This window comes from Cyanistes caeruleus, chromosome 27 (genome assembly GCF_971803275.1).
Source record: "Cyanistes caeruleus chromosome 27, bCyaCae1.hap1.1, whole genome shotgun sequence".
Classification (NCBI taxonomy): Eukaryota; Metazoa; Chordata; class Aves; order Passeriformes; family Paridae; genus Cyanistes; species Cyanistes caeruleus.
The window spans coordinates 2,199,356-2,267,797 of NC_141727.1; the positions used below are offsets into that span (position 1 = coordinate 2,199,356).

The following is a 68,442-nucleotide window of genomic DNA, read 5'->3' on the forward strand; positions in this document are numbered from 1 at the left end:
ATTGTGTGGCTATGGAAATACTTATAAACCCACATTTGGATCTGGGACGAGACTTCTGGTTTTGCCAGGTACATTTACCCTGATCTTTTTACTAATTTGTAAGTTTGTTAATTCACACCAAGATCTGGGGAATGGCAGCTGCCAAGGGCATTGTAGTGACTTTTAGCTCAGGGCAGCTGTTCAAGCTGGCAGGCTCAGGCTTCCAGTGCTCCTCCCTGATTGCACTCCTGGTATCAGCTAAGACAAAGGCTGGTTCTGCTCTTCTGCAAAGTCAGTCATGTGGATTTGTTCTCTCCTAAAGGATCTATCCATGCTACTTCCATAGGTCTCAAGAAGAGTCAGGGATTATACAAGTCAGAAATGCATTGAAAAGCAAGGATATTTATAATATTTAGATTGCTGTCCAAGAGCCAGGGGTGTGCACCCACAGCCCAGAAAGCCAACCCCATGCTGGGCTGTATCCCCAGCTGCATTGCCCAGGAGACTGAGGGATTGATTCTCCCCCTCTGCTCTGCCCTGCCCTGGTGAGACCCCACCTGCAGAGCTGTGTCCACCTCTGGGCTCCCAGGAAAGACAAGGACCTGCTGGAGTGGATGAACAGGAGCACCACAAAAATGCTCAGAGGGATGGAGAAGCTCTCCTGGGGGGACAGGCTGGGAGGGATGGGGTGGTTTAGACTGGACAAGGCTCCAGAGAGACCTTATTTCAGCCTTTCAGTAATTAAAAGTACTTACAGACTTATAAGAAAGATGGAGAATAAGTTTTAAAAGCAACCTGTAGTGACAGGACAGAGAGTAATGGTTTTAAACTAGAAGAAGGTAGATCCAACTGGAGTTAAAGAAGAAATTTTTTTACTGTGAGAGTGGTGAAACACCAGGACAGGTTGCCCAGAGAAGTGATACATGCCCCATTCCTGGAAACATTCAAGGTCAGTTTGGATGGGGTTCTGATCAATCTTATTTAGTTGAAGTTGTCCCTGGTCATTGCAAGAGAGTTGACTTGGATGACATTTAATGACATTAGATGACATTCTTTCCAATCCAAACCACTCTGTGGTTCTATGATTTAGAAAATACCCACTTAGGGTGATTATCACCATTTTAGCTGGTTTTTGCTTGCATCAGAATTCCACCAAGGAGCATTGCACTACAACATTTTTAATATCAGTGTGGGAATGGGGATTGACTGCTTTTGGCTGGGTTATCTGATGTATGGACAATGTTATCCACAAATATTGCAGGGGAATTCTGGCTGGGACTGGGACTTGCAGCTCTGCTGAGCTGCTGCAGCTGCAGGAGCATTTGTAGCACTCCAGGCACTGCACAGCTGAGAGACAGAGTGTGAATTCCCAAAAAATGGAATTATCTGACTGCCTGTGAGGCTCCAAGACCTAGACAGGGGCACAGTGTGTCACTGAAACCTGTGAGGACATTACTGTAACCAAGGCCAGCAGGGTCCTCACTGAGATTTCCTGGGTCCTGTGAGTTATGGGGGTGGAGAGGGATAAAACTGATATTAGGAAAAAGAACCTTGTTGGTGATCAAGGCACATGGGTAGTAAATACTCAGGAGAAAAGCTGGACTGAAAGGCTGTAACCACAGCTGCAGGGCTCAGTGATCTGGAATTTTATGTGATATTACAAATGGAAAAGCAGATCATTCCTTGTATTGCCTCAAAATACATAACAGCACACAACTATAACCAGTGAATGAATGAACATCTTTTAAATTTGATCCCTGTGTTTCTGATCCTGATAACTTCCTAGTAGATTTACTTGGTACTTTGAAAGTGTTTTAAATCAGTATGTTTCATCACTGCTTCCTTAAGTAATCCCCTGCTCTGGACTGTCTGTTGACCTGCCAGTATGCACTGCAAAAACCTGCCCACATTTTCGTAGAGGCTGGCACCAGTGTGCCAACCAGGGATACAGGAAACCCACATTTGGAACTGGGACCCAGCTTCTTGTGACCCCAAGTGAGTTTGAGCTTTCTGTTCCATATTAACACCAGGACTGGTACATCATTTGTTTATTGGGTAGATGTGATGCCTCTTTCTCTGGTCCTAGAATTAAGAGCCAGACATGGTTAAGGGATAAAAGGGTTTTTATCTGGGTATTTAGTGAGGATCCTTAGGTGTAACAATTCATCAAGGTGGAATACACTGAAATGTGCACACACAGTAGATTGTGGATACAATTTTATACACCTTGCAAATTAGCATATCTGACAAAGATTAATGAGAAGCTTAAATGAATGGCGTGAAATTTCCAATTCTAATGTATTCCCCCCAAATGGGCTTAATCTGAGTTTACAGAAAGTGTTCTGGAGAGAAGCTTGGTTGCTCAGGATAGTGTAAGGTTTTCCAGCCTCCAGCTGTGAGGCCTTTAGGATGTTTGGTCTTCTGGCCTAGCAGAACACCAGGATTTGCAAAGATATCAGGCTTAAAGAATGACAAGTATGTATGCTAGGAGAACTGAGACTATGTATAACCTATATAAAAAGAAAAGGAAAAAAACAAACATCATGGCATCAGATGGACCAGGGATTTCATGGAAGAATATTACAACTTCTTTTCAGCTTCCTTAGGCAAAAGCCAGTTGGAATAGAGATGCTGTCTTGGGATGCCAGGAGGGCTCAGCTGTGACCCACTACAGAACAGAACAGCAAGAGATGCTGGTTAAAGCTTATTAAAGCTGGTTAAAGGTTATTAAAGCTGATTAAAGCTTATTAAACCCAGGTTTAATAGCCATGGCATGGTGACTGGAGGTGACTAAGGGCTTAGAGACTGAATTTTGTAAGTCTTAGCCTAAGAGAATATGTCATGATCTTTCTTTTTTAAAATCCATAACCATTGCATTCTAAGATTTTTATTTTTATTTTTTTTCTGGAAACAAAATCTCTGCTATATTTAATTGAAAACTTCATCTGGCAAATGAAAACCAGTCTGATTTTGGAAGAAAACACATGGAAAAGCATTTTGTGAAAATGACAGAGGTTGTCAGGAGATTCATGAGCAGACACTTCAAGTCTTTTTGTTTTAAGGAAATTGTCACACAGCTGGATTAATCCATCTCAGTTACCTGTGAGAGAGTGGATTAGATAAGTAGAATTGTTCCTTCTGACCTGCAAAAATATTTTCTTAACATTGTTGAAAGGAGCAGCAGAGGAGATAGTAACAATTCTCTCCTGTGGTTTAGATGGTGCCTGAGTAGATCCAGATATGAACACAAACAGGGTATTGCTTCCCAATAAGAAAAAATTCAGAAAAAAATCATCTCAAGTTTTGCTGAACATGAACACATGCTAGAAGTCCAGGACTTCTCCTGGTTTGGTACTAGAGAATTATTTATTTCATTGAGCACTTGATTTCTCCTCACATACTGGCTATCTCCCTCTTAATTCACCATTAGTTTTGGTTTAGTGGGAAATCTTTCCCTTAAAAGCTTGTGAGAAGGATTTTGGATAGTTTTGGTAGTTTGACTTCCCCAAGTATAATTACAGAGGCAATAACAAACACATTTTTTGGAAGGAGACCAGAATTAGGCCTGAGGTCTGTCAGTAAAGCAGCATTTTGATATTTGCAAATACTGAATCTCTCCTCAGAGTTCTCTGCACTTTGGATGATGTGGGCAGGTGCTGGACTAGGACCTGCTTCTGCTACCTGAGTGTCTCCAGACAGAGCCTAGAAAGTCTAGGAAGGGTTCCTGTCTTAAATGTATTCCTCTAGTCTTGCTGTAGCCACCCCAACATCCAGCTGGGAACAGAACAGATGAAGAATGTTTCAGTGATAAAAAAGATTTTGAGGCCCTTTCTAGATTTTCCCCATGGAAAGAAATTCAAATTTCTTCATCTGGGAGCTAAGCTGTCTTCAGTATTTCTACAATATGACAGATTTCACAGAGGACTCTGGCAGACCTCTTGGAACATGCACTGCAGAACAGACAGGAAACATCACTAAAGTGCTTCTTAATTCCTTGGAGTTGCTCCTCTGGGGGCAGATTGGCCTGTTTGAGCGGGCAGGGGGTACAGATGTTCCTGGAGTGGGGCAGCTCCAGGCTGACTCCAGCTGTGGAATATCATGTCTCAGGCTGAGGAGTGGTAAGAGCACCAAAAATTCTGTCACACCAATTCCAGTCTGACCAGGGATGCAGTTTGCTTTGGAAGGAATGGAGAATGTGATCATTTTCTGCATGATACCACTTGGGAATTAAACCAGTTCAGGATTTCTACTAGAGCTTGTCTGGAGGGGAAAAAAAGAAAAGGCACAGGTCTCAGTCTAATGTTGAAACAGAGTTCAACTCCCCTGAAATCAGCCTCTAGACTAGGCAGGAACAGCATCCCAACAGCTCCTGCTTCAGTAAAGATAAAATTAGGCAGCATGGAAAGCTCAGAGCATCATTTCTTACTTCTCATTCTTTCCTGTAAATAGAGGCCATACCTATACAGCACCTCCAGCACCAGCTCATTAAGACAGAATAACAGGTCATAGGGCTGTGGTTAGAGTAGATGTTATTTACCAAAACTATCTCAAACCTTCATAGCAGTGGGCAAATACACAAAGGAATTTACAGGAACTGAACTGCAGCACCAGAAGAGAGGCAGCAGCCACTCTGAGTAAGAACAGGAAACTAATATTTTGCAAAACTGCTGAAGCTTCCTGTAAAAAACAGACTTTATTGTTTTATGTGTTCAAGATCAAAGCATTGAAAAGGAGAAAAACACCCTAATTTGGACAGAGGTAGATATTTATCTCTTCAGAAATCACAGTACTCGTGATGAGAGAGGAGAGCAGCTTGACAGATTCCTCCTCTTCTCTTTCATTTCCATGTACCCCATGGCCATGATCTACCCTCATCTCATCTGTATTTTTAACAGGGATCTATAATCAAGCTTTTTACCAGCTCCTGCGTTCCTCTCCCTAACAATCACTATTTCCAAAACGCTGACTGGGAGTATGGGAGGCAAGGGGGTCCCAACAGACATTAGGCTGTATTTCTGCACAGTTTGCAAAGAGTCTCATCAGGTTCTTCAAAGCCAGGGCAAAGCTAGAACAGATGAATTACAGTTCAGGAGATGGGCCAGAAAATGAACCCTTGGGCTTTGTGGATTATTTTTTTTCTGAGATGATACTAAGAGAGAAGTGTGGCTCTCTGAGGTGGCAACAGCAGGGAGCAGAACAGATAAAGAATATTTCTTTCAGTGATAAAGAAGATTTTGGGATACTTTCTAGACCTTTCCCATGGGAAGAAATGAAAACTTCTTCATCTGAGAGTTTCTTCATTGTCTTCAGTATTTCTACAATATTTATCAGTGACGCGTGTGAGCAGGGAGAAAGCAAAGATTAATCTCAACTCTCAATCCTACACAGTAACACTTCATCAGTTTATAAATGTGAACTGAAGCTCTCACTGAAATCTGTGAAGGCCAACAGAAAATGCAGCCACAGGGCTGCTGAGAGCCCCAAACCTGCACTGTGGCTACAGCATGTCTGTAATAATTCATTGAGTCATCATGAGAGCACTGCAGTGTCTGGAACATTTTACTCTTCGTTAGGAATGCACCTTCTCATAGAATTAGATGGAATGTATGCTTAGAGGACAAGAATAAAGCTAAATATGCAAAAATGGGTTTAACCACAGGTTGTGTTTTGTGTGTGGAAAATCCCAGTCTGACTCGCTAGAGTTTGAAGCAAGGAAACAGTGATGAGCCCCAGGTGTTTGTTATATCTGCAGCCTTTAGTGCCTCAAACCCCTCTCTGCAGGGTAAAATTTTGTATACAAATTTGGTACAAGAGGTGGAACACAATGAAACGTGTGTTTGCTTCCCCTTTCTTTCCCTGAGTGCAGCCCTGTGTTCCCCTTTGCAGTGCCTCAGGCTTTCTGCTGTAGGAGCACCAGCAGCAAGCTGCTGGTAAATGTGGGCACCCTCCAGGTTTAGTGGTTTATCCTCTGCCCCTCAGGACACATATTGGGGGTTAATCTTCCATTTATAGCTTCAGGTAATGAGGTAATTTACCCGCAGTTTGTTCTCCCCAACTCACTTTTGTTTCCATCTCTCAGGGCCTGATGCAGTGAGGTTTCCTTGTTTCCCAGGCCTAGAGAGGAATTGTTTTGTATGACCAAAATGAGAAAGCATCAGCTGACACTGTATATGGAGTTTAGAGTTATACACTGAAGAATCTCAGGATTACAATGTTTGACCAAACATTTGCAGAATAAGCAGAATGGCCCTGGGCTGTCTCAAGGATCACAAAATCACAGCATGGTTTGGGTTGGCAGGGACCTGGAGACCACATTCCAGCCATGGGCAGGGACACCTTCTGCTGGGCAGGCTGCTCAGTGCTCTCTGCATATGTCACACATCCCATGGCTGCAGCCAGGCCAAGGTGCCAGAGTCCAGCGAGCTGGCATCGAGAGGAATGGCCAGGGACATCCAGGGTGGGGATGTCCACAAGCCTTTTCAGATGCTCCAGGAATTCTGCCTGGCCACTCTGTGTCTCCCACACAACATAAGTCTACAGAAGTAGCTTCTGCATCTCCTGCTGTAGATGCTTTGGTGCTCTGAAGGTGTCCTGGAACAAGATCCCAATGATCAGGCACCTTCCCACTGGAATAATGGAGAAACCTGCATTTCCAAGTGGCTGTATGTTAAGACTGAAGGAGCTATTAATGCCTAATCTGACCTAATGACTCTTCTTTTCTCCACTTGCAGAAGTGACTCCATCTCCCTCAGTCTACAGGCTGACCTCTACAGATGACCAGGATCTGGAAATGTGCCTTATCACAGATTACTCCCCTGAAAAGCTCACTCTTAACTCAGCTGAACAGCACACGTCCACTGTGGTGGAGGTGGCAGCTGCTGGGAACAGAGAGGAATCCAGCTACCTGTCCACCTACTGGGCCAGGAGAGATCAGCTGCAGTGCAGTGCCAGCCACGAGGGCTTTGGAGAGCTGGAGGGCGAGGACCCTGAGAGTGGTAATGGCATTTCTGGGGCTGTGAGCAGGGTTGGAGGTGCTCTGGGTGCTGTTGGTGTGAGCAGGACTGGGCTGCAGCTCCCAGCCTTGCAGGCTCCACTAGAATCCCACACGACAGAGGAATGTTGCCTCTTTGCCTCTATGTTCTCTCTCCTTCCTCTTTGGTGTAAAACAAGATTAAGGGTCGGTAGACTGGTACAGTCATGGCAGAGAGATCTTAAAAACACACTGTGAGGGGGTAGAAAGCTTGAAATTACTTCCTCTCATGAGACACTGAACTTTAATCAGATCATATCTTATGCTTGCCTTGAAAAAAGGAGAAAAGATTGATTGTTAGGGTTTGTTAGCCAGAAACTCTAATTTAGTCCTTCTAAGCAGAGATATCTTTGCAGACCTCTGAAGAAGCACATTTTTGTTGTTAATCAAATTTATTGTTACTCTCTGCAGGTGCCAGCGCTGTCTGTGTCACAGGGCTGTCCCTACACTTCAGGACAGGTATGTAACACAGCATTTTAGGAGAAAATTTTGGCCTGACTAAAGTAAATGTCTTCCCAGGTTTTTGCTGGTTTTCCCTGCTTGCAGAATTATTTTTTTAAGCAGCAAAATGTCAGAGAGAAAATTTCCAGAAGGGCCTCCACAGACTTTAAACATCAAGGCCAAAAGTCGTGGTGTTAATGCAGCCTTCTTGCTCCAAGCTGATGATTTTATGGTGCAGCCAGTGCCCACATGCTCTTGCTCTGACCCACCACAGAGCTGCTGCCCACCCCAGAGTGACTCCAGGCACTGCTATGAGTCAGCACTGCCTCATTTCAGCCTTCAGAGGAGCTGGGTTATTTTGGGTGCACCAACACCTGATGGAACAATAGCTAAGCAGTCCAAGGATCTGCTGCTCCAGCCACTTCAAAGAGCAGAGCCTGTGCCTGCCCTGCTCACAGAGCAGCTGTGCTCTTGCAAATCTTTCCAAAACAGCGTTTCAGGCAAATAACTCATCAGTAAACAGGGCTGATTTATTCAGCCTTTCAGCTCTCTGAAAAGGTTCTCAATGATGAACTCACAGTGCATTTTTGCTCACAGCTCCCTCCTTCTCCAGGATAGATCAACATATTTTCAAATACAAATGGCTTTGTAACATCAGATAAATATAAAATTCAAATACAATTGTGTTCTGTGATGAAAATCAAAATTGCTTTCCCCCTGCCCATCTTGAAAATAATTTATAGAGAGGAAGGAGAGCTGCCTGCAGCATTCTAGGTTCACAATGCACAGTATTTAAGAGTAGTTAGGTGGCTGGCAGACTGACATATAGGATAATTAAGTGCTAATTGAATGGAAGAAATTAAAGTTTCTGAGTCCTACTCCCTATCTTGTTTCCTGTCCTACCAGCTGATTCCACCACACAACAGAGCAGCTTCATCAAAAAGGGCTTTTCAGTCTGTCTGGAACACAAGGATGGCTCAGTGCTCTTGTAACCCTCATTTTCTGTTTTTTCCAGATGAACACTTGAACACACTGTCTTTATCACAGCTGGGCCTCAAAATAGTTTTAATGAAAGGAATAATTTTTAATGTGCTGATGACAATGCTTGTGTGGAAGAAAAAAAAGGTGAGAATGCTGTGGGGGGATCTGAAAGTACCTGTCAGAAAACATCTGGATTGGTTCTTCAGATATGAATGCTCCTTCTCTCTGGAATAGCTGTTTATTCAGTCTATCCAGATTTATTTTGTCTGCCAGCAGTAAAACCCCTCCATTCCTCTGGCCATACCATTTTCACCCACTGCTCAAGTGCTTTTCCCTGTCCATAAGAATTTTTTTTTTCCTTTCAAGATATTTCTCCCTTCTATTTCTACATCCATCCTTTTCCTTGCCTGCATTCATCTATCAGATTTCTCCCCTCATCTGTCTCCAGCTGGGGAAGTTTAATGGTTATTGACTTTAATATAAATCCTAATATATTAATTTTTTGCCCAGTGTCTGTTTCTTCTCTTCCTCTTGCCTGGACACTTCAGCTCTACAATTGTGCACTTGTGACTGTAACCCAAATAATGATTTAACACATCTTTGTTCTTGTTACAGGACTGAAAGTAACCAGGTGGTGCAGTCCTGAGGTACCAAAACCATCTGTTTTGAGAGAGCTTTGAGAGAGCATCGTGAGCAAGAGGGAGCACAGGGATATTCCTCGTGCAAGGGCCATCACTTGCTGTTCTTATAAACCACACCAGCCATTATATTCTGAATTGCTTTATTTACATTGCTTTCAAACTACTCGAAGTGAATAATTTCCAGCATTCTGCCCTCCAGATACCAGGGTCATTCACCATACAGTGCCTCTTGTGCATGAAGCTGACTTTGCTACAATTACACATTGCCAAGCATCCCTGTTACTTGCATTAAAATGATGAGTTCTGCCTGGAGCAGTGCTGTTTGTTAAAAACTGCAAGCTAAATATCACCTGAATGGGAATTTTTCCTATTTTGGTTGCTTTAGGGTATTCATGTCTCTTAGGGTGCACCCCCAGAAACCTTTTCAGGTGCAAATGAAACACTGAAAAGCAAAGGGAGGTTGACTCAGGATGCGCTGTCCTGCCACTCTTTGATAGATCAGAGCAAGGTATCCATTTTTCCCACTAAAGGATGAGCTGCAGGACTCCCAGAAGTCCCAAATTCAGTGAAATGGTCACTTCAGTATCATAGGAAAAAAAAAAAAAAAGAAAAATAATATTTTTAAAAAAGTCCATCTGACCATAACATCTTTCTAACTTAAACCAGTTTAAGATTTGACTTTGTATTTCACAAAAATACAAACAACTTTTTTCTTTTTGTTCACTTCCAACAACCTGAGATCTCCCAAGTTCTTTTTGTAATAATTGCATAAAAATATACTGAAATATTTACCTGTCCCTGTGTGCCCACCTTGGAACAGTGCTTGCTTGTGGCATCTGCATGCTGTTAATTCATGAACTGTATGGGACCAAGATGTCTTGTCATTTCTTTAGGCTGTTATCAAACAATTTTTACAAAAAATGAGAAATTTGTTTGTCTCATATTTGTTTAAGGCATTGCTTCACCCTTTCAGCTGAGCTTTGGGGTGGAGGAGGGAAGGGGTTGGATGGAGGGTGGGAACACAGATCTGTGAGGATCTGTGCTTGTGGGGAGAGAAAATGGGGAGCCCCTGCCCCAAGGGCAGCCTCTGTGCTGGGTGGGGACAACAAAAACATGGCTTGGCCACAGTGAGGGGACTGGTGAGGGGTCCAGGCTCCTGGGGCAGATTGCTGCTGCTGTGGGGTACGCAGGACCCTGAGGTGTCCTGTCCCCAAGTCCCCCACTCCTGAGTGTCACAGCAGCACAAGATCCTGCTTTGCAGTGATGGACCCCCTTTGCCTTCAGGTTCTCTCTGCCCCTGGCAAGTCTGGAAGGGAAATGTTCTCCTTTCATGACACCAATTTCTCCAACATCTTCTGATGCCCCAGTGATGCCTTTCTGGGACTACCTAAAAACAGAGGCCAGACAAAATCAAGGGAATAAAAAGAAGTTCTATTTATTGAAGGGTCTTCAGGCACATTTAGGGCAGACAAAGCCCCCCCAGGAGCTACACCCAAAAATGGATAATGGCTCACGAGTTTTCACATTTCTGTAAGTTTGGTCCAGTTGCATATTGGGGGTTAATCTTCCATTTATAGCTTCAGGTAATGAAGTCATTTATCCCCAGTTTGCTCCCCCCCAACTCACTTTTGTTTCCATCTCTCAGGGCCTGAGGCAGTGAGGTTTCCTTGATTCCCAGGCCTAGAGAGGAACTGTTTTTTCTGACCAAAATGGGAAAGCGTCAGCTGACACTGTATATGGAGTTTAGAGTTATACACTGAAGAATCTCAGGATTACAAATACACAAAAAATAGAAAAGCTAAAATCCTAAGGCATCACCAGGGCTTCCTCTGTGGGGGAGAAATGAAAAGTATGCTCTGACAGAAACACATTCTCCCTGCAAAGCCTGAACCTTGTCTGTAACTCCCACCAGCTCCCAAAGTGGCAGGAAAAGCTGCTCTGGACCAGTGAGGGTGGCTGTCCCTCACCCAGCTGGGCTCACAGCCTGCACAAGGAGCTGGTTTTGGAAAGGGTCACAATTCAAACACTTTTAGCCAAAGGCCCTGGTGCTTCCTGCGGGAGGACCCTGCTGGGATCTGACCCCACACTGCTGAGCAGCAACACAACAAATCCTCACTGGTGTCCTGCCTTGGTCCTGCACCTGAGCACTGAGCACTGACACAGGTCACAGAGTTACTGACCCCTCCTGAAAAGGAGCAGCTTTCAACCTTCCATGTCTACCCTGACTGTTTTACAGTACAGATGTTCAGGGACTTGTTCTCATTTCTCCCTTGACACAACCATCATTTTCAGATCTCTCCAGCTGTAGGAAGTCCATGGTTCTTTAAGTGCTGGATTCCAGGCAGCTCTTGGAGACTACATTCCACTCATGATGAAATCTGCCATGTCACTGGGAAGCCTGAAGAAGCTGCCTAAGCCATATATGAACTATAAAGCAAGTCAGAAGTAATTGCATTTCAGATATTAGCAACCAATTAACCTCATTCCAGAACTTTCAGGGATGTGGAAGAAAACTTTCCATACTCATTTAGCTTTAGCATCACTTTTTAGAATTAATAATCATCATAAATTTTTTATGTTGCAATTCAAACTCACTCCCAGATGAAAGAGTTAAGGACTGTGCTGTCTCTGTTTCCACATCTGAGTCTTTCCTCTTCCAGGTTAAACCAACCCCAGGGACAGGATTTGCCAACTGGGAGATGAGTTAAATGCTTTGACTAAAATGGCTCCTGGCATGTGACCTGCAAAGCAAGAATTTGCAATCTACTTCAAAGACACTTTCAGATATCAGGCTGCCAATCTCCCACCACCACAACGTGCCCCCCCCCACTGCATTTTCTTGTTTATTTCGAGATACGAAAACCACAGAGCAAAGCAAAGCCAGGAAATAACACAGCAGGACAGGAGGTGGGCTCGTGGCCCAGCTGGGGCAGGAAGAGGCCACAGCACAAGTTCCATGACGCCACAATCGAGATCTGGGTCACCACCGATGCTCGTCTATACCTGACCACAAAAACCACTTCCTCTGGAAAGTGCAGCACAAAGGGGGTGGGGGCAGCACGTGGCAGGGAGGGGAGAAGCTGTGGAAAAGAACAGCAGACGTTAGACCACGAGCCAAAGTGGAATGAGGTTAAGACATCCTCCCCTCCCAGCCTCACCACAGCCTGCACTTGGGGAGCTGCTTTGGGTGCAGCAGCAGGGATTGAGCTATGTATAGAGTGGGCAGGGAAAGGAGGGGAGAAATGCTTGATAAAGCATGGTGGGATTAGATTACAAAGCTCTCAGAATTGTGTCCGAGTTCTGAATTTGCTGATAGGTCTCTGCACCCTGTTTAGAGATTGGAAAATCCTTCCACTTCTCCTGACCCAGATGAGAAGGAAGGACGAAGGGGCAGGCCAGAGTCCTCTCATACTGTCAGGGAAGGAGGTTTCCATGGTCCACATTTGGCATCCTCTCCCCTGTGCCACCTCCTGAATGAAGATTAATTTGTTTGTTTTTTCAGGGTTTTGTTGGAGAAAATATCCTGCCCAATATTTGTCACCTCTCATCAAACACGGCCCTGTGCACAAACCATCCTCTCTAATTTTCCTCCTCCTGCTTGTGTGACCAGAGACCCAAGTGTGGACTTTCCAAGGACTAGAATCTGAAGGTGTCAGTGGATTTGTTGAAGCTTATTCCAATGCAGAAGGAGCTGTGGTGGGACTTGGATTCATCATAGGGTCACAGAATCCCAGAATGGTTTGGGTTGGAAGGGACCTTAAAGCCCATCCAGCCCTACCCCTGCCACACCAGGGACACCTTCCACTGTCCCAGGCTGCTCCAAGCCCTGTCCAGCCTGGCCTTGGACACTGCCAGGGATCCAGGGGCAGCCCCAGCTTCTCTGGGCTCCCCGTGCCAGGGCCTCCCACCCTCACAGGGAACAATTCCTGCCCAATATCCCATCTAACCCTGCCCTCTGGCAGTCTGAAACCATTCCACCTTGCCATATCACTACTTTGTGAAAAGTCCCTTTGCAATTCTACTTCCCCTCAAGAATTCTACTGTCCAATTAATGGCAACTGGAGGAATTGTAAGCAGGAAAGAAGCAGGAAAAAGGGGGGGAAAACCCCAAAACCTCCACAGCAAAGCCTCACATCTCCTCTCACTCAGCCCCTGTGCCCCAGGCAGTGGCTGGGGGAGGCTCCATGACTGAGCTGAGCATCATCCCCAACATCTGCTGCTCCTGCTGCCCTGGCACAGCTCAGGGCCCTTCTGGTGAGAAAGCAGAGCTGTGTGGGTCATTTACCATCATATTGCTTCTGCCCAAGTGACGCTCCCAGGCCTTGCAGAGCTGTGCTTTGCATTGCCAGCTGGATGGGTGCTGATAACAGATGGTGTCCCTCTGACACTCCTTCCCCCACCAAAGGGGACGGGAGTGGGGGAGCTCCTGGGAGGGGACACAACCAGGCCAGCTGGCCCGAATTAGCCAAGATATTCCATACCACATCATGGGCAACTGAGAGACAGGGACATCCAAGACAAGATCTGAAGCCAATTTCATAGAGCATACAAGGTGTTTATATAGGGTTTTACTTGTATGGCACTTACATAAGGTTCTATTTTTGGTAACAATTTCCCATTGGTTATACATTTTTCATGACATCAATTAATCATCACAAACTTTCACAACATATGCCTTGGTCACTTCTGCCCCAGGGAGGAGTTATCTGTGTCTGTCTCTCCCATGGTTTCTGTTTGATTAGGTTTAAGATTCCAAGCTCCTTTATCAGTTCATTGTGCTCTGTTTTATTCCCCATACCATATGATGTCAGGTCAGATACATAGGCTAAGGGAGAGATGAGGAAGGGAGGGTACTCCTGAATTTTCCTGTTTGCCTTCTGAAGGAACCATCACACGTGCCAAAGCCCTGCTTCCCAGGAAATGTCCGAACATCACTGCTGATGGGAAGCACAGACTGAATTTTATTTTTTCTCTTTAGCCCATGCATGTGCAGATCTCTACTGATTTCTTTCTTTTTCTGTAATAAAGCTGCCTTATCTCACCCTGCTGGTCATTCTCCATCTTATTCTCTCCCCTGTCCCAGTGGGAGTGATGGAGTGACTGAGTGGGCACCTGACACCCAGCCAGAGTCAACCCACTACACCAGCGCTGCCCTGAGCCCCTGCCTGCTCTCCCAGGGCTGCTGCCATTGCACACGAGTCCAGGAGTGGTGGTGTACAAGCTGCACAAGTTCTCTGTTCCTGACACAGACCCAGACTCCATTGTCTAGGACAGTGAAAACCCTGACCCCTCACAGCCAGTGTTAGGCAAGAGAGCCCCAGGTTTCAGACTGTTACAGCTACAATGGTTGCAGCACAGCTGGAAATGCTAAAAAGGTGGCAGACAGGAGCCAAATAGAATTCTGAGAGGTTCTGAAAGCATCAGAGACCATCTGGTTCCATCTCCTCAGTGCAGCACACAAACATTTCCATGCCATGGAGTCTCAAGGCTTTCAAGGTTTTACTTCCCCAGCGTTTCAGCTGCAGAGAAATCCAGACGAGCACGAAGCAGGATCAGTGTGAGGACCGAACCTCTTACATGAAGGTTCTAGTGAGACCTGAACACACTCGATCAGCACAATGACATGAGGTTCAAAGCCAAGTGCTGCTCCTGCAGTGGGGTCACAGCAATCCCCTGCAGCTCCAGGCTGGGGCAGGAGTGGCTCAAGAGCCGTTCAGCAGAAAGGGACTTGGCAGCGCTGGTTGCCAGCCGGCTCAGTGTGAGCCAACAGTGTGCCCAAGTGGCCAAAAAGGCCAATAGCAGCCTGGCTTGTGTAAATAGTGCAGCCACAAGGGATCACCCCCTGTACTCAGCCTTGGTGAGGCTGCAGCTCGAGCGCTGCACTCAGTTCTGGACCCCTCACTTTAAAAAGAACTTTGAGGGGCTGGAGTGTGCCCAGTGAAGAGCAACAAGGCTCATGAAAGGACTAGAAAATATTTCTCTTCTGAGGAATGGCTGAGGGAGAGCTGGGGTTGTTCAGGGTAGAGAAGAGCTGGCTCAGAGGGGGTCACACCACACCTCTGAAAGGTTGGAGTGAGGTGGGGCTGGTCTGTGGTGCTGTGACTGCAGAGAGCAGACCGGGGGAATGGCCTTGAGCTGAGACAGGAGATTCAGGTTAGATCAGGGTGGTCAGGCCTTGGAAGGGAGGTGCTGGAACCAACAAACCTGGGGTGCTCAGGAGGCCTCAGGATCTGGTGTGGGTGATGAGGTTGAATTACAGTGGCAGTGCTGGGTGGGTAGTTGGGCTGCACCACCTTGAAGGTCTCTTCCAACCTTGATTGTGTGATTCTGAGCTTCTCCCTGGGCCCAGAGCAGCTCCAGTGCCACCCTGAGGCCCTGCCATTTGGGCAGTCCATCCCAACATCCCTGTGGTTACCAGCACATCTCAGTGCAGGCACCCTGACACTGTGGAGGGGTGGCTGTATCACCCAGAAGCACCAGTGAGCTTCTAAATCCAGCTGGGACATCCAGATGGGGCCCAAGTGTCTCTGAGGGGTGTGGGAGGGTCTGTGGGAACTGTCTACACCTGGGGATCTGCTGGAGGGCACTTCCTTCCTTTCGTGACCATTAACCACAGCCTCATCTGAATTTTCCACAGCTTTGAAGCCCAGGGGCGCATTGGCAACAAACTCTGGAAGATCAAAAAGAAGGCAATAGGGAGATGAGAAGGCTGGATGACAACTGAGTTTCCATGATCACTTGTTTCCTGCTTCCCTCCAAAACTGGGGTGCAGAAAAAAAGCCTGCTGAGTAGAAAGGAAGGGAGAGAGGTAAAACCAGGGAGTCATGCCTGAGAGGGAACCTGGATGCAGGAGAAGCTCTGTATTTGTCACCAAAAAAGGCTGCAGTGTCATAAAGTGTTTTATTGATGATCACAGTTACACAATGAGACTGCAAACCCCTCCACAGAACACTCTGCGGGGGGAGATCTTGAGCCCTGCATCCCCTTCCTCCACCAAGGAAGAAGGTGAGAGTGTGCTGGGCACTTCCCTGTGCCAGGCTTTGCCATCAGGAGCAGTTCAAGACCTGGAAAGAGAGCAGCAATGTTTCTGTAGAGCAGACAGGACAAAGCTCCCCCAAGCCCCAGAGATCCTGTGGCCCCTTACAACAGTCATGGGCACGTCCCCACTCCTCAACACCCAACTGTCCCTGTCCCCAGCTGTCTCATCTGCAAAGAAACTCCAGACTTGAACCCCAGCCATACCATGGCCTCAGAGCCCAGGATTTCAAGCTCCCAAAGCTTCTCCTGAAGAATGGGGGGAAAGCTTCAAAGAAGAATGGGGGATCTCTCTCCTGAGAGAAGAGTGTGGGTAGGTTTCAGTAACAGTCTCAGTTAAACTCTTTAATTATAAAAGCCGAAAAAGGAATGCTCAAAATCAGAAAGCCATAAATCCTCACTCTGTGCCAACCCAGAGGACAACAGCTCAGCTGTGCTTGGCCCAGAGGAATTTGGGAGCTCAGGGGATTCCCTCTCATTCTAGTTCTCCCCAAAAGCACTGCAGTCCTGTGGTTGCCTCTTTTGTGACCCCACAGATCAGTACCTGGCAGTCTCTCCAAGAGCTCAGCCAACAAAATTGATGACGACGAGATGGAGAATGGTGTTGGCAAAGAGGAAATCAGCGAACGCCCGCTCTGGTGAAATGCCCTGGAACTCGCCCTTGTTCTGGGGGTTGATCTGGATCCGGAGACAAACTGCAGAGAAAGAATGAGCCATCAGTGGGAAGCACAGCCTTCCTGGGGCAGCCCAGCCCAGGATGGGAAGCCACTGGGGAAAAGTTATTCCTTTGTTACTACAGATGAGCAGAACACTGTCGGGGAATTTGGATGGGGCTGTCATGGAGTCAGTGCTCCCACAGCACCACACACACCACAGGGTGCCCAGAGTCCTGTGGGGAACAGGCTCAGAGCAGGACTGGACTCACACAGAAGTATGGACATTCCTATGTGCCCTGTTGGGTGTGTCAGAAACACAGAATGGTTTGGGTTGGAAAAGACCTTAGAGATCTTCTCATTGCAATCCCAGGGACACTTTCCACCATCCCAGGTTGCTCCAAGCCCCACCTAACCTGGTCCTGGACACTTGAAGGAACTGGGGCAGTCACAGCTGCTCTGGGCAACATGTGCCAGGGCCTCCCCACCCTCACAGGGAGGAGGAATTCCTTCCCAATATCCCACCTAACCCTATCCTCCGGCAGTGGGAAGCCATTCCCCCTTGTCCTGTCACTCCAGGCCCTTGTCCAAAGTCCCTCTCCAGCTGTCTTGGAGCCCCTGGAAGGGGCTTTCAGGTCTCAGTGCAACCTTTTCCCGAACACCCCCCGCTCTGCCAGGCTGTCTCCCCTGTGCTGAGGAGGGTTGCAGAGAAACAGGGCGGCTTTGGGCTATTCGGGGGAGCAGCACCGTGCATGTGTCACTGCTGGAGTCTCGGTTCCACCGAGCCCCCGGCTGCAAGGACAGCTGTGGGGACAAGGATCCGAGCCCCGCAGGTGCCGAGCTGCCCAGGGGCTCCTGCCCCGCCGGGAGCGGAACGGGGAGCTCGGGAAAGGGCGGGGGGTGCTGAGGGTCCCGGGGCTCCCCGGCTGCCAGGGCGGCTCTGAGCGCTGCACCGGGCCACCCGCTGATTTCTGAGGATCCCCGGCACGGCCGCGGCCGCCGGGCGAGGGCTCAGTGTGACCGCCAGGGCTGTGAGGGGGACCGCGGGCCGGCACTGACCGCCCAGGATGAAGCTGCCGACGGCGGAGATGAAGCCGCTGAGGAAGGAGTTGAAGGGGAAGGTGCCGACGCCGAGGCAGTAGCCGAACTGCAGCGCGCCGGTGAGCAGCACGTAGAGCAGGAAGGCGTCCAGCGCCTTGAGGCGCCCGGCGGTGCCGCCGCCGTACTCGGACAGGAACCGCCGCGCCACGGCCCTCACCGAGCCCGCCATCGCCGCTCCCGCACTGCGCACGCGCCGCTCCGCCCCCCGCACCGCGCGTGCGCGCAGCTACGTGGCGCTAAGGGATAGGGGAAACCGTGCCTTGGGTCTGCACATGCGCCAAGGGCTTTCGCGGCGTCCGCACCCCCAGTGTTTTCCAGGAGCCAATAAGAGTGCAGAACCGGCTGTTGCTGGGCAGATTAGAGAGCCGCTCCTTTTTAGAGCAAATCAGAGCCCAGCACTGCTGCTGGGGGCCGGGCCTTGCTTGAGGCAGCTCTGCTGAGGGACTGTCTGGGGGTTCCTGGCCGAGGGTCGGTCCGAGATCCGGCACGAGGGTGGTGGAAAACAGACTTTTATCGCCCTGCTTGGAGCAGGGGAAAGGAAAAACACTGCTTTCCAATTTTTATTTTTATTTATTTTTTTATTTTTTTTTTCTTTAAAATCTGTCATGGTACTGAGCCTGAAGCGAGAGCAAAACAACTCTGCTGCTTTTCGGTTTCTGAAGCGGGGAACGACTTTTCAATAAAGCAAAGCAGAACTTTCCTCTACAGGTTCATTCTGTTTAAATCATTCCAGCCTTCCTATCTCTCCAAAATGAGGAACACTGTCACTGTCGGCAGTGCATGCTCCCACACGGGCTCTGCAATGAAGGAAGGGCATTTTCCTATCATAGAGACAGCGATTGGTTTAGATTTTATGAGGGATTTAACCTTCACCTTCTGCAACAGGTCATAGTAGAGCCTTCAGGGTGGATTAGAGCGAGATGACTCTGAATGAAAGGTGTTTGTAAATATACACACATGCAGAGTTTATTGTAGAACACACAAAATCAGGTATGTAGCCATTCTGGTTGTCATTTATAGGAATATGACTGTACAGCCATAAAGATGGTTCAAAGGACTGTTTCAGCGCCCAAGGCCTGATGGAATTAACATCTCAGCAGAGTGGGAGTAGCACAGAAAATACACAAAATATAATGACCATAAACAAACATCAACTCCAAACATCACCTGGCATTGTCAGAGATACCTGCTATGAGAAAAAGATGAGAGAACCAAGGGATGAGGACCTAATTAACACTGGAGGCCAAGAGATCCGTAAGCAATAGGAAATCAATAGCTTCATACCTTGAAACCAATGAACACTGAACCAATGAATTTCCATGGGTTTTGACTGTATAGTATCTGAAAAATCTTGTAAGGAGTGATGTGTGATGGAAGGATTTTCTCTTCACAAGGATTCTGGGCAATGTGTGGATGAAATTATTTCTGTTGCACATCCTGGCTAGAACAACATCCTGGCCAGAATAAAGTAATGCTTTAATTCACTAACACTAAATACATTGTTGGAGGGTTTTGGCTTTTTCTGGAGTTTCAGTGGCATTGCAGGGGAACAATAAAAACTTGTCTTTGGTACCAGTAGTCAGACGGATCTGATGGGCCCGATGCTGGATTGTGGGAATCAGTTTGGCTGTGTGAGGTACAGGAGCTGTTCCAGGGCCAGTGCCAGCTCTGAGGCATTGGTGATGCACTGTCCGCCACTGCTCCCTGTTGGGTTTATACACAGGAGAATTGTACAGCTGCCCCTTGCTCCTGCAATCCTGCAGTTACTGCAGCAATTCCTCCACGCATTCCCAAGGGCCGTGGGTAGGGTTTCACTTCTGTTCTTTTTAAAGGAGGCAGACTTGGAGCAGTTTGCAACAGATGCAGAGAGGGAGGTGGGAGAACAAACACCCATCCCCTGCCTCTGGCATCTGTTCAGACACATCACTTTAACAGATCCAGCCCCAAGGTTTGCTGGTAGAGGCCTCACAATCATGACAACTTCTCTGGCTGTCTCATCCCCCAGTAACCAGGATTTTACCCAGGCTGAGCACTGGGATTGAGATTTACCAAAAGTCATCAGTTATCTATTTTTTGTTGTCTGACCTAATGTCACAATGAGTGCCAAGTTCAGTTTGAAGTGCTGACATTTGTACCCTGGTATCTACCATAAAAGTAGCCAAGGATTTAAGGGGGTGGGAAAGGAATGGGATTATCACATTTCTCTAGCTCTTTTCTGTTAGCCTTCACACGTAAATCCACCTGCCACTCCCCAGTTCACTTGCTGAGAGCAGTAGAGTCCAATTTCCCAACTCAGAGCAGGTTTAACTGGTTAGTTTGATTTCTAGACTGGCTGGGGGATGACAGTGTTGGACTCCTGAGGGAGCCGCCCTCAGGACGTGCTTTGATCTTATCCCAGTTCCTTATCAAGCCTTCCAGATTAGTGGTGGGTAATTTGTCCATTATTTCTTGAGGACTTCCTTTTGCAACACCCTCCACCCACAAACTGTACCTTGTTCTCCCACAAGGTGACACATTTTGTCAGCAATTACCCAGTGAGGGAGGTTTTAGGACCTGTCCACCCTCTTGATGTCTGTTTTTGGTTTAGGACCACCTGTACCAGAGATACCCAATTGCTGACCAGTAGTTACTAATTACTGAGCTACCTCCAACCCAGTTATTCCTGGAGGTGCATCCCTTCTCCAGGCCTAGGGATTGCCATAATGTGCTTTTCTAATTGTTTAACGTGGACTTGTAGTGCATCAGGCAGGCCTCAGGACTGAGAGAGGAAATCTCTGTGGATTTGTGTCAGTTTCCATAGGGGATTGTCATTGTGGGTGCAATAATTGCATGTGCATTAATTGCAGACGTGCACACTTTCCACAGTGTGGCCAGTTGTGGGGGGTTTACTCATGTAGGGATCTCCTTTTCCATAGGGTCCAACCCCCCTGCCCCATGGGCTGTGGGAAATAGAAAAATGGAAAATTGTACAGATGCTGAAGGGCTTGATCTGCCAATCTCTCCTTCTGTGCATCCTGAACCAAGGAAAAACATTAGAAGGGGACAATCCCCATTTGGTTTGCCCTGGGCAATTATTCCTCTTCAATCAGTCATTAACCCACCTTGGTTAGTGAGTCTTTCTCCCTGGTAGCACTTTGAGGGTCAGTTCAATTCTCTCCCAGAGAAAACCTTGCAATGGGCCCAGGGTACAGGAGAAGAAAAATTTGATGTGCCAGGTCATACCAGGAGAAATTGCCTCTTTTGGGCCAAATTCCCAGCACAGAGAATGTCTCTGCTACTCTCTGCTCTCCCCTACAATAGCAATTACCTGCTTTGTCCTGACCTGATTCTAATTCCATCCTGGTTATTCTGAGACACCAAGAAAAGTGCAAGCTGCAGATCTTGTAGAGATACTGTTCAGTGTTGTGCTAAACTCTGGGGGAAATTTGGATTTTAGAGGCAGTACATGAAAGCACCACAGCTTGCAGTCAAATGTAAATTTGTTCCCATCTGCTTACAGCTCTCTGCTCTAAGGTAGGAACAGCTGTAGAGTCATTCTATTTTCCTTTCTTAAGTGTATTTTCTCTCAGAGTTACACTGGTCTTGGACCTCTCTATTTTCCTGCTAATACTGATATATTCCATTTAGTGTCTTTTTGCCACTGTCACTTTTCTTGTCCTCCAGGCTGGGAGCATGAGGGAATATGCAGAAATCCCAAAAGTGTCCTTTTGCAGGCAACAACAACAGACACTAGGCTGTGGTGGTGGACTGTCTTCTTTTAGAAGTCTGCTGTGGGGTGGCAGTCACCTCACTGTGGCTGTAGCTGTCACAGAGGTATCACCCCCTTGCCTCAGTCCCAAGTTGAACAGCCGAATGTAACAGGACATGGTCAGCAGGACAATGAAAATTAATAACTGGGTGAGATGAGCCTTCACAGAGGCCACCAGTGAGCAGGTGACAGAAGAACAGTACCTAAAACTGCTGGAAAGCTGTGCCATGATATCTCTGGGCACTGACTGGATTGACAACTTGTGAACACTTGACTATGAATCCCCAGTAAGAGATATGGGGGGAACACTGGACCCTGTGGGCACAAAGAACATGGGCTGGGAAGGTTGTGTGTTGGTGCCAGCCTGTCCAAAACCTGAGGTGAGAGCAGTGGTCACAAGAGCCCAGCCCTTCCAGAATTTATATTCCCAGTATTCCTTACCCTGGTGGCTGCTGGGGATCTGTGATGTGACATCTCACTCTCAGTGAGATACCGGCAGGAGACAGCTGCGAGAAATGACAGATTACTATAAAGTCTGAGTTAGGTATTGAAACTCCTCAGCTCTTATCCCACAGAAGTCTTTATGTGTATGAATAAAGAGTTACGGTTTTTAGCACCTGATCACCACTGATTAGCTCGTTTTTTCACAAAAAACATACTCATTTTTTCACTCTTTTTGTGCCTTGATTGTTGTGGTTTGACACTGGCTAAATGCCAGGTACCTATGAAAACTCCTCACTCCTTTTCTTTTGCTATAGTTGAGGAGGGAGAAAAAAAAGAAACATGGGGATTTTGTCAGTTTGTCACTTCTAGAAATCTTTTTTCAGTTTGCTTAGGGAGAGGAGTTTCTTCAGTTATGTCGTGGGGCTCTTCCATGGGGGACAGTTCTCTGTGAACTTCTCCAAGGTGGCTCTAACTTTGACAAGCAGCAGTCCTGCCTGAGCTGCTGTGAGTGCATACACCTCTGAAAAGCTTAAGCCCACTAATGGTATATGATGCAAGTTAAAATACAACTGCATCTATATATTGCATGCATTTCCTAGATGATGGTAAGGCAAAGGGGTAGGATAGAGTAGCACACCCCATCCTCAAATGAGCCATGGCACACAGGATGATAAATGAGCTGAGTATGATGAGCCCTGGTACAGACCATGGATTAACAACTGGCAGAATGACATGTAAACCTGCTGGAAACACATATCCCAAACCATCATGGAGCTCCCACTCCTACATCAGAACTTCCTGATTTCCAAACATCATATGCTACTGGTTTATTTCTAGCTCTGGAAACATCAGCAAACTAGAGGAAAACATGTTACAAACAAAGAGATGGGCTTTGTATCCCAAGTTTGGGATACTTGGAGTCCTTATGTTTCCTCCTATTCTAAATGGTTACTGGTAATTTTGTTTAGTTGTTCTTGGTGTGAAGTGCAGGAATTAAGCCCAACCTCTGAATTGCTTCCCTCAGGAAGAGGGAAAGTATTAAGTGTCAAATGTGGTGTTTTGATCCTGCAGAACTGAGATTTTCTTTAGTAAGTGTCCTTTCCTCCTCACCACAGCTACAAATGAGCTGATTGGGATGAGTGAGTCCCAATTTAAGCAAGGATCTGGGGTACTCCTTCTCACTGACTTAGAAATGAGCTTAGTTTAAAAGTTCTTACAAGGGTGTGTTTCCTCCTCACTTTAGGTCTCTGCTTTAGGAATCCACATTAGTCACTTGATTTCTGATAGTGAAGAGAGAACAATGATAGTACTGAAGGGTGGTTTATACTCTGGTCACCATCCCTGGAAAGCTCAAAAACTGACAGGGTGTGGCACTCTGTGGTGTGCTTTAGAGGGCCTGGTGGTGTTGGGTTGAAGGTTGGACTCGATGATCTTGGTTGGACTTGATCCTTTTACTGATGGTGTGATTCCTGTCTGACATTGGTGTTTGAGCTCAGCCTCTGGCAGGAACCTGAGCAGCTGGGGACCAGCTGGAGTGGGCTGTGCTCCCTCCCTTGTCCTGCACTGCTAACCCCAGCTGCAGGCTGTGGAGCAGCTCTGGACAGCCCTGTGGCTGCTGGAGGACGGCTGAGCACAGCAGCAGCGCCTGTGGGACACTGAAGGGTCACTGCACACCACGCTGCATCCACAGGCTGCTCTGGCCAGGCATTAAATCCTTCTTGTTGGCACTTTTGAGACTGGGACAAGTGCACAGTACAAAAAAAACCCCAAAGGTGGTATTAGAATGGTGTGAGTCCAGTGGAGGGCAAGGGAGTTTATCAGAGAACAAATCACACCTGAGGAGAAGCAGAGAGAAGACAAAGTCAAGAGGAGGGGTCTGCCTGAACCATCCACCAAGGGGGAGTTAGAGACAGGTTAGAGCCAGACCTCTCAGAACAAGAGGTGTTGGTCATGGCTTAAAGCAAATCTTTGCTGCACAAAAGGAAATAAATATTCACAATGAAAACACGAGGGAATTTGTGGCACCACAGGAAAGCTGATACATTCCTGTGTTTGGAGATATCCACACTTAACTGAGAGAAGGTCATGAGCAACCTTATCCAGCTTTGCTTTTAGCAAGGATTGGACCTCCAGAGGTCCTTCCCAGTCTCATTTTCTCTGTGCTTTCATTATGTTCTTGCTGTTCTTTCACAGGTGTTTTCCCACAAGGTGTTTATTCAGATTTTGATACCTAATTGGTCCCTGAGCTTTGACACAGTGAGGAAACACAAGGCTGTAATACACTGCCACTATTATATAAAGGAACTGGAGAGGAAATTTTATTGCCAAAAATCAATTGTCAGGCTAAGTTAAGGTGGAAAAGAATCTGACTCACAATACTTTTTGTAGCATCCTGGATTGTTGTGGATATGGTAACTACCTGGAGCATTCCTTAGAGTTAAGGTGAAGTTTCTTAAAGAATAGAGAAAGTTTAAAGGGGCATTGACTTGGAAAACTGAACTTTTAGTCTTCAAACTAAAGTAAGAGCTGTTACTGAGGGAATTTTTTTTGTTTAGAGGAACACTGTCAACTTCCAGATAAAATCTGTCTATCTGTGGTATTGAAAAATATGTTCTATATTTCGTATGGTTTGTGAGAGGGAAGTTGTTTTGTATTGGTGTTTTTTGAGAAACAACCATAAGATGATGCCAATAAACTCCTGTGTTTTGCTGGGAAAAGGGCACTAAGGAGAATGATTTGATAGGAATAGTGCATTAAGTGTAATAATAGTAATAGTAATAGTAATAGTAATAGTAATAGTAATAGTAATAATAATGCAATAAGTGCATCCCAGCTTATAGCTATCTTTTTGTTGAGCATTTGAAGAGGGAAATTTGAGTGTCTTGTTTGGTATGGGTTATCAGCTAAATAAGATGGGCTTGCTTTTCCTGGAAATTCATTGCATTGGTGTTTACTTAAGTCATTCAGAAATATCTGAAATTAATCTGAAATTAATCTAAAACCAGATTAAAATATCCAGATAATAGATAAAACCTGGGAAACATGAGTGCAAAACAAGACAAGTCTCTTTTTAGAGCAAGGAGGGCTGATGTCTGGGACGAAGAGGAGGGAGAATGCAGTTGAAAAGCCACAGAAGGGACCTGGCAAGCCTGCAGGAAAAGAGTGTGATTGAACGGATCAGGCAGAGTTTTCAGGTTTCCCTTCAGGAGATAATGGCATGGTGTAGTTCAGCATTGCCCAGATGGGTGCACTTGACAGAGAACTGAGCTTGGGGCAGGGTGAGACGGAGGGATGATGCACATGGGGCTCTGAAGCAGAATGTCCATCAGCATCAGAGTTGAGCCACTGGAGCTGCAGAGCTGAGGGTAAAGAAACACAACTTCCCCAAAGTTTTCCCCATTCCCTCTCTCACACTGGTGCTTGCTGTAGCATCCAAGCACTGCTCTGCGTTTCACCTCCACTCAGGGGTAGCCAGACAGCCTGAACTTTGCAGCATTGCTGTCTTTGGCCTCTTCACTGAAGAGTCTCTACCTCTCTTTCCCTGTCTCCTTCTAACTGCAGTAAGTTTCTCTTTTGCCATATTAATGTGTCCTTGAACCAATCTAACCTGCTTCAGGGTCAGTCTGTAGCGTGACTGCATTCCTCTGTGGTAAATCTCTGGACACAGGCAAAGTTCTCACTCTGGGCATTTTCCTGTGTTTGCTGGAGGGTGGATGTTGTCAGATCATTCAGAGAAACAGCTTCTGCACCTCTCTCAAGTGTGCTGGGAGGGAAATGTAGGAATTGTTTTGACTGGAATAAGGACTCAGTTTTAGAAATGGAGCTTGGGACTCCTTTTACATGATCAGGATTTTTAATATGTGGTTGCTGTGGCTGCTTCAGTCTTTTACAAGATGTTTGTTGCTGGTATTGTCCTGTAATGTTAGCAAAGGCAAACTGACACATGTTCAATTGTTTTCCAACAGTTCCCAAAACTGGTCTTTTCTTTTTCTGTCAGCAGTGATGTCCCAATGAACCGCACAACTGTGGTGGAATTTGTCCTCCTGGGACTGGCTAGCAGCCGCCATTTGGAGATCACCATCTTTCTGTTTCTTGCCATTGCCTATTTCTTGATCCTGCTTGGAAACATTTCTGTCATCAGCATCACTCTTATGAATAACTTCCTTCAGACCCCAATGTACTACTTCCTCAGGAATTTTGCCCTTTTGGAAATCACTTTCACCTCCACATTCCTCCCCAGCACCCTGTACAGCCTCCTGACAGAGAGGAAGACAATTTCCCTGCTTGGTTGTTTCCTTCAGATGCTGTTTTTCTACTGCTTGGGTACCTGCACGCTTTTCCACATGGCAGTGATGTCCTTGGACCGTTATGTTGCCATTTGCCACCCTTTGCATTACACAGCTATCATGAGCAGCAGATTTTGCCTGCAGCTGATCCTGAGCTGCTGGGCAGTGAGTTTTCTCTTGATGTTTCCTCCCACCATTATGACCGTGCAGTTGCCATTCTGTGGTCCCAATGTCATGAACCACTTTTACTGTGACACTTCCCTGTTGTTGCAATTGTCCTGTACAGACACAAGCTTCATCGAGCAGCTGATGTTTATCATACTCATTATCATCCTCCCTGGTACTCTGATAGTAACTGCTGTTTCTTATGGCTGCATTATCCTCACCATCTTGCATATACCATCATCTGCAGGTAGGAAAAAGGCATTTTCCACTTGCTCAGCTCACCTCATAGTGGTGACGGTGTTTTACAGCACGTGTCTTTACAGGTACATCCGCCCTGCACAGCGAGGTGGGCAGGACTCTGACAAAATTCTTTCTTTATTCTTCTCTGTGCTGACTCAGACACTTAACCCATACATCTACTCTCTCAGGAACAGGCAAGTCAAGCAAGCTTTAAAGGAGGGAATTCTGAAGTTTTCTGGCTCCCTGAGACAGATGTGAATGGTGGAGTAGCCCATCCAAGTATCTGAATGGTTTCCCAAGTGCAACATCTGTATTGTGAATTAAAGATGCTCATTTCAAATGGTTTATGCTTTCTAGATGTTATGTAACTCCTTCTGTTGCCAACAAAAATGTGCCAGCACAGAAAAGGTTTTCTAGTCTTCTCTTACCTGGCATCAGCTTTGCCTCAGCATTTTCCCCCTTGCTGGGATGGGTCAGCCTTGGTGAATAACCAATTTCCCACTCACACCTTCCACCCCACAGTGGGACAGAGCAGAGGCAGAAAAGAGGAAAAACAGGAACAAAAACTCTCGTAGATTGAGAGAAAGACAGAGAGATGATTTTCCAATTTCTACCTGAGTGAAACATACTGGATTTGGGGAAAACCAATGTAATTTATTACCAACTAAAATAGTTTAGATTGTGAGAAAAAAAATTAAATGCTAAATACATGTACTTCCCCCATTTCTGTGCTGAAGTTTATTCATTCATTCCAGACTCCTCCAGTGCTGTCCCCAGCACTCAGAGTGGGTGGGGAGGGTTGTGCTCAGTGTGGGGGTTCCCCTCTGCTGCTTCTTTCCTCTCACACTTTTCCTCTGCTCCAGTGTGGGTTCTCCACAGGCCACAAAGAATACATTGAGCTACAAAGCAAGTACAAAAATAACATTCTTCTTATTATTCTCATTTTTAGAACTTCAGCTTGGACAAAGCCATGGTTACAATCACTACCATACACACTATACCCATCAACAGAATCCCTTGTCCTCCCTCTAATGCAGTACAGGATAATCCTTGATCCCAAGTACAATTCATGGAACATTTTGTTTCAGTCTTAGCTGTAAAGGCATTTCCAGGTCTGGGGCTGGCTTTGGCTGTGTGTAGTGAATCCAGGAATCTCCTATAATTTTTGTAGCTGTGTGGATAGTAAGGAGAACTTAGAATGGTCCTTTCCACTTCTGCTTGAGTGGTTTTTTGCTCCAGTTCTGGACATATCCACAATCTCCTGGACAGTGAGAGTGTGGTGGAACATCCAAGGTCACTGATGATGCTAAAACAATAAACCTATTCAAGGATGACAATGTTTTTTCCCAAAGTTTCCCATATTCCCTCAAATTGTGATTCCTTACTGTGTGTTTTTCCCTGGGTATAATTACAGCCTGACATGGTCTCCCATAGAGGATTTCGTATGGAATTACCTTCTCCTTGGAGCCTGGCTGAATTCTAATTCTCAGCAATGCTGGGGGAAGAGCCTGTGGCCACTTAAGTGATGCTTCCTGTCAAATTTGGCCAGTGGTCCTGTTAAACCTCATGGTGTTGGTCCTTTGGACACTGGCTGTTCCCACTGACTGTGGCATTGATGTGTCCAGGTGGGAGGCTCTGCACAGAGGCTATTTGTGTGTGCAAAAATATTTAATGTAATAAGTGACACCAGGTCCCTGGAAGATCACTTTTTCCTAAACAAATAATAGACTGCCAATCCCTAAAAAAAAAAAACAAACAAGAAAAAAAGCCTTACAAAAATAATAATGAGACAAGAGAGAAGAGGGAGAGAGAAAGAAGAGAAACATATAATTGTAATAACTAACACTGAAATAAAAAACATTAAAACATTTTTTTTCTCATTATTTCCTTCAGTACCTGTTATATTTTCTAGTTTGTCATAGCTTCAACCCCAGCTGGCAACTAAGGACCACACAGGCACTCACTCACTCCCCCAGGGGGAGAGAATTGAAAAAAAGGTGAAGCAGGGCTTGAGATAAGAACAGTTTAATAATCAAAATAAAGTAAAATAAAATACTACTAATAACAATGAAAATAACAATAATAATAATAATAATAATAATAATAATAATAATAATAATAATAATAATAATAGTAGTAGTAGTAGTAGTAGTAATGAAACAGAGAGGCAGGAATAAAAGCCAGCAGCACAATTCCTGTTCTGACCAACACCCAGCCCATCTCTGAGCAGTGACCAGTGCCCCCAGCCAGCTCTGCCCAGTTTACCTGCTGGGCATGTTGTTCTGTGGTGTGGGAGATCCCTTTGGCCAGTTCAGGTCAGCTCCTGGCTTCTTGTTCCCCTGCTCATTGCCAGAGCCTGGCAGACTAAAATCTCAATTTACAGTGAACACTAAACCATCCATGTGTTATCAATATTATTCTTATACTAAATCCAAAACACAGCACTGTGCCAGCTACTAACAACAAAATTTTCTCTGTGCCAGCTGAAACCAGGCCAATATAGCATTTGATTATGAAATGGTCACCCACTCCTGCCAAGGAAGATAAGTCATACCATTTCTTATTTTCCTCAATCTTCTTCTGGGTATTTCAGATTTTTATAAAGTTTTCTATCCAGAAACTTTCATCAGTCTTTACAATTCTTAGAAAATGTGTATTTCAGTTTTCCACTGGTTGTGCTGGTCTGGTGTGGTTGCAATACATGGTTGTCAAAACATCCTGCTGCAATTCTGTGTGATGCTTTCCAAACTCAAGGAAATTATTTTGTTAAAAAATTTGCATAAGGCAAAATGAAAATTACCCAATGATCTCTCACACAATTGTCTGGACAATGTTCAAGAATTGCTTAAAAAGAAAATAAACAATCAGGCAATGGTAAGAGTGTCATCTTTCTTCTGTAACCTCTCAGTGATGATGGATGAATGATTAAATTTAATTATTGATGCTTTGCAGGCTGTGTTGCATTTCTTCTTGACTTGATACATTGCAAATGGGGAATCAAAAATAGAACAGTCATTGCAGTATTTCTGACCCTGGAGTTTGGGAATATCCCAGAAATGCAAGCTTTTCTCTTCCTCCTTTCCTTGTTTTTCCACCTGTTTTTCCCACCTCACTTTTGCTACACTTTTTTTATGGAAGCTTAATAGGTGTCCTACCAAAAACGAGGACTCTCAAAGCACTGAAGAAAGTCTTCTCAGTTTTTTACACTGTTGCAGATCCAGTGCTCATCTACAGTCTGAGAAACACAGAAGTGAAGGATACTCTGAGCAAAGTGGTCAAGAAATGTGAATATTTCCTAAAGGTGAGGGAACTATTTCTTCCCCTATAAGACAATGAAAGAAAATAACATATTTGAGGAGAGCTTCTCATTAAATTCTTATATCTCAGAGCCTGTGACATTTACCATTGACTTTTTACTATTAAATTGTTGCACTAATCTGAGTGACTAACACTAATCTGAGTGACTTCAGTGAGGACGAGGCACTTTTCTGTGGAAAAGGGTTCTCCCTCTATGAATTGCACCATTTGCCTGGGTATTTAGTACAGATTTCATCTAAGTAGCAATTCCCCAAATCAGCTGATTGCAATCCCACTCCTCTAAACCATGTCCCATTTCACTTTATCAGAGTTGTTAAGGACAGATGAATCTTGGATTAATAATTTAGATTTATGGAATAAGTTTTTTAGACAGCTAAAGATAGGTTTAAAGATGAATGAATGGAATTCAGAGGGAACAGCCCAATCTCTCATTTAGAGTAACTACACCAAGATGACTGTAATTATCTCAGTGGGTGTGAGTGCTACACAGCTGCAAGAGTGATTTTTTTAAATTGTTTTTTAAATTGAATTACATGCTGGTAGCTCTTAACTGGTTCCACACTTTTAAACATTTCATATTCATATTTGTTTGTAATTGTCATCTCAGCTGTTTTCAGCCATTTATGTGAACTTCAAAACTTTTCTAGGCCAAACACTGATGGCAAATGTGAGCACGAGTTCTGCAGACGTGCCTCACCCAGCATCCTCTTGCATGGTTTCTCTCAGTGAGCAGAGAAGGATGTGCTGAAGGTCTGATGCAGCAGAGAACAGGGCCTGAGGTGCTGCATTTAAACCTGGATGTCTGAATGCAGGGTCACCCAGACTGGGGGGGAAGGAGGGGGCTGGGAGTTAGGGGAGCTGCTGGGTCCTGAAGGTGCAGTGTGTGTTACAGTCACTGTGTGTTCAGTCAGTGTCACAGTCCATGTGTTACAGTCACTGTGTGTGTTCAGTCAGTGTCACAGTCCATGTGTTACAGTCACTGTGTGTGTTCAGTGTCACAGTCCATGTGTTACAGTCACTGTGTGTGTTCAGTCAGTGTCACAGTCCATGTGTTACAGTCACTGTGTGTGTTCAGTCAGTGTCACAGTCCATGTGTTGCAGTCCCTGTGCTACAGATGCAGTGTGCTACAGTGTTGCAGTCACTCTGTTGCAGTCACTGTGTGTATTGCAGTCACTGTGTTGCAGTCAAACTGTTGCAGTGACAGTGTGTGTTGCAGTTGCTCTGTTGCAGTCACTGTTGCAGTGGCAGTGTGTGTTACAGTCACTCTGTTGCAGTCCCTGTTGCAGTCAGTGTGTATGTTGCAGTCACTGTGTGTTGCAGTCACTCTGTTGCAGTCACTGTTGCAGTGACAGTGTGTGTTGCAGTCTCTGTTGCAGTCACTGTGTGTTGCAGTCGCTCTGCTGCAGTCACTGTGTGTGTTGCAGTCACTCTGTTGCAGTGACAGTGTGTGTTGCAGTCAGTGTGTTGCACTGTGTTGCAGTGACTGTAGCAGTGCCAGGGTGTGTTGCAGTCACTCTGCTGCATTCACTGCATTGCAGTGGCAGTGTCTGAGCAGTGCAGCTGACGCCTGGAGAGCAGCTCTGTGTCTCTGTGGGTGTTTGGAAGCGCAGCTTTGGGAGGTGTGTGTGTGGTGTTTCCTTTCCCCTGCCATGAGCTGCATTGCTGCCAGGAAGCACCACCTTGGCCCTGCCTGGACACTGCTGTTTGACTGCTGTGAGGAAAGGCTGATGCCAGAGAGTTTGAGGCTTCCTGAGCTGTCTGCAGTCAAACTCTGTGAGTTTGTGCTCTAATGAGCCCTGCTGGGAGCACTTTGTCCAACTTTGTTTCTGTCTCACACTGGGCTCTATTAAAGCTCCAAGTTTGTTCCTGCTTCTGCCGTGTCATTTCCTCAGGGTACCTTGGCAGATTTTGCCACAGCTGAGAAGCAGGGAGGTGGTACCAGGGTCCTGCAGGGGCTCATTAAAATGCTGACAACCATAAATGAGCTCTGTGGTTGTTCTTCTGCCGCTCCCCGCAGCGCTGGAAGCATCGTGTGGTTAATTAGGGAGCTCCCACCTGTGCTTCAATAAATACCTACAGCTTAATTTCTGTTTGTCTTTTGTTCTAATTACGTGTGACAGGGAGAATGGAAATGGAAACATTTTAATAGGGAATTAGTCCTGGCTTATACCCTGGTGGGAATCAGGAAGAGAGAAAAAGTATCTTAGTGATTAAGCATTTGAGTCAAAGTTTGATTCATGTGCTGGCAATAAGACAAGTTTTGTTCCAGTCTCTTCTCCTGTTACTGCAACCCCCAGTGGTGCCAAAGGCTTTGTTTGCAAAGCCTTTCTCTTCTCTAATTAGCACTACCTTTACCTGCTGTACTAATTATACACAGAAACAGAAGGAATATTCACCATCACTGCAAAAGGCTTTCAAGGCTTTTTTTTTAATGACTGAAAGAAAAAAAAACCACCTTAGTTAACAAAAAAGTCATATCTTCTACTCTGATCCCCCTGTGCTCCAGTTTTCCCAGGACATGAATCCTGAAAAGAACTGGCTCAGTGGGGAGATGGACAGGTGATAGAAATTTTCAGGCATAATTAGATTAAGAAATACTTAAACAATAAATTAGGAAAAACTGAATACCTACCTGGAGATCACAGTGAGTCATGTCACTCAGATGTCTCTACTGGGGCCTGTTGCAATACCACAAGGCTAATAGTTTTAAATTAAAAGACAGTAGATTAGCTACTTAGTTATTAGGATATATATAAGGAAGAACACTAGTATTTTAATTATTAGGTTAGATATAATAAAGAATTTTTTTATTATGAGGGTGTCAAAACAATTAAATGGGCTGCCCAGAGAGCTTTAGATGCCCCATCCCATTCAAGGTCAGGTTGGATGGCGCTCTGAGTAACTTGGTCTAGCAGAAGGTGTCCCTGCTCATTGCACAGGGGTTGAATTAGATGATCCCTTACTACCCAAATTATTCTAGGATTCTGTGGCTGTTTCCAGTAGCTTGAGGTGATCCTTCCCCTCTCTTCAGTACTAGTGAGGTGGCACCTGGAGTACCATGGGCAGTTCTGAGCTCCCAGTAAAAGAGAGACACAGATGTGCTGGGGAGAGTTCAACAAGGTGGCGTGGAGATGGTGAAGGGACTGGAACATCTCTCCTGTGTGGAGCACTGGTACAGCTGTGAGTTCTTATCCTGGAAAGAGCATGCTGTGGTGGGATAATAAGCATGGATGTAAATCTCTGAAGGAAGGATGTAAGTGGGAGACAAACACGTTCTTTTCACAGTGGTGTGCAGTGACAGGACAAAAGCACAAACTGAAACATGGGAGGCTCTGAGCATCAGCAAACACGTTTATCTGTAGGGTGACCAAGCACTGGTACAGTTGGCCAGAGAGGTTGTGCTGTCTCCATGCTCGGAGATGTTCCAAAAACACCTGGAGCTGGTCCTGAGCAATTGGTGCTTTAGGTGGCCATGCTTGAGCAGGGGCATTGGACCAAGGAAAAATTGAAGGTCCCTTCCCACCTTGACCATTCTGTGTGACTTTAGGGTAGTGTAAGTGTACAGCAGAGTAGAAAACAGCTCCAGTTATGCTCTGGTGATCATGTAAGGTTTCCTGTCTGTGACTCATTGATCAGTGGTTTGCAGACAGTGTCTTCAAGGTGGGCAAGGCTAAGCTGGCTGCGGCCCAAAGGTTTGGGTGATACACCAGAGCAGGAAAGGGAAGTGGTGTTGAGCAGGGATGTGGTGTTGAGCAGGGATGTGGTGTTGAGCAGCGATGTGGTGTTCAGCAGGGTGGCCTCCGTGAGAACAGACCAGGGGCTGCCTTCTCACTGCTCTGACACCAGACATGGAACAGCTCCTGAGGGCTTGACTGTGGTCCCACCTCAGACCAGGGTTAAGCCAATCAATGAAGCTGGTGGTGCCTCTCCAAAAAGAATATTTGTAAAAGGGCAAAATGCTGCACAGTAGTGAGGAGTGAGGCAAAACAAAGTGGGCAGCATTTGGGGACTGAGACCCGTAGTGAGTGGCCCACCTTCAATCTCCCTCAGGTTCTCCCAAAGAGTGTCATCTCCTCATTCTCCCACCCAGGGTTTGCAGCCAGCTCCCAAGAAGGCTGCAGACACAAGCAAGTTTGAATATGCTTTTATTGATGGCCAGAAAGCAGAGCTGGAACAGCAATGGGAGAAAGGGAACAATGGGAAGCTGTGTGTACTTGGGACTTGCATTTTTACCTTGTCACAGAGACTTTCCTCAGTGCAAAAGCCTGTGTCTGCACCATGGGGGCTTCTCTGACTCCAGTTCAGCTGCCCCTGGAAGCTTCTGAGCACCAGCAGGTGTTTGATGCGTTGTGGAGCATTTTAGTCAGATGGAGAGCCTTGGAGTGCAAACCTCCTCAGCTGCTCACGTATCCAGGGCTCAAAATACGAGATTCTGGTAAATACCTCAGGGAAGAGGCGGTGTTTATGTCCATGAGAAACAATGCCATGAGCCTTCTGATTGCAGACTAACGGGCCACCAGAATCACCCTGTGTCATGAAGGGAGTGAGAGGGGTCAGACATGCCACAGCACAGCTCTCCCTGCTTTAAGGAACAAGTTTCCTCTTCCCTCCCTCCATGAGAACCTCCTTTTCCAACCACCTCCCTCCCTCCAGACCCAGTTCTGCAGGGTTTGTAGCTCCTCACTTCTCCTCTGAGCCCACCCATGAAACAATTCAGGCCTGGAGGCACTTTGAGATTCAAAAGCTCAAAAAGAACATAGACCTACTTTAGACATGGGGAAGTATCTAAGCCATCCTATCAAGGATATCACAAAGAATTTACACACTGGAGCACTGTTTAGGCTGGGTAGAACATCCCCAAGGAAGTAAAAAAGCAAATGCTGTTGATAGTTAGGAAAATGCACCCCAATTCAGGGAGCACGTCAGCTTCAGAGCTTCTGTGACAACCCTCAGATCATCATTCTAAAGGTCCTGGTCCATCCTGGTTCATTTTACTTCCACCTGAGAACCAAGCTGACTGTTGAGTCCCAACATCCTCCCAAGCCTACAGCCCAAAACAACACTTACATAGTAAGATGCCTTTTTATTGTAGTCATCCCCAACACAGATCATAGACTGACGCTGGTAGTCACAGAATTGCAGCTGACATATTGCCTCATTTTGCACCTTCAGTTCCACCTCCCTCATCACATTAGTCCTGTGTCCTGTCACAGATGTCCAGCCCCAGCCAGGCACCTTACATTCAGCTCCTGCTCTCACATGTCCCTTGCTCCTGGGAAAGGAGATAAGTTGCACGTTCTTATTGATCCTGGCCTTTGGCTGCAGCTGTGAGGCAGAGAGAACACGGGTTAGAGCCAGCAAAGGATTAGGAACAAGTTCAGAGGTTTGGGGAGGTGAGCAGGGGGAGATCCCTCTGGCAGGATGTGTTGGGCCATACCTTCAGCAGCACAATGTCATTTTTGAAGCCAGCACGGGAATAGTTGGGATGGATGACCCAGTGTCCAACACGGACCCTCTGCTGGCTCGGCTCTCGGTTGCTCACATTGTGGGCTCCCAGAATCACAGTGATCCTCAGTGTCCTGCCAGGAAACACCAACATGTTCCAGCTGCACTGGCCACAGGAACAGCCCCCAGAGCAGGTGGTTGGAAGGAGGTGGTGGTGGGATAAACCTCCCCAAAGAGAAGCTCTCAGCAAGTTGTCCTCTGTAACCTGGGTTTTTTCCACAATCCAGCTGAGGATCCCTCACCCCACACTGACACAGGTGGGAGCTGCCCCTTCCGAAGACAAAGGGAAGCAGGGAAGGGGAGATGCTGGACCCTCTTCTCCAGCAGTAGCTCTAAGCCATGGTAGGAACCATGACCCTGGAGACCACTGTGAGCATTCCTGTCCCCAAGGACACTCAGCCCCTGGCAGACAATTCCTGCAACTCACAGAGGAGAGCTCAGCTTCAGAGATCCCTGCTCTGCCCGAAGAGACATGGGGTACTGTTCAGCCAGACCAGGGCTGAGGCCCTTTGGGACTGTGTGAGACTGGGAAAAATCACCTGTGCAGGGAAGACAGGGTCTTACCCTTCCTTATCCATACAGTGAGCTGCTGAGAGCACTGCATCTGGGCGAATCAGGAACCCTCCACAGTAATTAGTTTTTGAGCCAATTTGAATCTTTAAATAAGCCATGTAAGGTCTGGAGTGGGGCTTCACTTCCCGTCCACCAATGATCCTTTCTGGAAGAGAGGTGGGAAATGTTAATATAATGTATGCTGATATTTCCTGTCAAGTTTGGGGCTGCATGAAGGGAAAGAGTCATCCCCTAATGTCATGTGCCAGTGCTACCAACAGCTCTCCTTCCTGGGGCTGTCCAAAGCATTGCTGGTGCATGATGACAAAGACAATCAGCACTGTCTGGGGTCTGACCACTCCTGGCTCTGGATGTCTAAAATGCCATCAAGTGCACAGCTCAAGTGCCTGTAATGTCTCATTGGTTTCAGGCACAGTCTGAGCTGAGGGATAAGAGGAGAGAGCAAAGTAGGAGAGTAGAGATAGGAGAGAAGGCGAGGCAGGAACCTTGCCTGAGATTGACTGCTCAGTGTCCACCTGTGCCCTCACATGTTCTTGTCCAAGTCCCATCTCTGTGTACTCACCAGCCCCAGGGCAGGGCAGAAGGACAAAAGCACTTGTGAGCAGAAGGGGAAGCAGCATCTTCCACCAGTGTCCTGATGAGCCAAACCAGTTGCTGTGGCCAGGCAGGAGACAGGTACAGTATGACAACCTCTATAAATGTCATGTGGAGCTGAAACAGGAAACCTCAGCCTGCCTGCATCTCTATCATTTGCTGATTTTGTCCTTACAACCCCAGACTGTGGCTTGAAGAGGGGTTCATAACACATTCTCTGCATTTTTGTCACAATCTTCTCAAAAAGATGGAGAGGTCTGGGCTGGTTCAGAGCCCCCACAGGGAGAGGAATGGGGTATCTGTTGAGTGCATATCCCATCAGAGACCTTTGGAGAAGCGACCTGCATGTGGGCTGGTTCCATCTAGAGAGTTTTTCCTTTTTTTTTGTTGTTCCCACCCCTCCTCTGATGGGAATGGGGAGAGCTGGCCAGGGCCAGGCAAAGATCCTGGCTCTTATCAGAGTGGCTGACTGCCATCAGATGTCCTTGGGAAATCAGAAATCACCAATCAGAGTAGCTAAGGTCGGTACAGATTTATTTTGTTCAATTCCAATGGGAGGGAGGAATTGAGGAAGGAAGGAATTGAGGAAGGAATGGAAAGAATGGAAGGAAGGGAAGGAAGGGAAGGAAGGGAAGGAAGGGAAGGAAGGGAAGGAAGGGAAGGAAGGGAAGGAAGGGAAGGAAGGGAAGGAAGGGAAGGAAGGGAAGGAAGGATTTACAGTTGACAAGTAGTCACTTAAGACTGAAGAACAAATGTGAGTGGCTGGAATTGAATGAAAACTCTCCTACCAGAGACAGCACTGCCCCTAAAGGCACCCAGTCCAATTAAACAAAGACAGCAGGCAACATCAGGCTAATTCTGTCCCTGGAGCCACACATCCCTTGGCGTTTCCAGCTGTTGCTCAAACCTTTCAGGTTAACAACCAGCCACCAGCTGGTGAGAATGCAGAGCTCATAGCCTTAGACACATAAGACATGAGATGCCTGTGTCTGAAGAAATCCCTCTGGTCCCTCTTTACAGACAGGGGAGGGAAGGCTGCCATCCAGAACAGTATTTCAGAGCTGTTATGAGGATGCCATTGTTTGCTGCATCCCCTTACCCAGAGGGAGAACAGCTCTGAGCAACCATCCCTGACAGTTCTGAAATCAGATTAAATCGATCCCACCTGTAGGGGACTGAGGGCTTTCAAAAGACTCTACTTAAACCAGCTGTCAGAGGCACCTCAGCCCTTCCCTTCATGGGCAAAAAATAGAGATGCATTGAGGTCTCCACCTTTTCAGCTGCAGCCAATTCAACTGAGTCAAAACAATTCTAACAAATTCCTTTTCTTTCTTTCTGTGAGACAGGTCTTTGGCTTTCTATGGTATATGCCATGTGCTAATGTCTACAGATTATTCCAGCTGCAGCAGAAGATCATCTGCAATTAAAATATAATTTTTAATCTGCAGTGTAAGCTGACAGTAGGAATCATCAGCCCAACACTGTTCCTAATGTAAGAGAACAAGGGAAATACTTCTATCAAAATTTGAACAACCCATTTTGGAGGCAGTGGATGGCAGAGTTGCTGAAGGTAGGATGCTTTACTTCAAAATGTCTATTGTGAATGTGTAAAGAAAATCCAGGGAAGAGCTAAGGCCAAAATTTAGGTAAAGGGCCTCAGAGCCACTTCACAGAAATTACATAAATTGAGGGTCGTTCTGAGAGGTGTCTGAATTAGGGCATAAAAATCTGTCAGTACAGCAGTGGCTGCTGTGAGTGTTGTTGACTTTAATAAGGAGCTAATGACCACAGCAATAGTCTAAAACTTTCATATGGGCTTGGAGAGCAGAATTAGATCATTTCCACTCCAGTTTCATGGCTCTAACAAGAAAACCAGTGTGAATGTGTGCTGTTAGAGACCACAAGGAGTTTATCTGTCATGCATAGGCTATATTGAGATACCACTCAAAAAAGTGTCCTTTCACTCCTATGTTAATGGAAACAGTCAAACCCAGAAAGATTCCTTTTAAATACATCAGACCATCAGAAGTCTGAGAATATTGGGAGTTTCTTTGTTGTGCTTGTGTGTTAAAGTTGTCTGTGGCTCCAGGATCCACAGCCTGCACCTCTGTGTTCATGTCATAAAACCCACAGAAGATATCCTGTGTGAGTTACAGCTGAAGAGAAATCAGAGTCAGCCTGAGGGGTCCTGGCAGAGCTGTGTGGCTGCTCTTGCTCTGAGGCTGTGTCCCTCTCTGTGTGCCAGCTCTGTTGACGTGGTCCTTGTGTGTACAGAGTAATGTCCCCATCCATGGATACATTTCTGATGCCAAAATGTATTTTGTGCCTTGAGATTTGCTAGTGTAGGGCAGTGGCTGGTGGCCTCTTTGGTAAGAGATGCTGAGTCTAAAGGACACAGAATTAACCACCCCATTCTCCTCTGTGGCAGGCTGATCTCTTTTCTCTTTCAGTGCCTCAGTTTCCCTCTCACTGGGCAGTGAGAAAACACAGAGCTGCTCCAGCACCGAGTGAACATCCCACACACAGCAACACTCCTCAGGGGAATGAGGCCATGTAAGTCATGAATGGATGGTCCTGAGCTTCACCCTCTGCATTTCCTTGTCATTCTCTGTGGGTACCTCTGCCTTGAATGATTCCTTCTTCCTTTGCCTGCCTACACACAGAATTTTTCTTTGGTTTGCTTTGGTGCTTCCTTCTTTGGTCTGTGGGTGTTTTGTGGACAGGAGTTGGCTTAGGTCTGATTTCTGCTTGCTCTGTTTGGGAGTGCTTTCCCCAAAGCTGGGTTCTTGGAAGTATTTCTGTCCCAGAATGTTTCTGTCCCACTCACAGCTGGGGATTGAAGTGAATATGAGCCAAAGCCTCCCGCAGCAACCTGAACTTCCCTGGCATCCATCTGAAGCTGAGTTGCTCTAAAGGTAGCTTCAGATGTCTTGGAGGAAAGCTGCCTGCCCTGTCAGCCCACTCAGCAAGAAAAACAAAGTGCAAGGAGCAATGCCCACTGTTCCCCAAGGTGACAAAAGTGGTTTTCTTTCTTTGGTCTGTGGGTATTTCAGTTGTCATCTGGGCATTCCCCTCACTGCAGGAGGAGCCTGGGGGACCAGCTGGGAGCACAGACCTGACATCTGGAGGGAGAGCATATCCTCAGCAATTACCCTGCACCCTCCCCCTAAATGCAGTTAATCTGCAGCCTCCCCCTAAATGCCAGCTCCTCTTAGTGGAAGGCTTTGGTGATTGTCTCAGACAGTGACACTTGGAGGGCACTGACACCTCCCCCTGCAGCACACACAGCCATTGCCTTCTCCATGTGCTCAGCCCAAGCTGCTCTAGATACAGCCTTTGATCCAGCAGCTCTCCAGGCATTCCCAAGAGACTCCTGGCTTGAGTAACTGGCTGATGTGTAGTGATCTTGTTGCAGTGACTACGGCTCTGACAGTCTGTCCCTCTGAGTCCTCCCAGATGGAGCCAGCAGAGGAACAAGATGCAGGAAACCACACCCTGCTGACTGAATTTGTCCTCTCTGGATTGTCCAGCCGCCCAGAACTTCAGCACCTGCTATTCTTCACAATCTGCTTAGTTTACAGCATGACTCTCATGGGGAACCTTCTCATCTGCATGGTCACGGTGCACCCCTCCCTCCACATGCCCATGTACTTCCTCCGCGTCCTGTCCTTCCTGGATATCTCCACAGCATCAGTCGTCGTCCCCAAGATGTTGGCAAACCTCCTGTCAGAGGACAGGAGCATCTCCTACCTGGGCTGTGTCACACAGCTCTACTGTGTGGTTTTCTTGGTGGCCACCGAGTGGTACCTGCTGGCAGCCATGGCCTACGACCGCTACGTGGCCGTGTGCAGCCCCCTGAGATACTCTGCCATCATGAACACCAGGGCTTGCCTCTCCTTGGTGCTGCTCTGCTGCTGCAGTGGCAAAGTTGTGTCGGTGGTGCAGACAGCCTGGGTGTTCACCCTGTCCTTGTGTGGGCCCAGGAGGATCGACTACTTCTTCTGTGACATTCCCCCGCTCATCACGCTCTCCTGCTCGGACACCTCGCGCTACGAGAAGCAGCTCATCTCAGCCACGGTGCTCGTCATCTTCACACCCTTCTGCCTCATCCTGCTGTCCTATGCCTGCATCATCTCCAGCATCCTGAAGATCTCCTCTGCAGAGAGCAGACACAAGACCTTCTCCACCTGTTCCTCACACCTCACTGTTGTAACGCTGTACTGTGCGAGTGGGACTTTGATTTACTTACAGCCAAAATCCAGTAATTCACAAGATACTAAGAAGATCATGGCTCTCATATACACAACTGTAATCCCCACATTAAACCCCCTGATCTACAGTCTGAGGAATAAAGAAGTGAAAGAAGTACTAATCAGAGCAATGGCTGTGTTGATGAAGAAATAAAAGGTTTTCTTGTCCATGAATGTGTGGATTAAAAACCTTATTTCCATTTTTGGTGAGCTCTAATGGTTTGCTAGCTCAGGAGGAACGGCAGGCACAAAGATCTGTTCCACACTTGTAAATATTTTGTCTTTATTCTTTGCTTCAGAAGCAAATTATTTAGAATTTCTATCTCAATTTCTTCCTTAGGAGTACAATATTTATACCAGACATTTCTTCTAGAACAGAAGACACTTCCCATATCTAATTCAGTTATCCAGGCTGGAACTCCTCACTTCCATTGCAGGAGTTCACCTCACCCTCTCACTCTTTCATAGTGAACTTTCCAAGCTAAGCATAGACTGGTTGATACGGACTATGTGTTTTGCTTTACTTTTTTCTTTTTGTTATATGTTTTCCATTCCTTCCAGCAGAAATGAGGTCCACTGAATGAAAGTGATCAGGAAATTAGTTCACTTCTTTCAGAGCCTTGTGTTTTTCATTTAAGGCATGGGGAAAGAAAAGGAAGATTAACTAATGCTCATTTCTTATTTCCAGCAAAAACTGAGCATTTAATGCAGTGCCCACACCCTCCAAGCACTGTGGAGTCTGAGTCATGGGATAAGATAATTCTGTAAGTCTCAGCTGGAGAAATTCCTCCAGGCATGAAGAGTTTCCAGAGGATTAACTGATATCTGGAAGGGCACACAGAGAAAAGGGCTGCTACAACCTAGGTATTTTATTTGGGAGAGTTTTTGAAGTTTATTCTGGAGAGAACAGGTGAATAGCCTGGGCCTGAGCCTGCTTCAACCTGCACTTTCCATATTGAGCTCAAGCAAAGGAAATCTCCATTACCAATGTGGCCATACTGACCTTTGAAGGCTGTCTCATCTGACTTAGTTACCTGGCCATAAAGGCAGTAAAGTATAATTGAGTATAATGTTCTTTAGTTGATTTAGTTTGCTTGTAAAAGAGAAAGGCAATGTAAGACATCTCAGGATGAAGTCATTGCCTGACTTCAGAAACTTCACAATGAGCTAATGACAAAGTAATTAATTGCATTTGGCAATGTTGTTTGCTTAGACTCCTCTAGGGAACTTAACTTGTCTGTGTATTGTTGTATATTTTTTCTTCATAATTAGAACACTGGATAAAGACTTAATGAAACTTTATTTACATTTCTACAGACTTTGCTTCCGGGAGCTGATCTACTTTTACCTCTGTAAAAACAGAGAGAATTTTTTCTTGTTTTATTACTTGAAAAGATAATACTGAAAGAAGCACTTCTTAAAAAAATTTAATTAGTCTAGTATAATGACAGTAGTGTTAATCACTTTAAGGGACATTGCATTCCAAATGGTTAAAGCTTTTAATTTGCCTCTTTTAAAGATGTTTCAGACTCTAGTCCAAGGAGAGACATCCAAAATCATTCATCCATTTGGAATAAACCTTTTTTATGCCTGCTGCAATGCCCAAACACTATCAGCAACTTTCCCTTTTTCCTGAATTCATCTCTTCTGTTTCCTGTTGCCACATGTGCATGAAGGATTCCCCAAATCAAAACTGATGTGGTAGAAAGCAAGGCAGGTGTAAATCAGAGTTTCACCTCTAGCAAGGAGCACTGATTTTTGGTCTCTAAGCCATTGGTTTTGCTAGAGCTGAGCTCACTTACACCATCCTCTTTCCTCTACAAAAAAGGGATGTTCTGGTTAAATTGTGCTGTTCAGTGGATCACAGCTATACAAATAGACCAGGGGCAAAAGTTTGTGCTTGAATTCATCTTCCCCCAACCCCAATACGTGAATTTTTGATTCTAGCATTTTTATGGAAGAATGCATTTTAAAAAATCACATATTTTAACTTTTTTTTCTATGTATTATTTTCAGAAGTCTGTGTGAAATGGTATTTAATAACTAATTAATTCACTTTTTCTGGCAAAAATGGGTACTGATTTAAATGTCTGTCTTGATATGGGCTGCTGAGCTCTTAACATGCTGCCAGTTTATGGTTCTGTCAAATCATTTGTTATGGGTGCACTTGGTCTCCTTAAGGAAGCCCCAAGAAAACAGCTAAATTAATCACTGGATATGTGTTGCTGGTGTGGCATTTGATTCCTCACTCTAGAACCACATAATGAAGTTTTAGCATTGTTGGAATGCGCTGTTTCTTTAATTCAGATTATAACATTAAAAGTCAGTGTTGAGTTTAATTTTTTATTAGCATTACAAGGGGTTTATTAATATACATGTATCTATGCAGTGTGGGAAGGAATGTTGGTTTGATTTATTGAATTAATATTTTAAGTGATCTGGAGAGTTCTAGATGATGGCTTCTAGAGGTCACATGGTCCAGGAATAAGACAAGTTACAAGAAATAATAAATACAATAAACAATTACAAATAAATTCATGCACCTTAGGGCTTTAACTCTAAAAACTCTAAAACCCCAAGGCACCTGAGTTAGCACTCCAGAACCACACCTGATGCCACAATTCTATAATTATCACCCTTGGAGGCAGAAAACAACCACAGCACACTGAAGAGACAAAGAAAACTTTATCTAAAGGATGGAAAGGGACAAACTCTCCTGCAGTGTCTGGCACACAATGTTCACCCTTGCTCAGCAGGGAGAGAGAGCAGAGGCAGTCTGGGCACAGCCTCTGGTGCCAGTGATGATATTTGGGCAGGCAGATGGGCAAGGATTCACAGTTAGCTGGGAAATATCACTCAGTTTATACACACAGCCAGCACAATGAGCTCTTCATCTTCAGGAAGAAAGGAAAAATGGAGAAAATAAAGAATGTCAAGGAATGTTTTGATTTTAATACATGACATGAAATTTTGACCTTTGACAAAGCATCAAAAAGTGACATAAGGAGGTTTTTCCTCTTGTGTGCTTTTATTACCTTCTTTTCTCTTTTTTTTCCTTTTATTATTCTGAATTCTACTTCAGTTTCTTTTCCCATCAGTTGTTTATGTGTTTTGTGGGAGTTTTTTGTTTCTACTGTCAAGAGGGATTTCATTTCTCACTTGTCTCTCTAAGGGAATTAAAACTCAAACAGCTCTAAACCTAAATAATCCTTACAGGTCTGAGAGTTTTCTCCCACTAATGCATTTTCAGAATGATTTTCTGTCTCTCTCAACATTGCTGGTGAAGTTACTAATGCAGTAATGTGCAGATGCCATCGTGCTGATGCCAAATTTATTTTTGCCTTTTTTCTTTCATGTATTCTCCGTATTCTTTACACATGCATTTGTATCTCTGCAGCCTATTATTGTATTCTAGCTAATTTTCCCCAGTACTTTTCCCTATCCTGATAGGCAGAAAGATAAAATACATTCCAAGACCCCTATCCTACCTTGATTCTCCCTAGGAACCAAGGCTGAGACCAGCTCTTCAAGATATATTTTTATAAATAAAGTTTAATTTCCATCTGAGCAGGGAGGATTCAGAGAAGGCTGAACTGGGGAAAATTGCATCACCTCTTGTGCTCCTAATTAGTGATTTTTGTTAAATATGCTAATTTACTAAACTTATAAAACTGTATTCACCCCATGGGGAGTGGGCATTTTGTGGATATTTTCCATGTCTGCCTCTGGAGGCCTCCAACAAAGACCAGCCTTTATATTCCCTTCTATAACTAATATCTCCAAAGTGTGTTATTTTATTTCCAGTTTCAGTAAGGCATCAGTGCTAACTTAGAGATGAAACTACACCATGGTGCTAAAGAGAAGTGAGACATGCTGGAGTGGAAGGCTCAGCTGTGATTTCCACAGGAGAGGAGGAAGGTGTGGGTAGGGCCCCTTGCATGGTCAGCACCCAGGGTGTGTCATGGTGATGTTTCTGCAGGTGATTTATTCCAGACAACTTTTATTAGGCCCTAGACATTCCACCATACTGCACACTCCATGTGCCTGACCTTCCTAAACTGATGGGAGGTGAATGTTGTCCCCATCTCACATCAAGAAAGCTTACTGAAGGAGCAGGAATATCGGTGATGAACACAGTTTTCTCATGGAAACACCAGATTTGATGTCTTTGGATCTACTGTCGGTCTGGTTTCTGTATTCCTGCTGACAGAAATATTTTTCCCAGTGTTCTCCTGATGGCCTTTTTCATCTCAGTGTTTCTCAGTGTGTAGATGATGGGGTTTAACATTGGAGCAAACACAGTGTAAACAATGGAGGCCACCTTGTCCCTGGGGTATTTCTTATAAGGCTGGGCATAGGTGAAGATGCAGGGGATGAATATTAAGCTCACAACAGTTATCTGTGTTCCACAGGTAGACAGAGCTTTTCGCTTCCCTTCTGTGAGGCACGTCCTTATCTTAAACAGGATGACAATGTAAGAAGTAATCAAGATTACAAAAAGGGTGATGAGGATCACTCCACTATTAAACACCATCTGGAGTTCAGCCACGTGAGTGTCAGTGCAGGCCACTTGGATGACTTGAGGGACATCACAGTAGAAATTGTCCAGAACATTTGGGCCACAGAATGGCAGCTGGAGAAGAAGACCAGTTTGTATAACTGAATGAAGAAATCCACCAAACCATGCAGCTGCCACCAATCCTGTGCACACATTCCAGCTCATGATGGACAAGTAGCGCAGTGGCTCACAGATGGCCACAAACCGATCGACTGTCATCCCTACGAGCAAAAAAGACATTGCACCTGCAATGAAATGGAAGAAGAATATCTGGAGGAAACACTCATTGAATGAGATAATTTTGTGCTGGGTGAGGAGGCCTGCCAGCAGTTTGGGAGTATTGACCGAGGAATCACTGATGTCGAGGAAAGCGAGGTTGGCCAGGAGAATGTACATGGGGGTGTGGAGCTGTTGGTCCACAGTCACAGTGGCAATGATGGTGAAGTTCAGTAGACAGGTTATTACATAGATGAGGAAGAAGATCACATAGAGACAATACTGCAGCTTGTGACTCTGTGTCAGGCCCAACAGGACAAATTCTGTCACAGTGGTGATGTTCTTTGATTCCATTCTTTACTCCTGCACAAACAAGAGCAATAAAGATGACTATAAATGTGTGTTGGACAATAGAATTATTAAAATATAGAATCATATAATAATTTATGTTTGGAGGGATTTCTAGTATTTGGCCAGTCTTATAGGGAAAAAAAACACCAACACAAAACAGACAAATTCCTTTACATTTAGTGAGAACTTAGGATGTTTCAATTAGTGTCTGTTGCTGTTTGTCTCCACCTCCAGAAGGCTCTATCTCCTCATCTCACCAGGTAGTCATATACTAAAATGAGGTTTCCTGGAGTGCTGTGGTCTTGACACAGTCCTGCACTGATGGAGGGCTGGGATCATTTCCCTGCACTAGCTGGACAGACCTTTGCAGAGCTGAAGCTGTCTGTCACCTTTTTTGTCAGGGGAACACATTCCCATCTCCTGTTCAGCCCTTTGTCTACCAGGGTCATTATCTACAAAGCTGCTTCCTGGGCAGGCCTCTAACCCAGGCTGATTGCACAGGCTTGTCCTTTCCCAGATGCAAGATGACATATTTACTTGTGTCAGACTTTATAACATTTGTGCCAACCTATTTCTCCAAACTCTCCCTACAAATATCAGCCCTGCCATCCAGTGCACTGACTACTTTCCCCATTTTGCTGTCCTCAACAACTCCCATCACCACATGCCTTTGTATAAAGCCCCTCTATTTCTCTTGTAGGCCACTTTCACTGGAAGGCTGCTGGAAGGTTTCCCCAGAGCTTTTTCTTCTCTCCATACATTAAATAACCCCAGGTCTCTTACACAGGGGAGGTACTCCAGCCTCCTGAGCATATCTGTGGCCCTCCTTGGATCAGGAGGTCCATGGTCCATCTCTACAGGTCCCTGTGCTCCTTTTGCTTGGGGCCCCAGAGCTGAACACCATTTTGCAGGTGGGGTCTCAGGAGAAGGGATTTTATGGGTAGAATTATCCCCCTTGACTTGCTGGCCATGCTGCTTTTGATGCAACCCAGGATACAATTGCTTTCTGGGCTGTGAGTGGACACTGATAGGACACACTGAGTTCTTCATGCACCAAACACCCTCCTTTGCAGGGCTGCTCTCAATCCATGCACTGTCCAGCCTTGGGATTGCCCTCAGCCATGTGCAGGATGCTGTAACTGGCCTTGCTGGACTTTCTGAGGTTTGCCCCAGCCCACTTCTGTCCTCTCAAGGTTCCTCTGTGTGGCATCCCTTCCCTCTAGAGCACCACAGCACTCAGCTTGGGAAGCAGCACCTCTGCCTGGCAGGCACCTCACCTAAAGCAAGGACTGGCAAGTCAGGCTGAGCTGAAACTTGTCCATGGAGCTGCAGGAGCTCTCTGTCTAAAGAGACAAAAGAGTCACCCACACAGGAGCTGCTTTCCCTAATCCTCCCCTCCCAGCATTGTGGCTGGCTGGACATGTAAGTCCCCATTAAGCCAGGTGATCTGTGCACTAAAAAATAAGGACAAGGGAGGTGGCTGTCTCAGCTCCCATCAGAGTCAAGAAGTCTGGAGAGGGAATGTGCTCACCCTAAAGGAACATCACTGTGTCCTCTTTAGGCTCCATGGACAGCTCAGTCTCCACCAAATTTCTTTCCAAGTTCTAGTCTTCCCTTACATTATATTATTACAAAGATCTCTGCACCACAGTCCTTTTTTGAAACTTTTCAGTCAGATAAATGGCATGGGTTAAAAATCACAGAGACAGTGCCTCAAGTTTTAGAAAAATAATGCTGTATATTCCAGTGAATTTGAGACACTGTGGGGAAGTTCTAAGAGAGGATGGCAACTGCTCACCTGCACCCACAGCCCAAGATGACTGAGCCATTTCACTGATGGGAAATTACTACCTCTATTTGGCTGCTGAAACAAAAATCTAATTTCTTACAAGAAAAAGCCACATGCAAAATAAACCACAACTTTTTTATTTTCCCCTAAAAATTGGTAAATTATTCCCAAGATGGAATTTCAGAGAACTGTAGAAACGAGAACTTTCTGCACATTTCTATTGCTTCTGGTGAATACTCTGCAGGGATAATGTAACTTTTTCCTATCACAGTTTGCTCCTTAATGTCTGTGGATAATTCCATTTTAAACCCTTATATACATATCCTATTTTCTGCTTGAAAATTGCAGATTTTTTCTACAGATCCAAAAAGGAAAGCCACTTTTGATATCAAATCATGCTTTCTGACAATCCACAGTTAATACTGTGTATTCTTTGTTCTCATTTCCTATAAAAAATAGTATTTTCACAGAAGCTTGGGGGAGAGAAAAAGCAATTTGCTTTCAACTCTAATCCAACCTTTCTCTTTTGCCTCAGTAATCTCTCTATCATAAAACTAAGATTGAGTTCCAGCAAAAACTTGAAATACAGAAATGCTGAGACATGACTCGTGCCTGCCTTCCCTCAGACCTCTCCCAACACATGGGGAGTGTCTCTGAAGCTGACTGTTAAAATTCTGTATTAAAAGTGATAACCAAGCATTTCCAGGTCATTTTCTCCTTCACAGTATAATCACTGTCACTGGCAACATGTGGAATTACTCATCCTTCCAGTATTTTTGGCAGAAAGAGCAAACACCTTCAGCAAATTCCTGTTTCTGTGATCCATCTTCACACAAGCTATGAGGTGCCATTCCCAAGTTACAAGATAAAACAGCACAGCTCTACTCAGAGGAGCAAGGGATGCAAACCTACCTCCAACAAAGGACTCCAACAACCTTCCCTCATAGGATTCCTGATGTCTTTGTTAAGGGAAACTATGGGATTCAAGAAGAAAGCAAAATCTCAAATCACCTTGCACTTCTGGTCATTCAGAAGTGAATAACAATAATATAATTAGCAAAACTAAATTTGTCACTGTGGGGCTAATTAAAGAGTTTATGTAGTGCTTCACGTCATGTGGATCAGGACCACGTGCAGATGCAGGAACCTTATGATAATTGGAGCAGAACTAAAATGGGAATGTTCATGGCAGTGTAGTTACTTCCTCCCCTTTACAAGATGAAAAAATGCATATTATACTCTCCCAACTTTCTGCCCTGGAGCTTGTGTTCAACTGTACTTTGAAATAAAAGTTCAGTCGTTGCTACAGGATTGTTGTATCAGTAAAGCCCTCAGGGCAGTAATTATTCCAAAACACTTCTCTGCTCCTTTACAAAGTGAATTTTTCTGGTTATACAATAAAAAGTTGGTCTACACATACACAAAGGGGCATGCATGCCCACCAGCAGGCAGAGAAAGCACAGTAAGCTAACCAGAGAAGTGGACACTGAGAAACCTCTCCAAGAGCTCTCCCAGGAGATGCAGCAGCCGCAGGGCTGGGTGTGATACCTGCTCCAGTGAGTCTGGGAACAGCTCCTGGGTCAGCCTGAGGCTGAGGCAGAGTTAATGCCCAGGAGATAAAGGACCCATCATGGAATGAAAGGAGAAAAGCATCTCAGATGGTTCCTAGGGATGTTTTGGGGAGGAACCACACTTGTCTGGCCGTGCCTTGCTGCTGCTCAGTGCAGTCATGATTCCCTGTCTGGGTCAGGGCTCTCTGTTGTGTGTCCTGTGTGTGTGTGCTGCAGCTGGAGTCACAGGGCCCATGTATCCATGGTGCCGGGTGCCATGGCCCCTGCTTGGCCACCTGGGCACACATGAGCTCATCCTGAGCCCCTGTAAACCAGCATGCCCCAGTCCTTCCAGCTTTGCAGGACCTCTTCCCGAAGCCTGGAGCACTGTATGGGCTTTTTGTGACCCAGGTGCAGGACCCAGCATTTGGCCTCGTTGAGCCTTCTACCACTGGCCTTGCCCCATGGATCCAGCCTGTGTAGACCCCTCTGCAGAGCCTTCCCACCCTCCCAAAACTCCCATCCAAGCTGGGATCCAACTTACTAAGAGTGCACTCAACCTCCCAATCCAGATCACTGATGAAAGGCACTAAAAAGGACCCCAGTACTGAGCCCTGGAGAACACCAATTGTGATGAGCCACCAGCTGGATTTTAACTCCCTTTTCCACCACACTTAGCACTCAGCTGCCCAGACTGGTTTTTACCCAGTGGAGAGTGTGCCCATGCAGGCCATTGTCTCCAGGAAAGCACCGTGGTAAACTGAGTCAAAGGCTTTACTAATCCAGGTAGATGATATCCCACAGTCTGTCCCTCACCCACCCACCCATCTTGTCACAGGAGACCAGACTGGCCAAGCAGGACCTGCCTTTCCTAAACCCATGCTGGCCAGCCTGATCAGGTTTTCCTGTACCTACCAGATGATGGCACTCAGGATGATCTGTTCCCTTCCTGGCACCAAGGTCATACTGTCAGGCCTAGAGTTCCCCCAACCCTTCTTCTGGCCCTCCTTGCAAGAGGGAGTCATATTTGCTAACCTCCAGTCAGCTGGGACCTCCCCAGTTAGCCAGGACTGCTGATAAATGACTGAAAGTGGCTTACTGAGTGTTACCACTCACTTGGCACCACTGTGTGGATCCCATCCAGCCCCAGGCTTTTGTGTGCCTCAGTTGTGTAGAGGTCACTGCCCAATTTCCCTTGGATCATGGGGTTTCAGTCTGCTCTCCATCCCCCTCCTCCAGCTCAGGCAGGTGAGTACCCCCAAGAACAGCTGGTATGAATTGCAGCATCTTTTTGGGTTCTGAGCAGGAAATGTGGGAGTCCTCACCAGGCATAAAAAGGCTCAAAAGCATCGGTGTTAACAGCAGAGACTGCAGGAATGAGACCAGTCCATTTCTCAACAAAGGGTTGCAGAGCACTGCACGGTGCCTCACAGCCCTCACAGGCTCTGTGCATCAACCCCAGCAGCAGGGATCAACCAGCACAGCTCACTGTCAGGGATGAGAGCCACTGTCACCTCCAGCAGCCCCAGCCCAGCACCCTCCTGGAAAGCTTTTGTGAGTCCAGACTGAACCCCTGATGATGCAGGGGCTCTGCCCAGGCTGGGGGATGTGGCTGCCACTTTCTCCTTTCCAAGTTCAACCAGCAGCAAAGCCGAGAACTGAGATACTTGCCTAGGATTTCAGCTTCAGATTTACAAATTTGTAAGCTGTGAGAAAGGACAGGGTAGTCACAACATGCCCTAAAATCTTGGAAAATTGTCCCAGTCAAGTCTGAAAATAGTTCAGTGGAAATTAAGGGGTACAAGGAAGGGAAATACCAACTTTAATTAGGAAATCAGTGGCTTACAATTTGTGAAAGAATGTGTAAAGAAGACTAACAATACAAATGGTGCAGAACTATGACTGGTACAGAAAACCCAAAATTAAGCCTTTCTGTCTTTAATACTATGTTGCAACTTAGCAGTCAGCCCAGAGCTAACCCCAAAGCAAGGCACCACTGCAGATCACTCATCTCTGCCAGAATGAGCCCAAAACTCCAGGATCAGCCTGGACACAGCTATCACATGCCCTGGTGCCTGGAGAGATGTGGCTATCCCAGCCAGACCCTAGAGCTGCCTGTACAAACTGACACAGAGGTACTACTGATCCTAAGTGCCTCAGTGTGTTCCTGCCCATTGCCTCTGATGTGGGACAGTGACTGCAGCCCTTGCTGGCACACACAGCCCCTTCAGTGCCCAGAGGGGTCATTGCCCCTGGGAGTAGAGCCCATGAGGGGGCCCATTCAGGCCCCAGGGGAGTGAAGAGTGCAGCCCCTGTCAGAATCCCACAGCAGGGCAGTGTCCAGGGATGTAAAAGGAGCATGTCAGCTCATTTGGGGATATCTGATCAAAGGAGCCATAAGACATAGAGATGAACCAGGCATGATGGGGGAGGCTGTGATGAGAACAAATCTGATCAGTCACAAAAATGGGTAAGGCTGTGTGAGGCTGAGAACATTTATTTTTACAGTAGGGAAGTATGGGAGACACATCATAAATCCTGACCAATTAGCATTAACTAGGCAAGTAACCAGAAACAAATGGCATCACTCACACCAGCTGATGAGCTCTCAAGAAGCTGTAGGCAGCCTAGGACTTTGCAACTGATAAGGATGCAAAACTCAGTGTCCAGGATGTTGGATGAAGACAGTGGGATGGCAGCTGCTGAGGAACTATGCTGGGACAGGGAGCAGCCAGGAGAGGTTAGACAGAAAAGGGTTATAAGAGCCTGGTTGGGTGCAAACCTGTGAGAGCAGTCAGTGCTGGTCTGGCTAAGCTCTACACTTGACCACCACAGTCCTGGCTTATTTAACCTTTCTGTAACACTCTGTGCAACCTCCCAGGGTCCCTCTGTGGTCTGCAAGGACCAAGTGCCAGGTGGTAGGCAGCTGGCATACTGGGGCCAACTCCTCAAATCAGACAGGGAGAGAGGGTGAGCAGAGACCCAGCCTGTGGTAGCAGCTCCTGGAGCCAGTGGGAACTCGCCCTACAACCACTGAGGCAGGAATACTTTGTGCCCACAAGAGCAGCCGCTGGGGGAGCAAGCGTGAGCAAGGAGAGTCAGGGGCTCCATGCCAGCTGAAGGACAGCAGATGTGCTGATTCTGGAGGAAGCAACTGTATATCCCACAAACCAGGTGTACACGTTTATCCAGCAGCAGCAATTCCAAGTAGGGGGACTCCAGGTATGGGCAGGGTTATCAGGAGGGCAAGGGATCCGTGTTGGTACCTGGAGATACCTGCAAGTGTGGTGTGCCTTTGGGATAAGCACTTGAGTGCTGACTTTGGTGTCAAGCTGGAGCAGCTGGCAAGGAGGGGACCTGTGGGATGGGTCAGGATGCTGTGGTCCATGCTAGAGTGCTGGGTGGACAGAGGGGTCATACTTAAGTGCTCAAAGGATTCCCAAGTGTGCACGTCCTTGTGAACCCTGAGGGTGTCACGTGAGTCTGCCAGCTCCATCAGGCACGTGCCTGTGTGTCACCTGTGTCCCGTGTGTGGGTGCTAACAGCCATGCCAGTATCATCTGTGTGTCACTGTCCACGTGTCTGAGTGTGACACAGCTCAGCATCAGGGCTGCCTTACCCTGCAAACAGGAAGGAACAGCTGTGTCCTCAGCTTGGACAGAAACACTGGCTACAAGACCCCCAGGCTGGGATGTCAGTGGCCACACAGGAGGGTCCTGGGCCACAGCTGCTGCTTTTCACATGGCTTAACAAAAGCATTCACCTCTAAAGGAACAGAGACACCTGCCCCGATGCAGAGGGGCACAGCATTGGCTCAGGTATGCCTGCAAACACTCTGCTAGCCCTGAGCACTGCAATGCCAGCCCTGGGATAACAACACCTGTACCCAGGATCACACAGCCTTGCAGCCTGGGGGCCAGGACACCAAAACTAGATATATTCTATTGAGATTTCAGCCTGCTGTCACCCAAACATGCACCTTTTCTGGCTCTACTGCAAAGAAAGGGGCATGAGGCATGTGTGAATTTAGTCTTAACTGCACTCAGAAGACAGTGCTTCCAGATCCCATACACAGATTCAGATGACACAGGCTCATTTAAACCTGTCATATATTTAAGCCAAACATCATACAGAGGCAACTTTTCAAATGTCCTGAGTTATACATCCAGACAATGAGTCCAAGGCCTGGGAGCTCTGCTTAGTGTCAGTCCTCTGTGGGATACAAACACCTCTTTCAGAAGAGCTGAAGATGGCAGTTCTCCAAAAATACTTGTTCTCATTTACAATCACAACTCATTGTGTAAACCCATCAAGGTTTATACAGGTACAGCAACAACCTAACTGGGCTGGCTAGCCTGCCTGCCTGACAGAAGGATGCTGCAGACCACAACATCTGGGGAAGCTCTGAAGCTCTAAATACTCAGCTGAAGTAACTAAAGCAGCACTGCTGACTGTCCCCATGGTATTGGCCCACAAGGAACTGGGTCTGTATCTCAGAGTATGTCAGTCTACTCTCACAGAAAACTGAAGCTCTTGGGAAGAGGAAGGAAGCTGTACCTAACTTACAGGCAGCAAAGACACAGTCCAAGAAACCCACATGTGTCTCAAACCATGTTGCTTTCATGACTACTCCCAAAGCCCCACCTCACCTGGCTGTGCTTACACTAACTGCAAGGACTTTGTCCAGTTCCATCTGCAGTCCCACTCTATTTTTCCTGCCTGGAAAGCCAGCACATTGCCATTCTGTCTCCAGTATGTACGGGCAAAGAGTCAGGAGAGTGGGACATCTAAACTTCACCAAGACTGATCCTTCAGCTGCTCTGACTATAGCATGGCATAAACCAAAAATACATGGACTGCTGCTGCTCTGGATGGTAAACAGTAGGTCTTTATCTGCCTGAAGTGCCTTTTAATAGACTTTTCTAGCCCTAACTTACATCACAGTAGGAATGTCTCTCCAGAAGTACTGCTATAATAAACTTTGCTGCTCTGTGGACTTCACAACCTGCAACCCACTTTAGGCTGTGGAAGGGAAGCATGTGGATACATTTCCTGCCACTGTGAGATGATGAAATCGCAATCTGCTTTACAAGGGTAGAGGTACTGCCCCCCAGGGCAGACCAGGCAGCTTGGATATTCTGTGTGTAGTCAGGGGGAACACCCTGAACACAAGCACCACCTCATGGGATCAATAAAAGAAAACCACCCTGATTTGAGGTAAGCACAATGAAGGCAATAGCTGAAATCTTCCTTTAGACTAAAGCTGTGACTTGCACTGCCTCACACAATGATGAACCACCCAGCTCTCCTCAGCACAAGCTTAGATGTAATGGGCATGTAGCCAAGGCAAAAGGGGGCACAGTCTGACTGTCACCCTTTTCCCTACAGGCTGGCAAAGCAGTGTTCTCCCTCATCCCTGCCACAGCACAAGGGGCATGGAACCCTGGAAGGGTGTAACTCTTTGGACTAGATTCAGCTGAAGGTACTGACACATCAGCCTGGTACCAGACACAAGAGAGGGCAGAGTCTCCAAGCAATCTGTATTCAGCACCCTAAGATGGATCTTCTCCCACAACCACCAAGACCTAGAAAGAGACTTATGCTCTTCTGCTTTGCCTGTGTCATCATGAGGAAAAACAGGAAGGGTGACTTCCAGTACCATGGAAGAATCACAACAGCATTAGGACCTGTTTCCTGCTGCCACTGCCAGCAGCGCACACACAAACACCATGCAAAAGGGAAAATGGAAAATCCCTGTCACAATCCTTTGAGGGGCTCGTGCCTTCCTTTCCCCAAATGCAGGTGATGTTGAGATTCAGGTGGCAGTAAGAGGGATGACTCCTAAACTGGGGATGCACACAAGGAGATACAGGGGAAAAGGGGATCCTTTTCTCACCCTTTCTGTAGGGAGATGGGGAAGCATCAAGGGGCAGGGCTCCCCTCTTTCATGGGAAGGCATGGGAGCTCACACAAACAGGGCCCAGCCCAACTGGGGAGGCCTTAAGCCACAATGTCCTTCAGAGCTGCAGGCAGCTCGGGGAAGATGAAGTGGTAGCCGCTCTCCAGAGTGCGTTTGGGGAGCACTCTCTGTCCCTCCAGCAGCATGACCGCCCGCTCTGCCCCAAAGACAGCCCGCACAGCCCAGGCAGGCACCGGCAACAGGGCCGGGCGCCCCAGGGCTGCCGCCAGCTCCTGAGCAAAGGAGCCATTGGAGGTGCCAGGGGAGGATGGGGCAACACCATTGAGGATGCCTTGCACAGACTCTGTCTCCAGGGCATGACACAAAATCCCAGACAGGTCCTGAATGTGGATCCATGGGAAGGGCTGGAGTCCAGAGCCCATAGGGCCTCCAAGTCCCAGACGGAAAGGCAAGAGCATCTGAGAGATTGCACCACCATCTCGACCCAGCACTACACCTGTGGGGAGAACAGAGTGAGATCAGGTACCCCTGCCCAAAGGGAAAAAGCCCCCTACACACCCAGACCTACAAGCAGGAGAATCCTTAGAGGGCTGGACTAGAACAGGACCCCAACAAGGAGAGACAGAAGAACTGATGCCCCTTACCCATCTCTTCCCACTGTTGCCCCAGCAGTAAAGCAGAGTCACCATTAATAAGCATGATGTCCCATCTCACCTGATCTCACCACAACACCACGAGTTGGGCTCCCAGGGATGAGAGCTGCAGCCTCCCACGAGCTCACCAGGCGTGAGAAGAAGTCAAAATCCCCTCCTGGACTGTCTTCAGTGTACTCAGCTGTGGGGCTGGGGCGGTAATAACCTGCAGGGTAACAGCAGAAAGGGGGTCAGAGTTGAATGATGACACCAAGCCCCCCCTTCCCCATCAGACCATCTTCTCTGCCTCCAGGAACCCAGAACTCCTGTGAGGAAAGGATGAGAGAACTGGGAAACTTGTTCAGCCTGGAAAACAGACCTAATTGCAACCATCCAGTGTCTGAAGGGAGCCTACAAGAAAGCTGGAGAGAGATTACAAGTGCCTGGAGTGCCAGGACAAGGGGGAATTGCTTCAAATTGAAAATCAGTTTAGATTGGCCCCTGGGAAGAAACTCTACCCTGTGAGGGTGGGAGGCCCTGGCACAGGGTGCCCAGAGAAGCTGTGGCTGCCCCTGGGTCCCTGGAAGTGTCCAAGGCCAGGTTGGAAGGGGCTTGGAGCAACCTGGGACAGTGGAAGGTGTTCCTGCCATAGCAGGGGTGGCACTGGACGGGCTTTAAGGCTCCTTCCAACCCAAACCATTCTGGGATTCTGTGAACTCGATCACTCCACCAGGGACATCCTCACATGAACAGCACAGGGACTCTGATGGCAATGCTGACAAGTTTTTGAACTACCAATGTGCTCTACAGGTTTAGCAGGATGCACTAACACTGAGGCAGCCCCAAACAGGCTTGCAAGCAACACACTGAGCTGGCTGGAAAGTGTCTGCTTTAATACTGGGCATCACAGAGAATAAACCGTGGCAGCTTTAAAGACTGCAGCAAGCAGTTGGAGATAATGCAGAGGGCTTCAGCTGAGGCCTTACTTACACAAATTAATTCTATGGGATGCCTGAAGGCTTTCACAACAAAGCTCACACAGAAAAGCTTCTTCCCTAATGACACCTAAAGACAAAGCACAGAGACTCAAATTCCTCTCCAGCAGTACTACAGCTTATCAAGGCTTGTCTAAACACAGCGACATTGATTGCAGTAAAGCTGACATTTCAAGGCAAGACACGTGCTCCCGAGGAACTGTGTTTCTGTCTGCAGGTAAAGCCTCTCCAGGTCAGCATGAGTGGTGTTTTGGTCAGGCCCAACCAATACCTACGCCAGTGACGAGGACCCAGGCACGGGGGGGCTGTTCAGCAGCAGCAATGGCTTTGGCCAAGGTCTTCGTGGTCTCCACCCGGCTGCTGGTGACCTCCCTGCAGAAGGCATCACCCCATCTGGGAAAGGGAGAACCAGGGATTAAACACCTCACAAGGACACCCCAGGAAACACTGCCACCAAGGGGGACCCCAGCTGTTGCCCTGAAAATTAAGCCTTCTGCTAAAGTTTTCATAGTTTTAGTTACTTTCCCATGAAACTTCTGTAAACATAAGTTGTTTATCACATTCCTTCTAAGAAATGTCTTTTGATGGACATTCCGCATGACCAGTGTGCTTTGGAAGATGGTAACTTAATTATCCAATCCCTGGTCATTGTCAAGAATCTATAAATACTGGAGTCAGAGAATAAGACACCTTTTTTTTTGTTCTAACACTGAGGGTGGTTGTGTGAATCATTTCATGTCCTTTAGTGACACCCAGCCAACACCAGCTCACAAGCACAGGAGAGGTCACAGGAACTCCCCTCACCACAGGGCAAATGGAGAACAAGTCATCTTACAGCATAAATGCAGGGAAACACTGGAAGATGATGACTCTTCACTTCCCCTAAAAGATTGTGGGGTTTGGACTGCCTTCAGACAAAGTCAACAAAGGATCTAGACAAAGGATCTGTTCCTCCTAGAAGTCAAACTTTGGTTCTGATTTTGCATTATCAAATGTAGGCATGGCACCCAACATCCTTTTGGAAATGAGGAACTAACTTTTCTAGCCTCCAGCTGTAGATCCAGGAGGGAACCTTTCTTCCAAAGGTCTCTCAGAACCTACCAGGCCCACAAAAGTGTTCTGGATACTTGAAGATGCAAATGTCAATAGTTGGATAACTCAAGAGCTTCCTGGTAATGTTGTTTCCTCCCTTTCCACATTCTCTGACAACACAGGACTATCTTGCCTCCACCTTGTCCCAACAGCACTACAGAACATCAAGTTACCTGCGGAAAGGGTTGAGGACATTTTCACCAGCCAAGTTGACCACAGCATCACACAGGGGCAGCCCAGAGCGGGACAGCTCTTCCTAGGCAGGAGTAACAGAGACATCAACACATCAGGGCTCCCCTCTGCTCAAGCCTTCACTGCAAATAAGCTGGGCAAACTCCTAAGAATTTCAGCCAGTTTCTTCCTGACGTCTGCAGACTACAAGCACGAACAGAGTTCTGCTCCTTGGAGCTACAGCAGTACCCATTTCAATGACTGTGACCCATGGAGCACCCAGCAGCCCAAAAGAACATCCACAGGAGCCAGACCTCCCTCGGCAGGCTTTCTCTATGCCATGGAAAGCCAGGGCACACGGGCTGTTTTCTCAGCCCTGCCACGTTTCCCCTCCTGTGACTTCTCTCATACCCAGCTGATCCGATCCTTGCCCCCTCGTCGCGACACATGGGTCACTTGGTGCCCTCGGCTCCGCAGTAGCTGGGTCAGGGCTCTGCCCACGAAGCCTGTCCCACCACCTGGTGAGAGAGTCAGACAGGCCGTCAGGGCTGTGTCCCTGGGCCGTCACCTCCCGGCAGCAGAGGCGCCCCGCGGCCCGAATCTGGGCCATCACCGCAACCCCAGCAGCGCCGCCGGGCCCTGGCCCGCACACCATGACCAGCCCCATACCCGGGGGGAAGAGGCGGCCTGGCTCCAGCCCAGAGGGCAGATCCGCAATCCAGGACCGCCTGATCCTTCTCCAAAACTCCGTTCCGCTTGCCACTCCCGCTCCCTCCTCACGGCCCCGCTCCCTCACGGCCCCGCTCCCTCACAAACCCGCTCCCTCCTCACGGCCCGCACTCACCCACCACCACCCGCATTGCGCAGCTGCGCATGCGCCGAGCGGCGCCCCCGCGCATGCGCCCCCCGCTGCGCACGGCGCCCCCTAGCGAGGGGGAGGCCCTTGAGGGGCCAGCGCGGCCAACGGCGCTGAGGGCTCGGCAATGGGCGGGAGAGAAGGGACAGAGCGGGGCCGGGGACACGGGAACGGCCCGGGCCGGGGATACGGGAACGGAACAGAGCGGGGCCGGGGACACGGGAACGGCCCGGGCCGGGGGATACGGGAACGGAACAGAGCGGGGCCGGGGACACGGGAACGGCCCGGGCCGAGGGGACACTCCGGGAACGGCCCGGGCCTGGCACCGCGCTGAGCAGGGCAGCAGCGCTGACACGGCACCCGAGGAGTTGCTCAGGGCGATTTACCAGGTCGATAAAAGCGCAGGAGTGAATGCCCAGAGAAGCTGTGGCTGTCCCATCTCTGGAAGTGCTCAAGGCCAGGTTGGACAGGGCTTGAGCAGCCTGGGATATGGGGGAGGTGTCCCTGCCCATGGCAGGGCGTGGAACGAGGTGAGCTTTAGGGTCCTTTCAACCCAAAACAGTCAGATTCTACGATTCTGTTATTCTATGAAATATTTTAAATATTGCTAGTAGAAAACAGAGAATTGTGCAGATGGGAATTAGGGGCTGTTCTCATTGACCCGGAGCCTCCCTTCTCTGGCAGCTGCTTGCATGTCTCCTTGGGGCCATGGGAAAAGAAAATCTTTCAAGGATGTAATTCTGCCACTGGGCTTGAAACATCTCTTCTGAGATGCAATGAAACACATTGGAGATACAACTTCCCACCTAAAGGCAGCTGGAGCAGCCTTTGCTTCACGCAGAGTTGTCTGTAGTGTCAGCTCCTTTTACCTGTGTGAAGAACAGAGGGTGACGACAGCCTGCAGGCAAGATCTCTACACATTGGTGGCTCTTCTGGAGCAGCAACAAATGCTAGAGATATTTCTACCTACCTATCCAGCTTAGTCCACCTAATCATCTATCCTTGTCTGCACATACAGCCATAGCCATTACACCACCTGTCCATCCATCCATCCATCCATCCATCCATCCATCCATCCATCCATCCATCATCCTTCCCCCAGCCCCAGTCTGTCACTGAGTCACAGAATCAATAAGGTTGGAAAAGACCTCCAGGATCTTTGTGTTTGACTGAACATCACCATGTGAGCTAAATCTTTGCACCGAGTGCCGTGTCCAAGCTCTTTCTGAGCACTTCCAGGAGTGGTGTCTCCCTTGCTTCACTAAGCAGCAGCAGCTCTCCTTGTCCCTCTCTCCACCAGCTCCATAAAAGTGCCATGTCCTGTGGTTAAGCAAGGGAGAAATGGGCTTTTTAGGAGGAGCCAGCTTGGAAATTTGAGACTTAAAGAGTTATTTGCACAGGAAGATGTGTCTCTGTGCTTCACAGGATGAAAGGTGGAGATGAGCAGGTGTTTTCTGTGTGGCACATGCTGTTGGAAAGGTGTGAGCTGGAGCTGCTCTCCAAACACAGTGTGGTCTGCTAAGCCTCTGTTGGATAGGTCATGATGGTGAGCTGAAGGTGCTGAATGCACATTCTCCTTTGAACTCCTCCATAAAGGGCAGAAGGCTGTACCTCAGGACAGCCTAGTAGGTACTACAGTGTAAACTGTCCAAAAAAAGAGTTGTAAGGGACTTTTGGATATGTCTCAAACTTGTATTTCCCCCCTCTCCCCCCACAACCCTCTGTCTCATGGTGTTTCACTGGATAGAACTTCCTAGAAAGACAAAATTAGAAATACTACAGACAATTAAATCTTCTAGTTCACTCTTGTCTGACTTAAATTAGCTGTGGATGTGTACAGTGAGAATGCCTCCACCTGAACTGGCTGTGTTCCAATGCACAGAAATGAGGTACTGCATGAGTCTGAGTTTTGTGTTCTATTTTAGATGTTCAGTACACTTAGATACTCATCAAACTGTCTGATCCAATAGCATTAATTATGGCTTTAAAATTCTAGTATCTTTTGAATGGCTATAAAAGGCCTCTAAATTACAGGTCAGATGCATTGTAAATGTCTAATTATGGTTAATGAAACCAGACTTTCATCTGCTCTAGAAAAGGAATAAAGCTAGCCAGACAAGAATAAGAAAAAAAGAGACACTTTTGTTCACAATAATGCAAAACAAAATGTCAGAATTGTGTGTCACTGTGGTCAGCCATTAAACAGATGTGTGGTCTTGGCTTATGTAATTGACCTTATTTTTAAATTCTTACTTTTATTCTGGTTTGATGTGTAAGTGTAAATGATTTAAGTAATAGATGTAAACTTATGAAATAATTTCATGATAATCAACCATATTGTCCATTGAAGGATATCCTACATTCTATCAAAAATTGTTTAGTTGAAATAACAATGACTAGATTCTTGTAGATTTGTTTATATTTCCTGCTTTTACTGACTGTCACTGTTAGAGCAGACACAGCACAAAGCAGATCTGTAAGAAACTTTGTCCAAGCCTTTATTGTGCCCATACATAGCATTTTTATACCCTCCTGACCCCACAGTGCACCCCATCTCGTTGCCCATCACCACACCAGCCCTCAAGTCCATTGGTGGAAGCACTGTTTTGAGAAAGTATCCTCAAAAATCCAAAATACAGATAGATCTTGGTTTTCCATGGTGTTTTTTGCAACATAGATGTTTTTTTGTTTTCCTCTACCTTTATCTTCTTTCTCTTCTTCTCACAAACATACAAATTCTGCTGGCTTCTTCTCTTCTGTTAACTCTTTCATCTGACCCTCAGCCCACTGTGGGCCCTCTCCACAACTGACCATCTAGAAACACAAAAGACTCTTTAAAGCAAGTCCTGATGTCCTTTATTTTACATTCTAAGCATCTTTCTGTACCAAATTGGACACTTATATTCATTCTCAACCTCAGCAAACATGCTAAAAAATCCCTTTCCTTTTTAACTGCTTTTTCAGAGACCCTTTTACCTCCCTGTTTCTGAGGGTGTAAATGAAAGGGTTTAGCATGGGAATAACAATAGTGTAGAAGATTGAGATGGTGTTGCTTTTATTGGGTGAAGATGTGGCTCCAGGCTGAGCATACATGAAGAAGACTGTCCCAAAGAACAAGCAGATTGTCATCATGTGAGAAGAGCAGGTGGAGAAGGCCTTGTGCCTGCTTTCAGCTGAAGGCATTTGGAAGATAGTGATGATTATATAACCATAGGAGATAAAAACCACCAAGGCAGTGCCCACAATTATTGATCCACACACAGCCAGCATTACGAGCTCATTGACGAGTGTGTTGGAACAGGAGGCATGGATCACTGCAGCAACATCACAGAAGAAGTGGTTTATTTCCCTGCGCCCACAAAAGGACAAACTGAACGTGAAACCTGTCTGGATGGTGCAGTTGACGCAGCCTGACAGGTAAGAGCCCATCACCATGAGAACACAAAGCCTTCTGCTCATAATGACTTGATAGAGCAGTGGATTGCAGATGGCAGTGAAGCGATCATAAGCCATCACAGCAAGGAAGAAGGCTTCTGTTGTACCAAAAAGAGAGAAGAAGAACATTTGTGAAGCACAGCCATTGTAGGAAATGCTTCTTCTGCCCAGTAAGAATGCCAGTGCTGCCCTGGGAGTGATGACAGAGGAATAACAGATGTCCAAGGTGGACAAGTTCTCTAGGAAGAAGTACATTGGGGTGTGCAGGTTGGAGTCCATCCTGATGATGAGTATCATGCAGACATTTCCCACTACAGTGACAATGTACATGGAGGAGAAGAGAACAAAGAGAAGGAGTTGTGATCCTGGGTGGGATTTGAACCCAACCAAAACAAACTCACTTATCCTGGTGTGGTTTTCCATCTTTGCTTTCAGATGATGTTCCAAAAGGAAATTAGGATGCAGTAAATTTCAGGTAGTTTGCCTGGAGAAGCAATTATAGAAGAATAAGACAATGAGATATATGAAATATAAGAAATATTAAATACAGAGTAACAGATGGCAAAAAATATAAAATTCATTAATATATCATATCTTCAGATTTTTTTCAATGGTTACAGGGTAATTTGTAAACTAATAATCCTGTAATATTATCTTCAGTATAAAGAAACATTCTGCATGCAGCTTATCCAACATATTTTAATTTAATAAACTTTAAAACCAAATAGAAGCAGACATTTCATTCTACAGTTGAAGACCTCTTTCAGATTTAACTGGGCAGAAAAAATCTCATACCAAGATTGCAACTAACTCACAAATATCTGCTCTACCCTAAGCAAAAGAACAAGGGAATTTTCTGCTTCAGATGATGCAAAAGAATTGAAAACAAATGAATTGAAACTCATTGAAAATGAGCCAAGAAATGTATTAAAATAATGTGGATAACTTTTTTTTTAAAAAAAAACAAGTCTATTATTTTTAAAAAACCACATTGTTTCATGTGAGAAATGGAGTTTTTTCTTTTATTAAAGTACTTGAAAAAAAAACCCTTCAAACGTTGAGATTTCTGAAATAAGTTTTCTCAAATGTTAATTCACACAGTATGTTAAAAATTGACTAATTGACAGAATGTTTCAAGTAATTCCATTTCAATTCTATTTAGTAATTTTATTTTCATAAGCTAGTTGTCCTCATATCTAAGCTTGAATATATTCTGTGGGTTGATGCCTACATTAGAACTCACAGTTTGGATGCTTTTAAATTCAGTGGACAGTGATAAACATTCCAGCTTTAGAATATTTACTATAGAAGGTATGAATCATGCTTTAAGATTTTCTGGTTTTCTCCATTGATCTAAAGGAAATTCCAGCTATTCTGTCTGTGAAAAGATGAATGTAGATGTAAAAAGCTGAGTGACAGAAATCCTCATCCAGTTACTGGCATTTTGTTTGGTTTGCTGGCATTTCCATTAGATAATTTTTCTTAACCAGCACATTCCTAATCTTTTCAAAGCACTGAATTATTTTTTAACACATTTCTCCAGCTAGTCCTTCATGGTCCTTGAAATGTAGCCTCAGCTCTAGGTACCCTCAGAAGCTCTATTTAATCCTTTGTTCTTATTTACCCACGAGTCTTAGGAAAGGGAAATAAATTTGGAGAAAGAATTTCTCTTTGCTCTTGCTCATCCAATATTTTGACTGGTTTTCTTGGGGGTTTTTGTGTGCAGAGAGCTCAGGTTTAGGCGGTCAGGGTCAAGTATCCAGTCAAAGCCTTTTCAAGCCTGCTGTCTACAGCTTTCACTATTCCTAAAGCTTCCTCTATTGTTAAAAGAGAGAAATAGATGCATCCACATGTGATTCTTTTAGTCTCACCCTACCTGTTCAAAACAAAGGAAAACCAGTCCCTTAGAAGTGCTGTCTTTGTTAGAAAAAAAAATAAGTCTAGCCAGAAGATAATAAGAAAAAGAGAGATACTTTTGTCCACAATAATGTAAAAGAAAACATCAAAATCTTGTGTCATTATGGTCAGCCATTAAACAGATGTGTGGTCTTGGCTTATGTAATTGACCTTATTGTTAAATTCTTATTTTTATTCTGGTTTGATGTGTAAGCATCAATTATTTAAGTAATAGATGTAAACTTACGAAATAATTTCATGATAATCAACCATATTGTCCATTGAAGGATATCCTACATCCTATCAAAAATTGTTTAGTTGAAATAACAATTACTGCTGCTTTAAGTAGATGGATTTTTAAATATGCTAACAAAAACCTCAGCAAAGAATGAAGATGCTGAAGATACTTTTTTAGCCAGTGAGGGGAAGATTATTGTTTCATCTGAGAAGTCTCTGGAACTATCTGTCTCTTGGTTGATCAAACAGAAAGTCTAAATGCAGACACATTAAATACTGGCTCCCTGTTAATGTACTTAATTTCCAGAAAAAGTAATTTCATTCATAAGCCCTGATTATTACATGCTATATAATGAAAAGAAAACAACAATTTTTAGTCCAGTTCTGTCACTACATTTTACAAAGCAAAGCTCAGATTTCACACCCCACAATACACATACCTTTTAATACGGTCATTAAAGCCAGGTTTAATTTTTTGGAATTCAGGTTTCTTCAGCACATTGCCAAAAAATACCGAATATTTTTTCTACTCAGCTGATTTTTCAGTAGTCTCTTGTAGTCAATACATCACTGGACTTTCATCTGACTGGTTCTAAGGGCGTTGTCCTTAGGATGTTGCTTATATATACTTTAATGGGTGTACATAAAGACACCAGGGAATCGATTTCCAGTCCGGAACCTTCACAGCAGACATCTGAACCTCAAATGAGATATTTTTCCCTTATGCCATTTTTCTTTGCCTGCAAAAGGAGAAAAAAAACAAACCAAAACGAATAGAAGGAATAAAATAATAAGGAATAAAACACAAACAATAAAGTGTAAAGATGTTTCTGTGTGTCTTCTACCCCTACTTTTTTCCCTGCTTCTTATGCAGAACCCTTCCTGCCCCTTGTAGATTTCTTTGTGCTAAGCAAAACACTGTGGACCTAATCAAGACCTCATTAGTCATTAGAATCTGCGTCTTTCCAGATTATCAAAATAGAACAGACACCGTTGGCTTCTCCCCAAGCAATGATGCTTCTATTCTCTACACAAAATCAAGATTCACTAAATGTGTTCTCTTCTCTGGCTGGCAGGAGGAGCACACTCACCATCTGAAATGCAGATGTATGATTCAGGGGAGGGTCCAGCCTCTATGGGAACGCTGCCCTGGAGTGCAGCAACCACTCCAGGAAGGGAAAAAGCATCTCACAACTCCTGTTTGGGTACCTCAGACACCCTGGGGTGGGGCTGTTCTTCAAAAAGCAAACTTGCATTCTTCTCAGCACAGGAGCATCACATTTAGTTACAGTAGACTATATTACATTTTCTTTGTTTTGGCACATGGTTTTAAATAAATCTGCATGAAATAGAGCTTCTATTCTTGATATAATGGCTTTCCAAATTTTGTGACTGACAATAGATCAATATCTTCTAAACCCAGACTATCTTACATTTGCATACATTCTTATCAGCTCCCTGAGGCTGTAAGATTGAGAGAGATGGAAAGTTCCTTGGAAGCTAAGATTGGACTCTTACCTTCTTTACCGATGGGTAGTGACTTATTACAGTACTTTAAAGGCACCCAAACTTGACTTTGAGAAATATTTTATTAGGAAAACTTCTAGAAATAAACTTAGATGCAAGAGAGAAGTTGCATTCTCAAAAGGTTTGTGTTTGTGTAAGACTTTTCTGTGTTCTCTCCTTCCCTAAGATCACTTAGGAACCCCTATTGAATAGGTTATGAATTATTTGTTTCAGGTTTTCTAACAACATTATTATTAGTGTACATAAACCAAATAATAACTGGATGATAATCCTGTTAACAGTGTATTTGAAGGATTTTCCTGACATTATTTCAAAACAATCACTTCAGATCAGTTCTTTCAAACCATCCAATGTGTGTAGCCAAATCTCTGTATTGCCAAATTTCAATGAAAAACTCACTAAGGGTACTGAAATGCTATGGTTTGCACTTTATATATGAAAAACTGAAATAAGAGAAGAAATAGATTGTGTGATTATTGGTGTATCAGTACTTTAATGTATTGCAATAAGAATGAAGAGAGCCTGATCCTGTACTGGTTTTGTCTTACATAGAATTAAATTACTTCACTGTAGCTGGTATGGGACTAAATTCTGGATTTATGATGAAAACCATATTGAGAACACAGGAATGCTTCAGTTCTTGCTGGGAGGGAACAAGAAGCTGTGAGGGGACCAGAGAGACATTCCAGACCATGTGGCGTCATGCTCAGCAATAAAAACTGCAGGAAAAAGGAGAAAGGGATGTCTCTTCCAAAGTAACCATTAGGATCCCCATTTTCTTGGAGATGGCTGAACAGAAAAGCATATGTTACAGATAAATAACATATTTATAGGGTGACAGCCCATATCCATGTGTAGAAAAGGAGCTGAGGGTAGTTTATTTAGATGTCTAAATAGACATGTCTAAACTTTAGGTATTTTTAGAAGAATTCATATCTAGCTGTGTATATGTGGCTCTTGATTTTGATGCAAATCTAAAGAACTACTGGATTTTTTTTTCTGTTTTTCCTTTGCAATAGTTCATATTGTAATGTATATTCATTTTGTGTCAATCACCTATTTTCTCATAGCAGATTTTGTGCTAATGCCTGGATTACAGCCAGCACACTGCATTTCTGGTGAGAGCTCCCCACTATGGTTAAAGTCAAGCTGCTCCTGACATCTCAACACTTAACAAAAAAGTCTTGTTTGAAACAATTGGCAGTACATGGCACAGTATGCACAGACAAGTTTCTTCCAGGTTTATTCCTGGAATCTGAAAGTTTCATCTGCAAAACCAGAGAAGTCAGTATCCTAGTACGGAGCATAGAATATCAGATACCACGGTCTTAGTCATAAACCCAGATTTAATATGTCACATGGAGATGCACTCTGCTGACAGATTTGTTTGTTTGTTTGTTTATTACAGAATATTAAAAGTTCTGGAGCACTGTGATAGTCTGAACACAGTGCAGTTTTCTCGGAGACACCATTTTATTTCTAATTTATCATCAGATTTTCTCACAGATGATCTGTGTTTAGCTCAGATTCACCAGCTGTGTTTCCAGCTCCTGCATGAGATCATTACTCCTGAAGAAATACTGCTGGATCCAAGGTTTGTGCAGCCTGAAGGAAGTATTGACGTGATTTATCCTTTCAGGCATGTCTGAATTTCTTCATGGAAAACATTATTTGGTGAGCAATGAGGTTATTTAGGGTATCTTGGTCCCGTTGTGAAGCTGAAACAGAGCCCCAGTGACAATGCAGCTGTACCATATGAATACCGTGAGCTACTCACTTTATACCTTCTCTAATGCCATATTAGAAACATTTTCTACTTCAGAGGATGGTTCCTTTAATCCTACACCAGGTATCTAAGAATATTTCAATTACCCATCCTTTTCTGCTGCCTGTTTCTTTCAAGGGACAATGACAAAATCTTGGACTAAATAAATCACACATAGCTGGTTTTCATATGCATTTTATAATGTTTTATGGACTCTATTCCTTCTAGGGGTTCATTTTCTAGCATTTTCAAACCTCTTTAAAAATGGAGTAGTCATTCAGCCAGAGACTTTTCAGAAAGGGTGACAGCATAGATTCTTACAGGAAAAACAAGCAAAAAATCCCCAAACCCAAACATCTCAAGTCAAAGCCATAGTAAGTACATAGATTTAACTTAGATATATTAAGGTCTAGTCCAATAAATATGAGTAGTGTTTGCATGGATAGGAGAGTTTGGCATGGATTAAG

At 45.7% G+C, this 68,442-nt stretch overlaps 7 protein-coding genes and 1 long non-coding RNA gene across 35 annotated transcripts; 2 read left to right on the top strand and 6 right to left on the bottom strand.

Annotated features, from left to right (window-relative positions):
* Positions 1-15,953: 15,953 nt before the first annotated feature.
* DAD1 (defender against cell death 1) lies at positions 15,954-18,161 on the bottom strand. Its single transcript, XM_023942726.2, has 3 exons — positions 17,820-18,161; positions 16,652-16,802; positions 15,954-16,136 (listed from the first exon to the last, which is right to left on the bottom strand). Exons 1-2 carry the CDS (start codon positions 18,028-18,030, stop codon positions 16,672-16,674), a joined length of 342 nt encoding a protein of 113 aa, XP_023798494.2. The 5' UTR covers positions 18,031-18,161; the 3' UTR covers positions 15,954-16,136; positions 16,652-16,671.
* A 7,731-nt stretch (positions 18,162-25,892) lies between these two features.
* LOC111940156 (olfactory receptor 6E1-like) lies at positions 25,893-27,089 on the top strand. The gene is made up of 3 exons (XM_023942729.2): positions 25,893-26,751; positions 26,828-26,850; positions 26,933-27,089. Exons 1-3 carry the CDS (start codon positions 26,064-26,066, stop codon positions 27,029-27,031), a joined length of 810 nt encoding a protein of 269 aa, XP_023798497.1. The 5' UTR covers positions 25,893-26,063; the 3' UTR covers positions 27,032-27,089.
* Positions 27,090-27,379: 290 nt separating this feature from the next.
* On the bottom strand, positions 27,380-30,025 carry LOC111940148 (uncharacterized). Its single transcript, XR_002869426.2, has 3 exons — positions 29,900-30,025; positions 28,199-28,482; positions 27,380-27,643 (listed from the first exon to the last, which is right to left on the bottom strand). It is a non-coding gene; the product is annotated as an uncharacterized LOC111940148 (long non-coding RNA).
* A 4,166-nt stretch (positions 30,026-34,191) lies between these two features.
* On the bottom strand, positions 34,192-37,861 carry LOC111940154 (cathepsin G-like). Of its 2 annotated transcripts, XM_023942727.2 has the most exons (6): positions 37,524-37,861; positions 36,704-36,795; positions 36,133-36,286; positions 35,501-35,642; positions 35,131-35,388; positions 34,192-34,590 (listed from the first exon to the last, which is right to left on the bottom strand). In XM_023942727.2, exons 2-6 carry the CDS (start codon positions 36,759-36,761, stop codon positions 34,423-34,425), a joined length of 780 nt encoding a protein of 259 aa, XP_023798495.2. In that variant the 5' UTR covers positions 36,762-36,795; positions 37,524-37,861; the 3' UTR covers positions 34,192-34,422. The 2 variants fall into 2 exon arrangements, with proteins under 2 accessions (XP_023798495.2, XP_086720968.1); XM_086864842.1 differs by lacking the exon at positions 36,704-36,795 and having other exon boundaries at positions 37,524-37,847.
* Positions 37,217-44,849, top strand: LOC111940152 (olfactory receptor 10A5-like). Of its 27 annotated transcripts, none has more exons than XM_086864819.1 (4): positions 37,217-37,256; positions 38,082-38,305; positions 39,186-39,288; positions 40,151-41,159. In XM_086864819.1, exons 3-4 carry the CDS (start codon positions 39,279-39,281, stop codon positions 41,137-41,139), a joined length of 999 nt encoding a protein of 332 aa, XP_086720945.1. In that variant the 5' UTR covers positions 37,217-37,256; positions 38,082-38,305; positions 39,186-39,278; the 3' UTR covers positions 41,140-41,159. The 27 variants fall into 27 exon arrangements, with proteins under 27 accessions (XP_086720945.1, XP_086720946.1, XP_086720941.1 ...); XM_086864820.1 differs by lacking the exon at positions 37,217-37,256 and having other exon boundaries at positions 37,849-38,098; positions 38,184-38,305; positions 39,164-39,288; positions 40,151-44,849; XM_086864816.1 differs by lacking the exon at positions 37,217-37,256 and having other exon boundaries at positions 37,913-38,098; positions 38,184-38,305.
* Positions 43,652-46,113, bottom strand: LOC111940151 (olfactory receptor 4D2-like). Its single transcript, XM_023942725.2, has one exon. It carries the CDS (start codon positions 46,111-46,113, stop codon positions 45,160-45,162), a length of 954 nt encoding a protein of 317 aa, XP_023798493.1. The 3' UTR covers positions 43,652-45,159.
* A 5,135-nt stretch (positions 46,114-51,248) lies between these two features.
* On the bottom strand, positions 51,249-59,564 carry SDR39U1 (short chain dehydrogenase/reductase family 39U member 1). Its single transcript, XM_023942740.2, has 6 exons — positions 59,104-59,564; positions 58,671-58,777; positions 58,262-58,344; positions 57,268-57,389; positions 56,084-56,227; positions 51,249-55,865 (listed from the first exon to the last, which is right to left on the bottom strand). The coding sequence occupies exons 1-6, from the start codon at positions 59,156-59,158 to the stop codon at positions 55,450-55,452; spliced, it is 927 nt and encodes a 308-aa protein (XP_023798508.2). The 5' UTR covers positions 59,159-59,564; the 3' UTR covers positions 51,249-55,449.
* Positions 59,565-61,964: 2,400 nt separating this feature from the next.
* LOC111940155 (olfactory receptor OR9H1-like) lies at positions 61,965-63,068 on the bottom strand. The gene has a single exon (XM_023942728.2). The coding sequence runs from the start codon at positions 62,971-62,973 to the stop codon at positions 62,044-62,046; it is 930 nt and encodes a 309-aa protein (XP_023798496.2). The 5' UTR covers positions 62,974-63,068; the 3' UTR covers positions 61,965-62,043.
* Positions 63,069-68,442: the final 5,374 nt, after the last annotated feature.

What these genes read in the sequence shown, in the direction of transcription:
- DAD1 (XM_023942726.2), bottom strand. Translation starts at nt 18,030, where the DNA reads ATGGCGGGCTCGGTGAGGGCCGTGGCGCGGCGGTTCCTGTCCGAGTAC. An exon ending in CGGCAGCTTCATCCTGGGCG is followed by an intron (nt 16,803 to 17,819) that starts GTCAGTGCCGGC and finishes CTTTCTCTGCAG; the next exon opens with TTTGTCTCCGGATCCAGATC.
- LOC111940156 (XM_023942729.2), top strand. Translation starts at nt 26,064, where the DNA reads ATGAACCGCACAACTGTGGTGGAATTTGTCCTCCTGGGACTGGCTAGC. An exon ending in GCATATACCATCATCTGCAG is followed by an intron (nt 26,752 to 26,827) that starts GTAGGAAAAAGG and finishes GTGTCTTTACAG; the next exon opens with GTACATCCGCCCTGCACAGC. An exon ending in CATCCGCCCTGCACAGCGAG is followed by an intron (nt 26,851 to 26,932) that starts GTGGGCAGGACT and finishes CTACTCTCTCAG; the next exon opens with GAACAGGCAAGTCAAGCAAG.
- LOC111940154 (XM_023942727.2), bottom strand. Translation starts at nt 36,761, where the DNA reads ATGCTGCTTCCCCTTCTGCTCACAAGTGCTTTTGTCCTTCTGCCCTGC. An exon ending in CACTGTATGGATAAGGAAGG is followed by an intron (nt 35,643 to 36,132) that starts GTAAGACCCTGT and finishes GTTTCCTGGCAG; the next exon opens with GACACTGAGGATCACTGTGA. An exon ending in ATAAAAAGGCATCTTACTAT is followed by an intron (nt 34,591 to 35,130) that starts GTAAGTGTTGTT and finishes TTCATGACACAG; the next exon opens with GGTGATTCTGGTGGCCCGTT.
- LOC111940152 (XM_086864813.1), top strand. An exon ending in CCTCAGGGGAATGAGGCCAT is followed by an intron (nt 39,289 to 40,136) that starts GTAAGTCATGAA and finishes GCTGATGTGTAG; the next exon opens with TGATCTTGTTGCAGTGACTA.
- LOC111940151 (XM_023942725.2), bottom strand. Translation starts at nt 46,113, where the DNA reads ATGGAATCAAAGAACATCACCACTGTGACAGAATTTGTCCTGTTGGGC.
- SDR39U1 (XM_023942740.2), bottom strand. Translation starts at nt 59,158, where the DNA reads ATGCGCGGGGGCGCCGCTCGGCGCATGCGCAGCTGCGCAATGCGGGTG. An exon ending in CGCAATGCGGGTGGTGGTGG is followed by an intron (nt 58,778 to 59,103) that starts GTGAGTGCGGGC and finishes CTCTCTCACCAG; the next exon opens with GTGGTGGGACAGGCTTCGTG. An exon ending in GCAAGGATCGGATCAGCTGG is followed by an intron (nt 58,345 to 58,670) that starts GTATGAGAGAAG and finishes ACTCCTGCCTAG; the next exon opens with GAAGAGCTGTCCCGCTCTGG.
- LOC111940155 (XM_023942728.2), bottom strand. Translation starts at nt 62,973, where the DNA reads ATGGAAAACCACACCAGGATAAGTGAGTTTGTTTTGGTTGGGTTCAAA.